Source organism: Punica granatum, chromosome 5 (assembly GCF_007655135.1).
Source record: "Punica granatum isolate Tunisia-2019 chromosome 5, ASM765513v2, whole genome shotgun sequence".
NCBI lineage: Eukaryota > Viridiplantae > Streptophyta > Magnoliopsida > Myrtales > Lythraceae > Punica > Punica granatum.
In genome coordinates this window covers 6,814,422-6,873,913 of record NC_045131.1, presented here as the reverse complement: position 1 = coordinate 6,873,913, position 59,492 = coordinate 6,814,422, and the positions used below count along the sequence as shown (strand labels likewise).

The following is a 59,492-nucleotide window of genomic DNA, read 5'->3' as shown; positions in this document are numbered from 1 at the left end:
TCAAGATTCGAGCCTGGTTAAAACACCATCTAGTGTTGTTAATTATTTTACTAATCGCAGATTTCTTATATTCACAATACTCGAGTTGGAGACATTATTCAAGAAAAAATAGACGTCGAAACACCCTAATCAAACTTCGTTTCTGTCGAGAAGTGTTTGAATCTTCAAGAAATATGTAGTGCCTGCCGGAATATTTATAGTCATGTAAAATGAAACGTGTTCCGATGTTAGCTAAGAAAATTAGATGGCCGTAACAACGAACAATGACAGCAAAGGATAAACCAAGTAGAAGTGGCCAGAATCTTACGTATATTTTTAAATATATCTCGATGGTTCTAAAATAAGCAAGCAAATATAAAAAGGCTGAAGAATTTTCCTTGTTTCAAATTAACAAAAATTACAAAAAGAAAAAACCATGAAAGAATGACAAAATTCGAGAGAATAATAAAATCGCAATTCCTGCACTACCACCAGATGATAATTAAGAAGAAATAATCATTCGTGCTCTTGCTCTGCGGGCAGGCCCTTCGCGACAGGGACCGAGCGACTGCGAGATGCAAACGTGAACGATACGGGTCTTTGGAGAATCCTCCGAAGCCTACTTCCGACAAAATGAATGGCTCATATGGAAGGCAACGGACGAGAAGGACGTCCTTGACGAAAGTACGCGGATCGAACAGTTTCCACCATTCGCAGTGCATGGAATGGTATTTCATACTGTACCCACGGCTAAGATACACCGAGTTAGCGGCAGATTTAATGAAGTGACATAGTTGGTTAATATCCCTCGATTTTTCATTCCGAATCCCGATAGTTGACCGTGAGAAACCTAGACGCGTATCGCACAAATGAAGTGACAAGAGCGTTATAGCCGCATGGTTTCATGTCGGTTCGGGATGCAAAATTGGCATCCTATAGGAGAGTTGGAATGCGGATCAGTGTGTCTTTCTTAGTCATGCTAGTAATGATCCGGCCCTGATTAGTTCTGTTTTAGGAAACAAAAGACGTGACTTTTTAATAAATGAGATTAGGATTGAGGCTTTAATTATTGTCTGGCTCGGGACAAGTTGCCTTTTATTGCAGTTTCCCTTTTCACTTTCACTCTGTGGCCCGCAAGTGGCCTGTCCGGTTCTTTACAAGAAATTCTTAAATAATATTATTTCAAAATGAAATGGTGAAAAAAAAAATCAATAAAATTGTTGTAATTGATAGCAATTGTAATAATTGACTTTGTGATTGACATTCACATTTATTGGTTCACATGTCGGGGTAAGATCTTCAAAAAATTTCTCGACTTCGACAAAGCAAAATGTCGCGTGGCTAAATGGGCTGGCCCCTATATCAGACTAGAAAAAAGTGTCGTTTTGGTCTCGTAGCTTTCACCTTTTTTTTTTTTAAGTCCTATTTTTACTTTTTTTTTCTATTTTCTTCATATATCTTTTGTTATTTTTCTGTTTTCATCATTCCGTTACTTATACCATTAATTTTGTTGACACGACACCAATAAGATGCCAACATCATCTATATATCAACACATGGTTGCCACGTTTCTATCATGATCAAAAAAGGAGGAAAAAATCAGAAAATAAATAAAAGGCAAAAATAAAGACCAATTCATACCACTACCCAACTATGCCATCTTCTCCACAGCAGATCTCAAGAGGGAAGCACAAATCAACAACTGATGCAGCATTGATGACCCAAATCAAGGATCGAATAGTCATCTCAGTCGTGATTCTAATTTGGGGAACACTTCTCGCGCCTATCTTGTCTTTAGTCACGCCAAATATTTTTGTCTCATTGACTTTAATTTTGTCACAATCGATCCTCGTCTTCTTCCTAAATGAGCTTGTTTGATGAATCAGGTTTTCTTTAAGAATTTAATGACATTAGGGTCTGGGATTATTTAACTGCCCAAAAATGCTTTGTTTGATGAAATTAGATTTGGGATTGAAATTCGATTTTTCGTTCTGTAAGTTCTTAACATTGCAGATACTTCTTTCTTTACAATTTCTCCATAGAAGAATGTAACCTAAGACCGAATAATTAAGAAGCCAAGTAGTTCTAGCAGCGAGAAACAATACCATGATTTGGGTGCACCCCACACTCACGATTGTGTAGTGTTGGAAGGGGTAGCTGTGAGCCTGTGCCAGCAGCCATCTATAGTTTTTTTTAATCTTTTATTTTTATTTTCTTTCTTTTTCTTATTTTTCCTCTAATTTAACTTTTTAAGATATAATAATCGGGGCATACACATGTTGATTATATATATGATGCTGGCATCTTATTGGGTGTCATGTCAGCAAAATTAGTGAAAGGTATAAGATGGAATTTTAGAAAACAAACTATAATACCTTTCGCTACTTTTAGAAAATCACTTGGAAGGATTATTATTCGCTACTTTTCGATTCCAATACCGGAAAGGATTATTATTTGCTACTTTTGGCTAATTCGTTTTGAGGTATAGAAAATCACTTTTAGGTATTGGAAGGATGAAAATAGAAAAGTAGTGAAAGATATAGGACGAAAATTAAAAATAAATAAATTAGAAATAGGACTAAAATAGAAAAGAGGTGAAAGTTATAGGACCAAATCAATACTTTTCCGTTCAGACTATACAGAGTCGAGACCCCATTCAATTCATCGGCTATAATAACTATTGTAACCACTTGGTTCACTACGTTCATGTTTCCATTCTGTTCTTCCAAAAATAACATTAGTCGTGGACTCTCCGGACTAGCGCAAACCCGTTGCACAAATGTTTGGAATTTACCGAAGGAAAAACATATGTGACTGTGGAAGACAACGTCAACTGTAGTCTCATTAAATACTAAGGTTGTGTTTGACAACTCAAATTAAGTGCTGAATTTAATTATTTAGTATTTAATTGAGTTAAATTTGTTTGATAGCACAATATGAAAATTGACTTAATCTAATGAGTAAATAAAAAAAGTACTTAATCATTCAACATTGATTAGCTAATTCGCTCAGCTATGGTCCATTTTATCATATTTACAACAGTACTCCAAAAATTTCACAATATTTACAAATCAGTCCAATTGCTTTGAACAGAGAAGATGAGAGAGAGAGGTTGGGCAATGGTGGCCGAAATCGGGGGTCACTGCCGCCCCTAATCTCCCTTTCTTTCTTCGAAATCGAAGAGAGAGAGGGAATTCAATCGAAACCTTAGGAGCTCCATTGCCAGCCCCTACCGGGACAGAGGAGGTCACCGGTTACGTCTGAGGTCGCTAGTGACCTCCTCTCTGCCAGTGGAGGCCGGCGTTGGAGCCCCACCGCACCAATTGAACTCCCAAAGAGAGAGAGGAAGATTAGTGGTGGTGGTGGTCATTGATCTCGGCCACCACCGTCCAATCGAAGTCACCGGCAACCTCATTTACAACGGTAGTGGCTGGAATCGAGGGCCACCTCCCTCTCCGATTAAAACTGCCTCCATTTTTCTTTTTTGCAATTTTCTCTTTTTTTAATAATTTCTGAATTTTAAATAAATTATGGGCAAAAGTGAAAGAAGTTGAAGTAATGGGCTTTTATGTAGATATATATAATTTCAGTCATTATAATGATTACCAAATCAAACACTTCTCACTCAATCATTTAAGCACTTATTCTATTTATATTTTAAATTTTTAACACTTAATTTTCAGCACTTACAATTAAATCCAAACAAACACTGCCTGAGTTATTTAATGAAAAAATTGAGTCTTCAGGCAGTACCGGAACATACCTAAGTTATCTAATGAAAAAAGTGGTCTCTTCAGGCAGTAACGGAACATACCTAAGTTGCGGCTCTGTTCGTACATTGGGCTAACATCTAAACATAGTATCAAAGGAACGATGAGTAGAGGGAGTAACCACAACATTATTCTCGGGATTAAAAAGGAACGCTGATAACAAGTACAAGAAAACATGGTGGCATAACCTCAGAAATGATCGAACTTAAAGCAGGCCAACAAGTTCTCACTCCGATATTGCTCGTACCTATACAAAAGCCTTTTTATACAGGACAGCAAAGAACGCAGAACGATCTAATATCTAGAATGACTATTTTGACTGTCAAATGCACATTTTTTATTTCCATAGACAATTTAAAATGACAGAACTTCGACTATTCGTTGCACCCCACAACACAAATCTTACAAAGCTGTTTGCATTCTAATCCTTGTTCTCCCACCGGGAGATTTCCTGGGGGGAAAAAGAAAAAGACATCTGTACCCTTCTCCACCAAGTGTCAAAAAATAACCCTTCAATCTCCAAAGAAGATGTCAACCACAGAAAAAGTTCGGGATTGGCAGCACCAGTCTTTTCCAGGAGAAGTACTTAGGCTTGAGCTCTTTACCTAGTTCGTAATGTGCAGCAGCTGGGCTCATCAAACAACCAGGGTCCGTAATTTACAGACACGTTGCTTAGAATCGTGATGACGGTGAGAAATTGTTGCAAGAAGTCTCAGGCCACTCCACAAGATCTAAAAAAACTACTCTCCATCTAATAAGCCTGCAGAAAAATCACACCGACAGTATCAACAGAGGCCTCCACACCTTAAAATAAAGTTCGTCATTCGAGGTGGGCCTCAATATTGTTCCCACTGAACAATAATTCTAGACATTGCATGTAAAAACATCAACCAGCCAACATACAACATAGCAGTTTTTACCTCCCTATAATGAGACAACAAATCACTTCGGCTGAACCACTCTATAGTTTAATACGAGGTCCTCTGGTTTCTTCCATATATATGCCCTTACAGTGGCTAAGCTCATGTCCGGGGGTAAAACCTGAAAAAAATCCAAAAGATATGAGCCATGAAAAATAGACATACTCACTTCAGTGGTTTTATACAATAAATAGATGTATTCCATAACTGATGGCAAATGAATTACCCTCTGCATAAAAGGTGCTCCAGCACGTTCCTCAACAATTCTCGTTCAAAAACATTATTCAAGTGATTTCATGAAAGCTACTGTTTTCCTTTACACTATTAGATTATTCGTGTGATAAAAAAAAAATGACGATGAAAGATTCCCTTCATAAATTCTACCAGAGGGTCAGAAAGCCAAATGAAACTTCAGGACAAATATCAGGGAGTTCAGTATCGGCAGCACGACCAGACGTGATCTGATGAAATGAACAGATTGACCACATGGAGATAAAAAAATTCCACTTGCCTGATTATTGCACAAAATTTCTATCAAGGGTTTAAATTTCGGAATTGGCTTTAATCCAGATCCATCACCAATGGCAGAATGTTGTAACGGCCCTCCAAATGTTCCTTCACTGCTTATATTGTCCATTGGTTTATCAAGGACCATCTTTTCTATGACATAATTTACAACCTACATGAGCAAAAACAACAATACATATGAGAAGGTGTTCCTCTGCTGGGCAACTGAAAGCAGGCCTGTGTGTAGTACGTGGGGGGGACAGCTTTAAGATATTAGATGTCAAGTTTTTCATTGATGCCGCAAACAGACTGCACAACCTCCGGATTTACCTAATTTTGGGTTTGCTCAGTCCAGTACTAAATCATGTATGCCACAATAGCATAATATGGCCATTTCACAGTCAAACTTAATATCCAAAACTGCATAAACTCTCAGATTCCAATTAAATGAAAAATATTATACAGGTCTTGGGACCTAAAATAAAAAATTGAAATTTCGAAACTTGATAAATTACTAGAATCTTCGCATAAAAAATGACTGTCGTATTCTTCACAAAAAGAGCAACTCAAACATGACAAAGAATTGGTAACTCCATTAAATCTACCTTCCAAGGCCAGGATTATTGTGGGGGCACATACAAATAATCGGAAAAAGATTATCCAGTACATATTTAGATCTAAACAGTTCTAACAATCACAAGTTGCACGCTGTAAGGATCAATAATCATGAATAGAAAACAATTGAACCTCACCCATATATGTTTTGCTGCATCTAGCAAACTTACTTTGTGTATCCTCAATATCCGAGGCGCGCTGAGTTTTCCTTGTGTGAGTATCTGAACAGTGGAACCTTCGCAAGGATGCAAGTAAAAACTGCACCTGCATAAAAGTTAAATACATCTTCAGTTGTTATCTGATGATTTCACAAAGTTGCATATTACTTCCAGACAGGATTACCCCACAACTAATCCATGCACCTAGCAAAATCACTATGTATGAGAAAACATAATGTCAGAAAGTTACTTTATATTTTCTCTCGGTGGCAAACGACAATTCACCACACAATCAATACACCACCAAGGAATGTCCTTCTCATCTTCAGTTCCGTCCAAATCAGTTATTTTTTTCCTCCATGGACCTCCCTGAGAACCTTCAGTGATGATCGAAGGAGGCGAGACAGTGGAAAATTCAAATGGAGGATACACCATGGAGTCATTCTCAGCATTGCCATCAACCTCTATCCTCGAATGGGCAAGACTTTTAGCACTAAAATCCTTCCCAGACAACACGTCCCCATTGGTCGATGAAGCCTGAGAACCATGTCTCTGCCTTCTTTTGGTCAACCAATGAGTCAGGAGACCTTTAAGTGTTTCTCGAGCAAGATTAACCTGCATCACGATATCAAATCAAATGCCGCTTCGACATGTTATCATCAAGTCTGTATATTTGTGCTTGATCTCATGAAACTCTTTGCAGACCAGTTATCATGTCCTTGTATGATTTGAAAGCCGACTTCAAAAACTCGGTCATGAAACACTAGATGGATGAGATAACTGACTTCATAAACAGCAGATAATATTACTTTCAGATCCTGACACATACTCAAGAAGAGATTTAAGAAAATTAATTGATGCATTTACCTTATCATCCTCGGGTTTCCCAGAAATGTTAAGGTCTGCTGAATACATCTCTGCAGAAAAACACTGTGGAGTATCCAAATGGACAGACAAGCTACCAAGCCTTGTGTCAACCGAGAACCATGCAGGTATGCTTACCTACAAGCACAAAATCAAGAGGAATAACCATCGAATCAACATAATTGGAATGAAAATGTGAAATCAAATTATTGCATCTTTACCATCTCAAATAGTTCTTCCTTTTTTTCATCAAAGGGGACCTGAAATTGCAAAATAGGAGAATTAATGCAATAGACAACAGATTTAATATCTTAAAGAAAAAGGTTACAAGCAACAACAGTTGTAACGCTGGAGGAAATTATCATGAAATTTTCCAGCAACACTAACTATAACATCTGAAGGCTTATCCCAATACTACTCTAATACATGCATTATTCTAGTGGCTGAAACTATGCAAAGCAAGATGATTTATCAGACCTTCCCATAGTCCTCCACCACAATGCCTCTGGTAATCTCCCAAAGCTTTACTGAACCGACTGAATCCTACCAGAAGCAACCAATATAAATATCTCATTTATTAGAAACTCAAAAACATTCTTGCATGATAATCCATCAATAATGACAACGGAAAGAGAAGAGGAAAAGATTTGTGTAACATCATAATCAATGAGTCAAGCGTAAAAGTACCTTAGTCAAGACATGCCTCCGATTATTTAATATTTCATGTTGCACGATTCCTGGAGTACCAGGAATTGTGAATTCTGGCTCTTTAAACACAGGGACCTGCAATGTTGCAATCGTAATAGTATGATACTTGTGGGTAAAGCAAAGTAGCATGAATACTTATACAGTTGTCGCAAGACTAGCTGCAGAAAAAAGACTAAAAGCATCACATACTAGGGTAGATCCTTCAAGAGAAACCCTTGCTCTTGAGAAGGACAAATTCCCAGCCAAAAACGATGCACCTCTTTGCAAGGCCTTTTGAGGATTGCGTCCTTCAGCAGGCCATCTATGTACAGAAGAATCTGTAGTCGCAATCCATATGTTATCATCCTGCAATGCCATTTGCAATATGGGGTGTTCCTCGGTACAAAGTAATAAGCTCTCTCTTGTTGACAAATCTGTCAAGTATAACTGTAAAATAGGCAGCATAATGTTAGTAAGATATAAGAGTATAAGAGAAGTTGGACCATCTAGGAGACTATACTTACAGACATGTCCCTCCCTCCACTATAGACGTGACTAAATGATGGAGTGCTGGCAAGTGCCCAAACAGAATCTGTATGCACAGCATAAGAATGCACACAACGCTGCTGACCGATATCCCACAATCTACAAATTGAGATAAAACTCAGCCTCAAATAAATGTAGGTGTCAGGAAAAGTATTATTATCATGTACCACCCAGCTATGCAATGTTTGAAATAAAAATGAAGTTACTTGAAGTTACTCCTTCAGCTACCTTATCATAGAATCAGAGGATCCTGATAAACAATACCTGAAAATCACCAAACAGCAGAAAAATTAACACTCGTAAATATAAATTACAAGAATTTTATATGCATAAGACATCTTTTTCCATGTGAACATGCTAAGCATATGAATCATTGCTCAAAGAAATATATTAAGCCAGAATTCTCAAGAGATAAAAATCACTGAATGGTCAGAACTAATCTACTGCTAAATTCAACTTCCTACAATGAGAAAAGATTACGAGGGAAATAGAGCTTAAACTCTAGCTATTCCTCTGTAACTCATAAAATAAATAAATGTGCTGCAGATTATATCCCAATCATTTCACTCCTCTCCAATCAATTTTATGTTATCCAAATTTTATCACAGTCGTTCAGTTCTTTAATCTACCATCAAGAGCCTCCCAAACAAACATATCTGAACTAGATAGAACATAAAACTTCATGATTGATATAAATCAACTCATGTAAATGACCAACCGGCCCGTAGGATCCATAATGAGAGCCCTTATATTATCCGTATGCCCTTTTAGCTTCATAGTCTTCAAACCACTCCTTGGATCCCAAACCCGCACAACCTAAAGAAAGAAAGATTCTGCATATAAGTTTTGTTCAGAAGTGCAAATATAGAAAAGATATCTTCAATGATCAAATTCACGGCAGAAGAAAAAAGGCAACAATCATGAAATAGAATGCAGCTGGAATAAGAAAGGGCTATTCTGGTTTTCATTAGAAAATGAGCTAAGTTGCATAGAATACTCTTAATACAGTTCTAAGACGACAAAGCGCCACAATTTCCTTACAGCAGCCAATTAATTTTATACCTTTTCAGTTCCGCCAGACACAAGAAGTGTTCCAGTATCATTCATTGCCAATGCATAAACTGACTCTTTGTGGCCTTTGGCAGCAGTTGGTGCATAACCTGAAGATTGATTAAGATGCGCAGAAATACTGCTGCTAGAGCCGATGGTCCGTAGAGTACCAACTGGCAATGGATTTGCACCACTCGTGACACCATTTGAACAATCATCTTCTGTTGGATCATTTGACTTTGAAATAGGAGCAAGTGCAGCTTCAAGATCCCATATGAAAACCTCTCCGCCAAGGCCAGCAGAGGCAACAACATTGCTCTAAAATGTTTGACACTACAAAAGCATCAGCAACCAACTATTTTTCCAGAAACTATATTTTCTCAAGACTAATTTCAAGCTTCGATCATTCAATTGACACTTTCTGGATATTCTGATTAGCATTCAACAAAAACTAGATCAGCAAAAGCGAACAGATAAAAGCCTTTAATCTAAACATTTAATATCCACACATTACATTTTTTTTTGCTGTAGCAAGACAAGTAACATAGTCAGAGTGCTGCCGGAGAGTCCTGATACAGGTTCCTTCAGACAAACAATTCCATGCCTGTTTTATTACCAAACCCGAAAACACGGAAAATGATTAGATAATCAGAAAAAAGGTTGGTCTTCAATAAGCACAGAGTACAGCCAGAAAAATGGACATACAAACATATCACTATTGCCTTTGAAAGAACAGTCATCATGATGGACCAACCTTGAGAGTTGCGTCTGATGAACAAGACACAAGCACATTATCGCCTGCAAGGACAGCATCATTGACCTGCACCAACAATAAATCTCATTATATTCTGAATCGAAATGAGAAATGCAGAAGTCATTGTAACAGCATCTAAACAATTATAAACTTAAAGATATGCAACTTATCTTTCATGTTTGTATGTCAACAAAAACCAAGATAATTAGTTTCTAAACATTCTTCCATTCTCACTTATTCCTCCTTCATTTGGTTAAGTTTCAACTCCCAAAATAGAATTGCATAAAGAAATTTATATGAAGTAGATTAGTTTCAACCAAAAATTATAATATGAAAATTCCACCCAAATTGATCTTTAAAATCTTGCAAAATAACCATTAAAAACCCAAGCCATCGCCCATGCAACTACTGGGCTGATGAAGAAGGGATGAAATAGAATGTTACCCAATCAACATGCGACTCAAATGTAGCAGAACAGGTTGCCGCATTTTCGTTCAATTCCCATCTCTTCAATGTACCATCACGGCTCCCAGTGAAGAGGTAATCGCCACCATCAGATGCTGGTTTCGATAGAGCTAAACAGTTTATACCTGCACAGTGCTGCATATAAAGAGACGACTAAAAAACAAAACGATAAGAAGTTTCAATTGAATATTGGTACTTTAACCAAGTTCCCATCCAATCTTTTCATGAAAAACAAATGAGAAACTACCAAAGAGAGATCACATGGTAATTTTTTAAAAAAATTTACTTCTGTATACTATATAGGCCATTAAAACTCTTTAAGGTCCCAACAATTGTAAGATTAGCATTGTATGGGAAAATTATGACTTGATCAAATGTAAAAGAGATGTAGCTGGGTCATCCAGGTTGGAATGTGCATGTACACAATTTACTATCGCATTGTTTGGCACGATATGACCATATTCTTACTCTATGCATTAAATACCGTGTGCTTATGGGACATCTGACCTGCAGTGTTTCAATTAAAATCACCATTTCCTGTTAAAACAAATTCCTCCAACCGTCTGTCCCTTGCACTTCATTTCACGCTCAAATGAAGAATACTTTAAATGGAATCTTGTATCTCGGAGGCTTGGATCCAGCCATAACTCAAATTATCAATTTCAGAAAAATGATAACTTCAAATAGCATATTTCAGGACTGGAAAAATTGAAGTAAAGGCTGCAAATTAACTCCACAACTAAACCACTTCACCTTTTCGTCATCAGCATAATTTAACACATATGTCAATCTCTTCTCCTTACGAGGACGGCTAGAATTGGACGTGTTCCCAGCACTACCCACGCGGTGCATCCTCTAAACTGAAAAATAGAAAGTTTCACACATCAATCCAATGCACAATTGGCTAGATGATGTCCTAGAACAAATTGAATGGTCCCTGTTTTAAACTATATATATGCGATCATGCGGTCAGAGTTCAAAAGAAATACTCATAGTAACCATTAGAGCATATGAAATTACTAATATCATCAATAAAATACACATTCATGTGCCTGATAAAATTCTTGATAAAGCTCAAACAGAATATCAGAAGCAGTCCATCATAAACCCGGATTCCAGAATCAGGTCACTAACTAATTTATTGCAGTCAGAAGGCAGTCTGCTCTTTCAATTGCATTTCCTCAAACTGGAAGAACACCGATACACTAGGAGGGTTCAGTTTGAAAAGCCATAAATCTCTTTGAGGTATCAAATGGCACTCATTTAGAATACTATTCTAACAAGCAAGAAAGCCGTAAACTGCCATTAATCTGTCCGAATCCTCGGGAAACACAAAAACCATACTCAACGAATTTGTTTCCGAACTGATCCTTAAACAGACTCAAAATCCACAAAAACACAACAATGATACCAATAATATTAAGCTCAGTCATCTATCTCTGCAACCTAGTAAACCAATCTAATATCCTCCATCCTTCGTCACAGGTTCCTCAAAAACCGAAAACGACCGATAACTCTGCGACTCTAAACTTTCAACGCACAGCAGAGTCTAGAGCATCCCAATTCCCCATAACGAGCTCGGAAAACTCGTAAACTTAAACATCAGAGCTGCACAGAGACAAAGACGATTGATCTTAACACCTGAGAGCAATCTGATCATATACGATCAGAGTCCTAAACAACTAATCCAGCTAGCTCACAGCGGCCGCGCCAATCGAGACACCAGCGGCATCAGGCTATTCTCGGAGGTAAACGGGGACAGTCCGGGGGACGAATGCAACAGGGGGTGGAGATTGAGGGGGGGAAGGAAACCCTAACCTGGAAGCAATGGCGAATTTACAGCTCCGCCGGGGCCGTTTTTCGTCCACACTGCTGTGCTGTGCTGGAGTTCCAATTTCCTTTTTAGAGAGAGAAAGTCCACAGAGGGGTAATGGCTGTGCTTTTAGAGAGAGAAGGAGAGAGGTGATGGAGAGAGAGAGAGAGAGAGAGAGAGAGAGAGAGAGAGTGAAAATGTGTGTTCGATTTTATCGAGTGTTGTCCATTGACTCGGTTTTTGGGGGGGGGGGGTGGGGTTTCAATCAGGGGTAAATCTATCATTTTACAGGAACAGACACCGTGCTCGCCGGTGCGTGTGACTATCCTGCACCTGCACTCCTGACCCTCCACGTGTCCGTTTGACCGTCAAATTACCCATGTATTGCACATACAGCTCCCAACAACCCCTCTTCTTCTTTTTTTCCCCCTAAACTTGTGGATGAATGGTGTTCCTCATATATCTCATTGGGGTCATGGTGACGAGTTCATATTCTCAAATTATGGTATAATTAAGACTCAATTCTCATATTTTGCAGGGGAATTCTAACGCATATAATTAAGTCATGTGTTTGCTACGTCTACCCGTTTTAGTCAAAAATGGGGAAAAAAAACAATTTTTGCTTCTATTGCATTTTATTATTTACTTATAGATAATTCTTTTTGTTAGAGCACATCTTAGTCCATGATCTAAGATTTTGAAATTCTTCATTGTTTTTTTAGTATTCGTTTTGAGGAAATTATGATGTGCATGCAGTTAGCGGAATCGCAATAAGTAATGGGATTTTGAGAGTTCTAAACTCATCAGAAACTGATTATTATCAAGTGCAAAGTAATATTGAAACGGGCAATAGCCTAAAACAATAAACTGAGAACATCTCGATCGAAATCATCATCGAAATGCTCGTTAGAGAAGCGAGTCGGTAATTCGATTTTTGAAAATCTTGTTTTTTTGTAATTTGATAAAAAAAAAAACCGAATTGCCATACGTGTGCAGGCGTATGTATTGCCAATTATCAGTTGATGTCATCTTGTTTTGGGGCGAGTATGGAGTTGACTTTGGACCGTTGTTGGGTTTGAATTGAATTTATGGCCTTCTCTCTCTGCAGGCTTAGGTGGGCCTCATAATGAATGAGAGAGCTCGCAGGCTCCAAAGCCTCCTCTATTAATTAAGAAATTCAAACCTCCGCCATACAAATGGGGAAAAATAATTCGAGCAAAAAAAACAAAGGGAAAAAAAGAGAATTCGATACCGTGACACTCGCCTTGTCGCCCGTAACTTAAAACAAAATAAAATTCAAGCTCGATTTGCTATGTCATCGAGCACGCCCAGAACCTAAAACAAAATAAAATTCAAGCTCGATTTGCTATGTCGTCGAGCACGCCCCGAATTTTTCAAGCCTTGCTTTCCCTGGCACCCACAGCTTTCAAAGCTCAATTTGGCCCGACTCAATCTCTTGGTTGATCTCATGGTTAAGGACTTCAAGTGGAGTCGCCGCTCGGAGCTAGAAGGCACTACTATCCTTGGATCTTGACTTGACTCGACTCGGCATGATCAAACCCCAAGCCACGTAACTAAGGCTGACAAAAACCCTGCGGGTTTAGCAAAGCTAATAGACATCGACACCCACAATCAAAGAAAAACGGAAACTGTATCGAAGGTATTTATTGATGGTCATGTCCTATCTCCGGCCAATTAAAGAAGCAAACGGAGTGAGACTTCATCAACGTCACTGTGCTCTTCTCCAACGGACTTAAAAGCTGCAATTCTATTAGCTAGAACAATGACCCAGGCAAAGGCCTCACAGTACCCCGATGCATGGACTCTTAAACACGGTCTGGTGCACTACAATAGCCGGTTTCTATCAAACAACCTTACCAATGTTGGTATCTCCAATTCAAAGAAAATATAGGACATTATTCACAATACGGACCATGAGGGTACGACCAGGCAGCAACATTGGAAATGCACAAGCGTTCATGTAACTCAAACCCTGCAAAGTATCCAAAACGATCAGCAAATTCTCAATATGGGGATAAGGATGCCACTCATGTATATAATTTATCCAGTCATATGATTGTCAACATCAATGATCGGCATAGGTTCTGGAGGTTTTCAGTTTGAATACAAGAAACAAAACAACCTAGGCTAACTATGATGGCCAACAAAATGAGCAAGATGGAGAAGGCGCAGCACTGACAGCAGCAGTCTCGAGCATGAATTCCTACTAACCTGAGCCGTCATCGCTAAGGACGGGACAGGAACAGATGAGTACACCAGATGAGTTGATTTGATTAAAAAAAAAAAAGGCCATAGACAACAAACTAAGCAGTAATCCTGGTTCTGTTTCAACGAGTGAAAATATTGAACAAAATTCCATCTGCAGGCAAGCGGAGTCTGCAATTGAATCTGCAAGATCAAAGTTGAGACATGATTAATATCATAACAGATACCGGGAGTAACCGACCATAACGATGGACAGAAGTTAAAAGGTTAGAAATTCTGATGACATCCATTCAAATCGATGACGACTTGATGAAGAAGCGGTCGCACCATGGTGGGCAAATTGGGCAATCTCTCTCGGGCCACAACAGGGATGGCACTGGGCAGACATACGGTACATGCCAGCACAGTCTTAAGTCATCCTCGGCGCCACAAGAAGGAAAAGGAAACAAGAAAAAGAAAGGGGAATCAAAAGGGGAAAAAAATTCATAAAAATCCCCAAAAGAAGCAACACGAGATTGAAGAATCATTACACGTGAGAAGAGCTGGGAAAATAGGAATTAATAAGCAATCTCAATTGAATTTGATGCCAAATTATGATTTTTTTGAAGACAATAAAAGGGAAAACAATATAAACTGGGGAGTCTTAAGTTAGGTTTAAGTCCTTACACTTAAATAACTGAATATTTGCCCGGTTGGGCTCCACCAGGAAGGGATAATGCGGCATTAGTGACGTCCTCCAAGACACGCTTGAGTTCCGCCTTAGCTCTCCTGACGGACTGCTCAGTGGGGCCCTCAATGAACAGGTAAAGCTTGCGTTCTCCTGCGCCTGGTATTCTTCCAGGTGGGAAAAACTGCCCTCGTGTAGTAATTGCTGCCCCAGTCCACTCCGAAATCGGGCCCAAAGTTTCCTTGTGCGTGACCTTCCAGCGGGCATTCTGCGGAAAGTCGTTAATCTCGAGCTCTGCTTCATAGTGCTCGGGCAAGGCATTTTGGATCTTCGCAAGATTATGTTGCAGATTGATGGCGGCAGCTATAGCAGCAGCACGAGCTGCCCCATCGTCAGGAAGCATAGAGACGTTACTGAGAATACTGGGAAGGGGATTTGACATTTGCTGGGCTTGAATTTGAAGAGCAGCTTGTTGTGAGATGTCTCCACCTGCCTTTCGAACCCCATCGTCTTCATTATCTGAATCCGATTTATCCTCCTCATATCCATACTCCTTTGCTTGCGCCTTCTTCGCTGCTCTCCTGACTTCATCCTCCTCTTCATTGAACTTGAAGCCGCTCCCTCCATAACCAGTCCCATGGGCTTGCTCCAGCCCCTGATTCACTTTAGCCATGAAGGCATCAGCAAGAGCTTTTAGGTCATCAGGAACAACTTGTTCTGAAAGCTCCAGGGCTTTAACAAGATCGGGTGCATATCTGGCCTCTTCCTCAGAGACGAATGTTATAGCACAGCCCTTTCGGCCAGCTCTACCTGTCCGACCCACTCGGTGAACGTAATCCTCATAATGGTTTGGAACATCAAAGTTGACGACCAGTTCAAGCTCCTTAACATCTAAACCTCTAGCTGCTATACTGGTCGCAATCAATAAGTTGCAGACGTTGCTCTTAAAGTCCGCTATGGTGGATTCTCTATCGGTCTGATCTTTAGCCCCATGAAGTGAAAGACAAGGATAACCATGCCTGAGCAGATCCCTGAACAAATCGTCACATTTCTCTTGCGAATGCACAAATATCAGTATTTTACCCTTCTCGTACCACTCCCCAAGCAATTCCAACAGTCTCAATAACCTTTCACTTTCAGGCCTCACCTCGACCAATTGAGTTATATCGTTGTTGACAACACTCCTTCCACCAACCTGAATTTCTACAGGCTTGTTCAGAACTTTACGGGCCAGAATCTCAACTTGACGAGGAAAAGTGGCAGAAAATAGCACTGTCTGACGATCTGGTCGTATATTTTGGACAATCCGAGTTATTTGCGGTTCAAAGCCCATGTCAAACATACGATCGGCTTCATCCATCACCAAATATGTGACCCTGCGTAGATTCGTTATCTTACCCCCACTAGTGCAAAGTATGTCGATCATCCTTCCAGGTGTGCAGACCACAATTTCTGTGCCCCGCTTCAACTCGCTGATCTGCTGGGCAACGCCTGAGCCTCCATAAACAGGAACACATCCGATGCCCATAGCCCTAGCAAACTTCTTTATATCGCTGTGAATCTGCTGGACGAGCTCCCTTGTAGGTGCCATCACAAGCCCAATGGGTCCATCTCCAGCCACTACGGGAGGCTGGTCCTTGATATGTCTCAACATTGGCAGAACGAATGCAAGGGTTTTACCAGAGCCAGTTTTAGCAATGCCAATGCAATCTCGCCCACTCATAATAATTGGCAACGCCTGAGCTTGAATTGGCATGGGCTTCTCATAGTCAAGCTTTCTTATGATCTCCAGGATTTTACTGGTAAGTCCGGTTTGGTGCCAAGTTTTAACTGGTCTAGGCACATCTCTTCCGTGGATCTTCAGTTCAAACTGTTTCCTGTAGGCAGTGACCTCTTCAGCTGTCATCCTAGAGATCTCCTTTACTTCAATATAGAAGTTTTTCCTAAATGGTTGGTAATCAATCTTAGAGTGATCGACTATGGACAACTTTTCAGCTTTCGTCTTCTTCACCCTCTTCATGAACTCATCGTCGTCTTCATCTTCTAAGGGATCACCTCCATCCTCCACATCCTCATAATCTGATTCTGAGTCCTCCCCCTGGATTATCCTTCCCATTGATTTATTCAGGCCATTCCTTGTCAGTTTACCATTAGTTTGATCAGATTTCTTACCAGCTTTCTTCGAATTCGGATCAATTTCAGGAACATTTGTTGCTTCCGGAGCACTGTTCAGCTTGTTCACCTCAGGCAACACCATCTCATTCATGAAGGCATCTAAAGGATCAATCTCCTCATCTGGGGCAGCATCACCAGTCTTGTTTTCTGAAACAGGCGCAGCATCTCCATTTTCAGAATCTACCACCATAGAATCTGCAGGTTCTTTGGCAAGCTTAGGAGCTGTATCTTCATCTTCATCTACATCCATATCTGCATCTGATTTCCCCATCTCTTCATCATCAGATTCCCCTTCGAGTGTCCAGGCCTTCCCAGATTTGGGTTTCTCTGCATTTGCCTCACCATGCTTTTCCCTCTCCAGTTCTTCCTTCTTTCTTTTTAACTCCTGCCACTCCTGAACTCTTCTCCTTCGCTTTTCCATCTCTTCATCAAGCCGTTTCTGCTCATCTTCCAACTCCTCTTCCCGGGTGAGCTTCTTCTCTGAGTCATCCTCCTCAGTCTTTTTCCTTGGGCTGCCCTCACTATGATCCCTGTGCCTACTGACCTTGCTCCTACCACACTCACGTTCTCTCCCCTCACGATCATCATCATCATCATCATCTTCTCGCTTCCGCCGTTTCCTCTCACTCTCTCTGGCATCGTCATCACTGTAATCGCTATCAGCTTCATGACGCCTCTCCCGTTCTCGCCTTCTGTCCCTCTCCTTATCTCTATCCCTATCCCTCTCACGGTCCTTCTTGTCCCTCTTCTCCCTCTCCCTTTCCTTCTCTCTCTCCCTTTCCCTTTCTTTTTCTTTCTCCCTTGCCCGTTCTCTCTTCTCCCTCTCCCTCTCCTCCTTCTCCCTCTCCCTTTCTCTCTTCTCCCTCTCCCTCTCCTCCTTCTCCCTCTCCCTTTCTCTCTCCCTTTCTTTTTCTTTCTCCCTTGCTCGTTCTCTCTTCTCCCTCTCCTTCTCCTTCTCCCTCTCCCTATCTCTGTCCTCTCTTTCCTTGTCCCTGTCCCTTTCCCTATCTTTCTTCTTTTCTCTAGCTCTTTCCTTTTCACTGTCACGAGCCCTGGCTCTATCCTTCTCCCTCTCCCTACGCTTATCCTTATCCCTGTCCCTCTCTCTCTCCCGCTCCCTCTCATACGTATCATCAGAGTCGCTGCTCTTCTCTCTTTCAGAGAGCCGACTCTCGCGCTCTCTCTTCTTTCGACGTCTCTCACGATCCCGATCGCGGTGACTCCTCTTCGAATCTCCGTCCTTCCTCTCCGAATCCTCCTTCCTAGACTTATGCTTTACCTCTTCCATCACCTATCGCAGCAAACCAGAAACGAGAATCACACACGCGTAAGTAGGTATTGAGATAAAAAATCGTAGCAATCATTAAGCAGATTGCAAAGCGAGCGAATAAAAAGCCGATTCCTGATTGGACTCCCTCAGAATTTCGGTAAGTTTTATGCCATGCAACAGAGAGCCGTGAGGTCAATTAAACCTGGTTCAAATACAATTCAGTATCAAAACATGCACGAAGCAAACTACCAGCATTCACGATTAAATCGATAAAATAATAACCGCAAATCAGAAAACAAAGCATGCAGCACTCCTCGCTGCCCTAGCCCTAACCCTAACCTAAGCCTAGCTCTGCAAAAGCAATCTTCCGAGCAGGTAATGGACCCCGAAAACCAAAGGATAGAGCCGAGGGCCCGGGATTACAGCCCCGGACCGCCGGAATTAATGGATTCGAACTCAAACCACAAAGAAAGAACTAGTAGCTCGAAGCAGGGACAGGGAAGGGAAGTAGTTTGTACCAGTTGAGCGGCGAGCTGGGACTTCGACGACAGGCCAGCGGCAGTGATTCCTTCAAGGAACCTATCAACTATCCCTCGACCTGGATGAACAGGATTTAGGATCAGAAAGAAGCCCGCTGATGAAGAAGACGAAGGCGAATATGGAGGAGGGAATAGAGAGCAGGAGAAGACGACGACGAAGCCGTCAGTTCGCGTGCGAGTCGAATTGGGTCGTCTTGATGAGCCCATCGCGGCTCTATTTGTACATGTCGGAAGAAATAGCCCATCAGCCGACTTCTCTTTTCTTCTTTCCTTTCCCTTTTCTCCTTAAATAAATTCGTTTAATTTGTGGATAAGCAAATTCGTTCGATTTAATTATTTTATTTATATATATTGTATGTATATGTGTGCATGTATAAATTAGGATCACTTATACAAAAAACTTATAATAACAAAATTAGGATTATTATCTAAAAGATCGTAAAATTTCCATTTTATCTCAAATATATATCTCAAGGATATTTTCACCATAAAATCATAAACTTTCAATCTAATCTCAAATTTACCATATTGTTAAAATTTATAGTAAATCTGTTGATATAACATGTTACTTCATAAAAAACTTTCAAATTAAATACATTATAAAATAAAAAATTTAGATTTTTTTTCAAAATAAAAATCCCAAAAATCTCGACATTAGGGGCTAACCAAGGCTAATAGCCTTGCCAGTGGCCATTGCCGGAGGATTAGGTGGCCATTATCCTACTGCAATATTTTGTGCTAAGAAGAATGTCCGCTTTATGGTAATTCAAAGCTATTCTGATTACTCCTATAGGTCGTCGTTGTACAATACTCAAGGCTTTAAGCTGAGTAGAAGGAACAACTTTTAATTTATCCGTCTAAGAGGTGGAATAAAATAACTCGGTTGAAGCGTAACGAACATACGTCTGTAATGAATTGTATTTCTCACAATAAGTTCCATTCTTCTACCCTTTCTCGAGAGTTGATTCGGCGCGTTCGCCTCCTAAGGTCAATAAAAATCTCGTGGAGAGGTTGGTGGACTTCAACAAGGACATTAGACTTGGTGAATCACATATAAATATAAAAGTATTTTTCATTTCTAGAAATTTTGCGATTCACAAATACTAAATTTGTATGACGAAGCTGCATAAGAAGAGCCCTACGAGGAATCGATTATCTGATATTAATTGTATGGTTATATTTTCACTTAGCAACCGTACATACAAAATCATACTTTTAGAATATACATATTTTTACCTGAAATTAAATTAAAACATTAAATTCGAAGCAATTATTAAATTAAACATTCATTTAAAGACCCTAAAAAAAATAGTTTTTCGAACAAAAAAATATGAGATAATAAATCTATTAATCACACTGGTAATTGGATAATAAAAAATATTCGTCACCTTTGAAGCGACGTCGTGTCGGTTGTCTCCTCCGACTGCTCAAGCGCTCGAGCTGACCACACACACTCCACAGCCCCGCCATAGATCTGAGCTCTCCCGACCGTCGCCTCCATGGCGTCTCCGAGGGGTGTAGTCATTACGGTACCTACTCTGGTGCTTTCCCTACTCGGAGCGGCCATCTTCCTCTTCTTCCTCTTCTTCTCCCTCTCGTCCTGCAATTGCCCCGCCCCTTCTGCTGTCGCACGCTCCTCCTCCCCCCCTTCCTGCGGCGGCCTCTGCGACTCAGCAAGCGGCAGCGGGGTATCGGTGGAGAGAGTGAGAACCTCGGTCGAGGACATAGAGTGGGTCAAGGACCAGATCCGAGTGAACGGGCTGCATATGGCGGAGAATGTGCTGAGGAAGGGGATTAATCCTCGCACCAGGGCTCAGCAGCTCGAAGATCTCAGAAAGTAAGCTTCCTCTCTCTCCCACCCTTTCCTTAGTTATACCATGTTCTTGGGCTTGCTCCCGTGGTTTGTGTCTGCTTAGCTTACCGGGCAGCTTCACCTGGTAGTAGTGTACTGTGATCGAGGATTGAAATCCTAAATGAGCTAGATTTATCGGTGTTTGATGTAATTTCTCCGAAAAAGTTCGAGCTTTTGGCTAAGAAAAGTGAAAATGTTCATCGAACATAGGCTTTGTCATGTTGGGTTGATGGGCACAGCAGAACTTAATGGATAGCTGGCGATTAGATGGAAATTGGACATTGAGATTCCGAATAGAAATGATTAGACAGACTGGGAAAAAGCATTAAAGAGGCACACCATTATTCTAGATCAGGAAGATCGGAACATCCGCAGCAAGTAGTTTCTCGTGTTTCGTTGAAGTTAGGATGACATTCCGTGATTAACACACAGATATCTGCACGTATAAATTGGAAAGATTGGATGTGCTAAACTGCGTTGTCTAGGTGGTCAAAGGAATAAATATCAGACTGGTTGGATTTAGTTCTCTTTTTCGTGCCTAAATTTCCAATCACTATTCGTACACTTATTAGACCAAGCAACAGCAGGTTTCTCAAATTTATCAGTCGGTTGTTGAAAACCTTGTTGAGCCAAAGCTGCTTATCTTTTACAGAACAAACATGGCAACTTGTTGGCATAGCTCCCTAATCAGCCAATAAATGTGCTTGTGTTTACATACCGATCATGTGGAGAATTGGATCTGCATTCTTCATTGCAATTTGGTTTCTGCATGACTGGAGTGATTCTCTTCATTGACTGTATGTGATAAGAAACTGCACCTCTCGATGTTCATCATGCAACTTGTAAAAGAAAGGATGTGTGAACCAGTTGCTCTGATGTTTTTCAGCTTCAAAGGAATATCACACTATGAAGAGCCAGAAGCTAGCAACCATACAGCCCTGCCGTGCCCTGGTGAGCTTCTCGTGGAAGAGCACCACAGCAATTATGGTGAGCCCTGGGCAGGTGGTCGAGATGTGTTTGAGTTTCTCGCAGAGGCCTCCCACCTCAAACCCGAATCGCGTGTTCTTGAAATTGGATGTGGAACACTCAGAGTAGGCGTACACTTTATTCGCTACTTGGAGCCTTCCCACTTCCACTGCCTCGAGAGGGACGAGCTCTCCTTAATGGCAGCCTTAAGATACGAACTTCCCTCCCAAGGCTTACTGCATAAGCGTCCCTTAATTGTCCGAGGAGAAGATATGGACTTCATGAAGTTCGGCTCCAAGGTGGTTTATGATTTGATTTATGCTAGTGCTGTGTTCTTGCACATGCCCGACAAGCTCGTCTGGGTCGGACTTGAGAGATTGGCAAGTAAATTGAAGCCTTACGAGGGGCGCATCTTCATCTCACATAATGTGAAGTTCTGCTCTAGATTAGGAGGCGAGGAGTGCACAAGGAGGCTTGCCAGTCTAGGGCTCGAGTATGTGGGAAAGCACACACATGATAGCCTGCTCTTTAACCACTATGAGATTTGGTTCGAGTTCAGACGGTCCAAGGCTTAGGATGCGGCAGACTAGATTGCCCTGTTTTGGGATTTTGTAACAGAGGAACAAAAAGAATCCTCGAGCAGCCTATGTTGTCTTGCGATGCTGCTTCTGACACTCAGTTTGCACATTCCAGGAGAGCTGCGTTATTCTCTGCTGATAACTTACAGAAGTGGAAGAGGAAGAGGATGATCAACCTTCAGTTTTCACTTGATCCGGACTGTACATTTACCTTATTGTTCGAAATTCTTTTGTAACTCGTGTTCTTGATATTCCAAGCCAGGAAATTATCGAGATAAACCGCTGCAGTGATACACTCTGTGCCGAATGCAAATCTACCCTGTGCCTATGATTCTGAATATTCCTGCTATTTGATATTGAGTTCATTTCCATGACATTTATCCCGTGGAAGCTTCCATTGTGCTTGTCAACTGGATTTGCTTCTTTGCTAAGATCGGCATCTGTTGCTTACGACTGTGAGATGACGATCCACTACAAATAATTTTCTGCGGAGATTCCGTTGGACTTTAGTTGGATAAATGAGCAAATTCTCTGAGTCATCTTAATGGAGGCAGTAAATAAAGGAATTCTTAACCTGTCCCACTCTTGTTTAATAAGAGAGTAAATTATACTAGTGGTACAAAAAGTTTTAATAATGTACCGGGTTGGTTCAAAAGTTTTTTTTGCTATTTGATGGTACAAAATGTTTCAAAGTTGTAACATGATAGTACAAACTGTCATCTTGTCATTAACGCCGTCAAGCCGACGCTGATTGTGCAAAATCGGTTTTTGTGAAACGTTACATGATGACGCAAAATATTTTGAAATTATAACTTAATAGTACAAAATGTTTTACATAAATTACACGATGGTGTAAAATTTACAGTCTTATAAAGGACGACTTGACAACGTCAATGGCGAGATAACGGTTTGTACTATCATGTTACTTTGAAACATTTTGTATCATTAAATAGCAAAAAAAACTTTTTGAACAAACCTGATACATTATTAAAAATTTTTTGGATCACTAGTGTAATTAACCCTTAATAATAATACAGTGCTTGGAATTTATGCAGCATGGCTTTAATTTCATGACTAAATTATTCATCCACTACTATCTTCAGGATAAGAACTGTGATTAAATATTAGAGAGATCATCTGAAAGCAACCTTAATTTCCACATCTAAAGTTGTGTCACAACCCACTACAGATGCTTTCTGGTCTGAGCAGGAACTGAGACGATCTTTGCCACAGCGATAGATAGCCCTATGTCTTCTTCCTTCCATGGCCCTATATAAGCAGCTTCACCGATTGCGAGACTCAAAAACTTGCAAGAGATGGCTAGATTCATTACCTTCGGCTTCCTCCTCGTCCTGCTCATCTTCTCTGGTAATTCAAACTACGTTTTCTATTTTCCTAAACTGCAAGTGTATCTGATACTGTCTGCATATGTAATAACCTGCCCTCGGGGTTTCTCTTCGCTCAAACATATGAAAGTCAGCATCACTTTTTCTTAATACTAACAGAAGCCTCCAAATTCTAATACTAACAGAAGCCTGCTTACAAGATGATTCATGCATTCAGCAGAGATTCGGTGCTGACACTTTACCTGACTATGCTCGGCAAATAATTGTATTTTTGTCGACAGGTCATGATGACCGGAAAAGGGTTCGTTTTGCTGAAGCGAAAGACTGCCACAAAGTGTGGAACTGCCGAGGATACGACCGGTGCCGAGAAGACTGCCAGAACCGGTTCGCTGGGCGGGGCGCTTGCGATCTGTACACCGCTCCTCCAGTTCCAAAGCAGTGCTTCTGCGCATATCACTGCTAATGATCAGTGGAAACAAACATGTGAGTGATATACAACACTATATAGATATATCATAAGAAGGTAGTATATGTGTACAGGAGGTTTGGTCGGGGGAGTCTTAAAATTTTGGTTCTGCAAAGTTTCTAGTCATCAGTCTTTCTGCTAAACGGTTTATGGTTATCGGTCTGTTCCATAGATTGTAATGTAAAATAATGTCAATATCATGTGAGAAAAGCTGTGTGAAGAACTTCTCTCTCTTCTTTCTGTTTTTTTCTTTCCTGCTGTGCACACATGATATTCGAAAACCCAACGAACCCGATTAATTCCATTTCAAGTTGATTATGCTTCAATGCTACTAAGGAATAAGACTCCCAATTGTAAACTAAACCAAGGTGGTGTTTGATAAATTAAATTTTTAGCACTTATTAAACTGAAGATGTTTAATAATACAAATCTCACAAATAAGATCTATTTATCGTAGTTATGGGAACCTATTTATTTTTTTTGATGATTCGCTCAACCAAAATAAGCACTTTTAGATATTTACATCGGTTCCCATCTTTTTCGAAATCACAAATATATCCCATCTTCTCCTAATCGAGAGAGAAGAAGATCTTAGCAGCGACAGAACTAGGGGTGTGAGAGTGCTACCATGGTGGCTCGTCGGTCGCCCACCATTGTCGGAAGTGAGGTCGGCACTGTTGCGAAGATCTCTCACGTTTCTCTCTTTTCGCGTTGAAGAGAGAGGATGGGAAAGAGTGGTAGCTCACTGCCAGCGGCAGCTCACCTAGCAATGGTGGCCGGCGACAAGCAAGCACGCCCCATCTCCTTTGCAATCGTACTTCTTTTTTTTTATGTTCTAAAATAATATAATATAAAATCGTACTTTTTCAAAAAATATATATATAATTGTGAGTTAAAAGTGAATAAAAAAGCCTTAAATTTTTAGCACTTATAATTAAGTTAAATTAAATACATGTTAAGTATCGAATCACCTAAATCGATTCTATATCATTACATTTTAGTTTGTCTTTGCTTCAGCTTGGTTCTATTGGTCTCAAAATGCTTGGTCGTGGAACTTCCTTGATTTTTCAGTTTTCTCGCATATTTGATGCAAAAGGGTAATAGAAGATTTTTTAATTTATTAGTAAGAACGATTTTAACATAGAAAGAGGGGGAAAAAAAACTTAAATAAGACTTAGAGTGGACTTAGAGTGGACTTAGGGTGGACTTGTGAGCTAATTCTACCCTCTGTCATCATGAGTAGGCTCCAAGACAAAGCTCATGCATGCCACGTCACCAGATAGGGCCCACACGGATGACGTGAAAGCAGTTAAAAGTCATGATATTAAAATTTAAGGTAAATTGCACTGGTAATCCAAAAAATTTTACAAATATGGTATAAAATTTTTTTTTGCTACTTAATGATATAAAATATTTCGAAATTGTTTCAATATAGTATAAACCGTCATCTCGATATTGACGCCATCAAACCGTCATTGACAAGATCTGTAAATTTTGCACCATCATGTAACTTACGTAAAATATTTTGTATTATTAAGTTACAACTTCAAAATATTTTGTACCGTCATATAACGTCTCACAAAAACTGGTTTTGCACCATCAACGTCGATTTGATGGCGTTAATGGCGAAATGACGGTTTGTACAATACTGAAACAACTTTGAAACATTTTGTACCATTAAGTAAAAAAAAACTTTTTATACCATATTGAAATATTTGTAAAATTTTTTGGATCATCAGTGCAATTTACCCATAGAATTTATCGATAGAACCCTATCGGGGTCCCATTCCCAATCAGAGCAGAAAATACTACGGCCGACCATCTAAAGCTTAGGCATTGGATCAAAGATGTCCCCACTTTTAAACGAGCTACATCTAACGGCCTCAGGACCGCCTCCGGGCGGTCTTGCCCCGTGATAGAGGGTCTCCCTCCAATACTTCTATTTAAAAGAGAAATGATAGGAAAAAACTCGTAACACCTTCTCTTGAACATACAAAATCCTAAGGTGCAATCAGTAAAAATAAAATGCTCCATACCTTCAATTTCAATTTATTATTATTTATTGCCACGTAGTGTTTTTTACTTGCAATAGCATGTCACCGACAAGTCACAGAAAGACAAAATAATTCTCTTCGAATATTTCGTACCACTTCATATAATTTACTTACGAGGTAATAATATTTAGGTGGATAGTTTCCTCTCTCTCTCTCTCTCTCGCTCCTTAGAGAGAGAAACTTCTCTCTAACTGAATTAGGCGGGCAAACTCACTTCTGCTTGCGTTCATCATCCGCGGTCAGATTTGATCATTTCTTGAGCTCGATTCGTTCAGTTTGTGCTGGCACGATCAATTCGATTTGATCTTTGCTTGCTCCAGATTGATTAGATGGATCTTTGAGTTGTTGCACTGAACTCTGTGGGGACGATTATGAGTGAGATGAAGCTCAGTTCGGCGATTCCGAGTGGAAATGACGACAGCAGATCGTGCAGCCAGAAGCTGTTTGGAGTTCCGGAGAAGCCACCACTTGAATTCTACGAGCCTGTTATGCTAAATGGCCGACGAGTAGTACTACTGCCTAAATCGGTCATCGATGAGGACCAAGCTCCTTGGAAGAACGCTCTTGTCGGACAATTAATAGGCAAGAAGGTCAAATTTGGTAAAATTCACTCAACAGCTAACTTTCTTTGGATCGGAAGGGACCTGTTAGTACCATGGAAATGGATAATGGGCTGATTCTGTTCAATTTTATCTCATCCGAGGTCAAAGATTGGGTTCTACATTCTGGTCCTTGGCATATTCAGCATTGTCCGCTGATTCTTCGTCCTTGGGAGAAGGGGATTCAAGCTATCTCGCTTGACAAGCGGGGTATGCCTATCTGGGTTAAACTCCTGAAGGTGCCATTGGAGCTCATGTCCCCTTTAGGCTTGAGTTACATTGATAGCTGGGTAGGAAAGCCTCTTTGTTTAGAAAGAGATTCCGGGGGCTTTGGTAAAGCTAATTCTGTGAAGATACGTGTGGAAATTATGAGAGACGCTGAGTTGCCCAGCCAAATTGAAGTTGCGCTTGGGGAAGATGAGATAGTGATGATTGATGTTGAGTACCCTTGGTGCGAAATAGCTAAAAAGAAAACAGTTGTTGGTCCTAAGCAGAAGTAGGTGAAGAAAAATAATGAGGAGATGTCTTTGGTTACCAATCTGCCTGTCTCTAACGAAGGGAAAATCTCGCCTCATGGTTCCCCTACGAAGCAGGTGTGTGTTACCGATGTGGAAATAAGGCAGTGGAAGAAGAGAGCATGCCTTCTGCCCCAAGTCCCGTTCTGTCTCCCGGTTTTCATAGAGCCATAACTATGCCTGAGTCTTTGGTTACTAGGAATGGCTCATCTCCTGGGAAGAACTCACTTAAAGGTAAAGATGGGTTGGAAACTAGTAATATGTTCTCTATGCTAGATAGGGCTGCAGATAATAATAGCTCTATGAAGCATACCTGTACCAAGACCTCTCTAAAGAAGCAAAGGAAGGCTGCACAGAATTGTGCTATCATGATGCAGAACATCACTCAGAAACAACCAAAAAACAAGGAGGGAGGGGGGGGGAGTGAAGCTGGTCAGAGTAACCAGGCATTAGCCTCTAGCTCCTTTTCTAATGGTTAGAGTCCTCGTATGGAACATTAGGAGCCCGTTTGTTTTCAAAGTCGTGGTTTAAGATTTTATTTTAACTTTAACTCAATACACTACACAACAAAACACACATTTCAAAAGTCAAACTGGTGGGCCCCATATATTATTAAACATACAATCCCATTATAATTAATTATCTATACCTTCCATTCATTCCAATATTATCGGTTTCCTCTTATTTCCGCATTCCATATTGCATTTGCAATACAATTACGTAATGCATCCATTTCCCTGCTTCTCATGTCTACATCAACCCGATCCCCAGTTAGATGAGGAGGATTTCGAAATTCATCGTAATATTCCCATGCATTTCCATACTCTTCGAATAATCTATCGTGATAATTATTAAGCCGAATGAAATTGTGCAACACGAAGCATGCAAGAGTAATTTGTCCTTGGTGAATCGGGCCATAATTTGACATTGTCCGCAGTATTGTAAATCTGTTCTTCAGCACCTCAAAACACCGTTCGATAACATTACGAACGGATGCGTGACGCTGATTGAATAACTCTTTCTTCGTCGTTAATGGGGTGTCGTCATTATAATCACTGCGGTGATACCTTTGGCCTTTGTAAGGAGCCAGATAACCGGGAATATTAGGGAATCCCGTATCGACTACATAATATCGTTCTGCAAGCACAAATGTAGATCTAAGATATAACAGTAGTGGAATGTATTTATGAAAATACATACGCGATTGACAAGGGAACATACGATATGAGCATGAAGAACTTACCGCCATATGGTGCAAGAAATAATTCCAATGTAGCGGCATCGGACAGAATTCGAGAGTCATGAGCAGAACCCTTCCATCCAGTGACGACATAAGTGAACATCATGTTATGCGAACAAGCGGCGAGTACATTTTGCGTAATCTCGTTATTTCGATCGCGATACGCGCCTCTCACCGATGATGGAACACAAGCAGACACATGGGTCCCATCGATTGCTCCAATGCAATTCTACAATAATAATGAAAAGAATAAGAATTACATTATAAAGCAAAAAAAATTAGTGGTATTTTAATTTATCACATGTACGACACATACCTGAAAGAATGGGTACCATTTTCGGCTACTCTGAATTTTCAGCTACACATCAACGTTCCTCCGTCTTATATACGTTGGTGACAACGAATGAATTCCATGAGCTATTACCTTGATGACTCGTAACACCGTCTCCTTAGAATGCTGAAATCGTTCGGCAACCACGGCCAAGCGAGTACTATGTGCAACTATCATTAAGAACATGCCGACCATCTCCTCGACGGTCATACCATTCATGCTATTTCTGATTCCACAGTTTGCTCTTAGCGTATCGCACAGGTTATGAAATACGTGAGGGTTCATCCTGAAATTCTCGTAACACCTTGTGTCATTGCCAAGAACTTCCTCTATGTAATATCTGCCTTGTAGACGTGAGGTTCAACAAGGAATGTTGCGCGGGACATTTTCTTCGGCCGCTGCAATCTCCAGCGCCAGATAAATCCCCATAAGTTGGGCATCTCTTGATTGGTTATCATTTTGTCGTGAATTCTCGTGTCTTGACATTGTGTGTTCCCTTTAGCTTAGCGAATTATATCGACAAACAAGATGACAGATTACCAAAAGCATAGAATTGAAATGATATGGTCAAAGGAAGAAGGATTCAAATGTAAAACAAATGCAAGTGCAATGCACAAACATCGTAATTGCATGTCACAAGAGTCACATAAAACAAACACATAGTTCAAGCAAAGTAATAGCACACGCAACAAATATAAAACAAAGGTTTGGTAAATGACATAACAAATAAACTCTTAGTTATAAAGATATATCGCAGTAGACGATGGACCGTGGCCGTTCAAGGGTCAAGCAGGCTATAAACCCATGGCAACCTTGTATCATCGAGAAGGCACATGAACATACGCCGTGTGTGCTCCTCCCTTGAAAGTCGATCACTATCCACGAGATACTCTTTTATGGACATGGATGGACGCATCTTATTGAGCACATCCATCGCCTCCTCGATGCTGCCCTTCGCCGGTTTGTCGGGGCTCGTCACGGATTTGCTTTTCTTCGTTTCAGGAGGGGTACAATTTCTGTCCTTGTCCCTATTGCTGAGATTGCACTTCAACATCTCCAGGCACTCATGCAACCGCGAGCCGGTGGTCGAACTCCTTTTGCGCACACGACAACGGGACCCAGTAACAACTGGTTCGGTAACCTCATGAACGGGGTCATCACTATCACCGGATCCCTCTTCAAGATTGATCGGTTCTTTCCCACGGCTTGACGCTGCTGCTAGGAACTCCTCTTCCATGCGTGCATATGTTTCTGGGCTCTTTGGTGGGTCGGTGGATGAAATTCGTAATGCACCTGTTGCTGTCTTAGACTTGAACAACTCTTTTAATGATGTGTAATGCTTGCAACCTTTGTTCTGAAAAGTCTTTAAGCTGCTGTTCTTCTACATGTTTAAAAAAAACGCAACAAATATAAAAGTATGAACTACTTTATGTGGAAAATTACAAACTGAAAAAAGTGTCAGAAGTAAATGTTAGTGTTACTATACCTTAATAAACTTGTCCCGGACATCAGCATTCGCCTTTACGGTATTGGTTGTCTCATCCCAGTCGATTCCAGTGTGCGCAATCAGCTCGGTGAACTGCGTGTATTGGATCCTCAGTCTTCGTAGTTTCTGCCGCAACTTGTTGGCGTCGAGAATGGTGCCTGGAAATTGCTCTTCCAGCTCCTTATTCATTTGTTCCCAGTCCCTGGCTTTCCAATATGTTGTATGCGTCCTTGTGAACTTCTCGAGCAAGATGGTAATGAAAGCGTTCTCCAGCGCTTCAGTCCACTCAAGTACGCCTTCACCCTTGAGGGCCATGTTTTTGAAACAATTATAACAACAACTTATAAAGCCACGTACAATAAAATATGACAAACAACAATGTTTGTGTGCACTTGTTGAAAATTCAGCACAAAAACAGACATATAAATATGCAGGCAAGGCAACATCTTCAGTTCAAACAACAGAGAATATGTCCAAATTCAACGTACAGAACCAAGTATTTTCCCAACCTAAATTCAGCACATATCGAATAAATTCAGCACAATCACTAAGATGTACACACTGATACAATGGATTTGCGAATGCCAGATGTTTGTTGATCCATTAACACCAATAAAAAGTATTACTTGAAGTTAACTTGTGCATATGCGTATGTTGATGCTGTAAAGAAGCATTTACTTGGCCAACGAACAGTAAAGCTAAAAATTGATACTCATCAGTCAAACCATTCCGTTCATCAAGCCATGCTATTGATCAGTATGCGAAACTACAGAAAGTTCATCTGACATCTGAGAAGCATTTACTTTTGATGAACAGCACAGGACAAAAGCAAAAGCAACGATTACATTGTAATGCTATTTCTATTAAGCCCTTCACAGACATTTCATCGAGCATGTGTGCTGCCTGTGACCAGGGGAACGAAACAAATGCAATGAGGAAGGTTTCAGCAAAACAGATCAGTATTCCAATCCAAAGCAGCCGGAATCGACAAATTGACCAACAGCAACAACAAAATCCACCGCACAAATGTACACAGAAAGCAATCAAACTGAAATCGACCAAAAATCATCAGCAACTTCGACCAACAGCATGGGCGAAGAACTATCATCAACCCGGCATAAAAATTGGGAAAAATCATAGAATGTAACTTGAAATTGGTGGAAGAAAGTACTTTTCACTTCGATATGGAATTGGCTTCGGACGAAGACGCCTCTTATACCGTAACACCCACTGGTAAGGGCCCGACAAAATTTGACGGCTGTCCACTGATTCCACTGACGACCGAATTCTGCAGGGGGGACTATGCGGTTTCACGCATTCGTAGAGGATAGGGATCGTGCGGTAGAACCGACAGATTCGCGGATTAAAGCTTAAAGGATGTAGATCACAGAAGGAAAAAAGTGGGGGAGGCAGCGAGGTGTCTGAAGAGTAGAAAAACGTTGGGTAGGGGCCTCTCCTGTTCAGTCAAACTAAGAACTGGCCTTTGCACGGCTTGGGGTGTGGTGGGGGGCAAGGGTAGAGACAGGTTGGTGGACCCCACAAACGGGCAAATTTATTTTTGTCTTCTTCTACAATCAAAATTACAATCACAAATTCTTAACTTTTAACTCCGAAAACAAACGCATGGTAGGGGTTTTAATAAGTCCCGAAAGCACAGGGAAGTCATGTCCCTAGTGCAGAAGTATAAAGTAAATATCGTGTGCATTCTAGAGACCAGAGTGCAGGAGCAAAATGTGGGTAAGATCAAGAGGTTTTCTTCAAAAATTGGAAAATGGTTCACAAGTATTCTCAAGGCCCACTTGGTTGAATTTGGATCCTATATGATGAAACTATTGCTCTTTCTGTTGTAGAGAGCCTGGATCAATGCATACACTGTCCTGTGAAGTATGAGTTAGCTTCTGTGAAATATTGGCTCTCTGTGGTTTATCCAGCTGACTCCCCTAATGAGAGGCTTAGACTATGGGACTCTATACGAAATCTCAAAGTTCTTGTGCGGAGCAACCCTTGGATGGTGGCCAGTAATTTCAACACTATCAAAGATGCTTGTGAAGCTAGTAATGCTGAAGAAGGCTCCTTTCAAGGCATGGATGACTTCATGATATTGCTTGAACACACTGAGTTGCAAGACCACAAATGGTTAGGTAGTCTCTTCACTTGGTCTAATAAGAGGGTTGAAGGATTGTCGCAAAAAGCTGGATAGAGTCCTTGTCAATGAAGGTTGGGTGAGTTCTTTTCCGGATGCTACCATTGAATTCCTTCCCCCATTAGTCACAGACCATTGCTCAAGTTTCACCATTGTAGTACAACAAAAGGTGGTCCCCAAAAGCTCTTTTAAAATTTTCAACTACTGGATTAGTCATGAGAAGTTTCCTATGGTGGTCAAAGAGAGTTGGGACTTACCATTCAGTGGCACTGCTATGTATATTTTGTGCAAAAAATTAAGGGCTCTCAAGTCATCCCTGAAGAAACTCAATAGAGATTTTTTTCAGATATTTCAGGAAGAACTAGTAAAACTCGGGAGTTTCTGCAAGAAGTTCAGTCTGAGATCTTGCAAGGAAGGTGGGATTCTGGTACCTTGTCCGCTGAGAAAGATCTATAGAAAAACTACTCTGAACTATGTGCAGCTGAGGAAGCCTTCTATAAACAGAAGGCTAGGGTTCGATGGCTAGCTCTTGGAGACCAGAACACAGTTTTTTTTTTCCCCATAAAATGGTAAAAGTCAGGAAAGCAAAAAATTCTGTAAGGGTTCTCTACACGGATGTGGGACAGAAGTTGGAGGATCCTTCTTTAATTGCTGATGAAGCAGTTAGATTTTATCAAAAACTGCTAGGTACTACAGATCCAGTTGTCAATGGAGGAGACGTTTCTACCTTACAATCCCTCCTAAACTACAAGGTTCTGGAGAATTTTGCACGTGATCTTATCAATCCTGTCACTGAAGATGAGATAAAGTCAGCCTTATGGTCTATGAATGGGGACAGAGCACCGGGGCTAGATGGCTATACTGCTCAATTTTTCAAAGCCTCCAAGCAAGGATTTTATTGCTTCCGTCCTCAATTTCTTTCAAAGTGGCAAATTATTGGGTGAGATACTCAATACCTGCATTAGTCTTATTCCCGAAATTGCAAATCTCACAACAATGACTGAATTTCGGCCTATCTCTTGCTATAACGTGTTGTATAAATGCATTATCATCTTCAGTAGACTCAAATCATTCTTATCTGATTTCATCTCGTTTAATCAAAGTGCGTTTGTTGAGGGAAGGAGGATAAGAGATAACATCATGCTAGCACGTGAATGAATGAAGTGCTATAAGAGAGTTGGAGCCAGTCCTTGTTGTGCTATTGTGGCTGATGTAATGAAAGCCTTTGACTCAGTTGATTGGAGATTCAATATTAATATCTTAGAAGCTATTCAGGTGCTTACATAATTTATCACTTGGGTTAAAGCATGTATTACATGGCCTAAATACTCTGTTACTGTGAATGGGACCGTGCATGGTTATTTTGCTGGTTCAATGGGTTTTAGACAGGGAGATCCGCTCTCCCCCTACTTATTTGTTATGGCCATCGAAGTGCTCTCCAAATTGTTAGACAAAGCTATAGCTGAGGAAAACTCGCTTTTCATCCCAATTGTTCCAAGATTAGGCTTACTCATTTGACCTTTGCGGACGACTTGCTCGTCTTCTTAAAAGGAGAGCTTACTTCCATCAAAGCTATCCTTGATATATTCACCGTCTTTTATAAGATGTCGGGGTTGAGATTAAATCCCTCGAAAACAGAGTTATATTATGCTGGTCTTAGCAATGAACACATTGGGGTTATGCTACAACTCAGTGGATTCAGGGCTGGTTCTCTGCCTGTAAGATATCTTGGGGTCCCATTGATTCTGGGAAGGCTACCAGAAGATTACTAGCAGAATTGATAGCTGGGGAGTTAAAAAGCTTTCCTATGCTGGTCAGCTTCAATTGGTGCAATCTGTTCTCCACTCCCTTCTCAACTTTTGGTGTAATGCTTTTATCTTGCCTTAAAAAGTCCTTAATTGAGCAAAAGTGTAAAAGCTTCCTTTGGAAGGGCAATAGTTCTGATGCAAAAGGGGCAAAGGCAAATTGGGATTTGGTTTGTCTTCCAAAGAAAGAAGGAGGGTTAGGAGTTAAGAATGTCAATATTTGGAACGAAGCATGCATTCTCAGGTTCATTTGGCTCCTTTTCAAGAAAGCGGGATCTGTTTGCATAGCATGGATGGAGGCTTATTAGTATTACATTAAAGGAAGGAGTTTTTGGTCTTTGCAGGTACCTAGCTCCTGTTCTTATTCTTGGAGGAAGAATCTTACAACTGAGAAATTAGGCATTCCCTCTCATCACTCATGTGATTGGGGATGGAAAGGATGCTTTATTCTGGCTTGATAATTGGTGTAGTGTCAGTCCTCTCACTTAATGTATCTCTGGTAGGCCTGATGGTTTGATGCAGCAAACAAAAGTTGCAGATATTCTTTCTCTTGGGCCTAGAAGTCGTATTTGGAGAATTCTAAATCCTCATGTAGTTGTTCTTGTCCAAAATCATGTCCTTATCCAGGGCAAGAGGGATGAAGTCAGGTGGATTGCTGATAAGAAGGTAGAGTTTACCATTTCTAGTGCCTGGAATGCATTGAGAACGAAGAGTAGCAAGGTCGAATGGCACAAACTTACTCGGTTCTATCTAAGTATTCCAAAACACTGTTTTATCAGTTGGATGACCTTACACAATAGGCTAGCAACTAAAGACAGAATCGCAAGGTTTGTTGTACAAGTAGATCTCGCTCGTGTCTACTGTCACGAGGAGAATGAAACTAGAAGCCGCGTTTTCTTTACTTGTCCCGTCACAAAGAGGTTCTGGAGTCGAGCTCTTAATGCAGCAGGTGTTACCAGGGCAATTGGTGATTGGGAGCATGAACTTGCTTGGGCTGTGCGACAGCTTAAAGGAAAATCAATTACAGCACTGTTAAGAAAGCTAGTTTGGCATTCCTATGCGTATCATATTTGGAAGGCCAAGAATGAAAAGGTATTCTCTGGTGAGTAGCTTCATCTCTGAGTTAGTTTGAGTGTTATGTATGCCACTTTTGCTCAATTGTTTCTTCTGAAGCTTTTTTATTCTCGGGGCTTCTCATGTTGTTGGGAGACTGTGGGCTCCTTTTGTAGACAGAGATGGACTTTATTTTGTTTCTATGTATATCAATAAAGGAGCGCCACTTACTGGGCGAAAAAAAATAAATTTACTTATGAGGTTACTAAATTACCTACACTTTTAATAATTTATCTGAATTTCTTTTACTATTACTAATAATTTGAGTAAATTATTTTTTTTCGATGGGTAGTTAATTACTTTGATTTTGTGTAAATTACCTAAGTAAATTACTATTTGGTCGGGGGAATTACAACCCATTATGCCAAATATACTTATACTTTCGAGTAAATTACTTTCATATCTGGAAAAGGAATTTACATGCACTTCAGTAATTTACTTGGAGTTTTAATAATTTCCTTATCTATAATATTATATAAAGCCAAAAGCTCCCCTTTTAGTGTCACTTTTATCTTCCAAAATGCTCTACATTCTCTCTAATTAATTACTACCACTATATTTTGAATAATTTAGTAATTTCATCAAGTAACTTCCAAGTCTATTTATTCACTTCTCTCTCCACCTCTCACTCTCTCTTTCTGTTTCTCTAACTTGCCCCCTTCTTATTTTCCATTTTTGCTTAATCATTTCTATCCTTTTTTTTTGTCCGTGCGTAGTTTTGTCTAGTATTATGAAGACATCAAGAAAATTACTATTAATTTGAGAATTATAAAAAGTTTATGAGAATATTATATACCATGTACAATTTTTTCCTTTGAAATTTAATAGCTTAGCATTTATTGTGACCCTAGAAAAAGGGACTGCGTAGGCCATTGAGCCATGCAATTAGCACAAGAAGGTGTGTCGAACCTCAACAAATCATCTTTGCTTAACTAAGGCTTTGCTAGCACTAACGAGATTGGCAACCTGTGGAGCGCACTTGGTATGCGACGCGAGGAGCCAGCAAACCGTCTCCGAGTCTATCTCCAAAATAATTATCTTATGCCCAACATCCCAAACATGCCTCAGACCGATAAAAGCATCCCATGATTATTTGGTTGAAAATACATGTATCAGAACATGTAAGTAATGTACTCGTATTTTTCTCAAGTAAGTTATTTGATCTCGTGTAATTTACTTGAATCATGAGTAATTTATTTGTAAATTTTCAAATAAATAATTATAAATACCATACATGCATTTTATGTATATATGTATCATGCAAATCTCAATCACGCCCTCACTTTTAAAATATTTGTATTTGAATATTTTATGTACGACGAGACACTCCATTTTCTCCGTACAATATTTAGTTACTTATCAGAAAGAAAACCCTTTTATCCGCCATTCCTATTCCTTCTTTTCCTCCTCTGATATAAAGAGGAGAGAGACAGAGAGACTTCGTACTTTGTCTCTTTGGGAGAACAGTGGGAAGGGCATTCGAGTAAAAGCCGAACGATCTTCTCCTTCTCACTGTCATCTACCTCACCTTCTCCATCAAGTCTCGGTCTTTCTTCTCTCCTCCCTCGTCAATCGACAGCACAGAATTGCATTCACTGTACTGCCCGCCTTCCCTATCATACTTTTCCGCCCTCCACTGTCATTCTGGGTTTTCTTCATTAAAGGTGCGAGCTTTACTACCTTTGACCTTTTCTTTTTATCCTGGGCATCCATAATATGTTTTTGTTCCCCGCCGGATAAGTGTTCTTGAAGTTTTTCTGTCGATTTCGGTGTGCTGTGTCGATGTGCTTGCTGATGCTGTCCTGTTTCATGGTAGCTGAAGTTTTTGGGCAATTTGGTTCGTAAAGTGTGCTTCTTGATGGGTAATGGTGAATGAGAGAGAATCCCCCTTTATTCCTGGGCGGATCAGTGTCTACTGTCACTGCTTGCTACCTCAAAGTCGATTGCTTGTCGGGTTTTGTTTCTCGTTTTCCAGTATCGAAGTAAGGTATACATCTGATCTTGATCGAGTAAGTGCCAACTTAAACGAAGACTTCATTTTGGAACCAGACATGTTATTTTCTCTTCTCCTCATTTGTTGAATCTAATAATCTGATCCCATCTGCCTGCAGATATATATTGATTTTATGTTTACTACCTTACGCTCTTATATTCTTCCATTAGACTAGTTCAAATGACTCCATACCTCTCCGTGATCGGTTTTTCAGGAACTTTGTTAACTTCGGATAAGGATGAGTAATTACGGCGGTGATGATGATGAGGTGTACTCTGTCATCGGAGACAAGGGAGAGATTGGATATATTGACATCGACAATGACCCCTCTGTATGTAGTTATGACCCAAGTGAAGAGGGTCCAGTAGTCGTGTCGATCCCTTTCCCTTTTATTGAAAGAAAGCCCCAATCTGCCCTCACAGGACAGACCTCAAAGTGTTCAATCACGGTAACAAACACAACCGATGAATCTGTGGAACTATGGGGGATCAGGATTTATTGCTCCAATCCAGCAGACTCATTCAAGTTATCTATAATGGAACCACCTTTTCCTGATTCAGATGATCGTTACATTAGAGCTTTCAGAGAGGACTATTATTTGGAAGACAGAGTTCTTGAGCCGAAGCAAACCTTAACCCTGTGGCTTTCTTGTAAACCCAAGGATGTGGGATTGCATACTTCTATTGTGCACTTCGATGCAGGGGAAGACCGGATTGAACGTGTTGTGTTCCTATTGGCTGATGATTCACTCTCTCAGTCCTTGGCCTCAAATCGTCCCTATTCTCAGGTACCACGGAGGAGACATAGTACTCATGTTGATGATTACGTGCCGTCAGAGCGTCCTTTGAAGACAAAGACCCAACAGAACTTCAAGTTCTTTCTCGATGTGTATCCTATCCCAAAGTATGTCAGAGAACTGGTAGCGAAACGTCAACTCCCCAAGGATCTCTGGGAAGGTTTGGATCCGGAGAACTACACAGGTTACTTCAGTGCTTTGATTATACTGGAAGAGTTACATTTAGAGGTGATCTTGAGTTACTAGCCCTTGCGCAGCGTTGATATGTCGATTACTAAGACTTTTTTACTTGTTTTTATATTTGATCATGTTTATTTTTCTTTAGGAAGAGATGAAGAAGCATAATATGGAGAATGTTGCATTGAGTACAAAAGGGGCCCGCTTTTTAGCTCTTGAGGTCCCAGGGCTTGCTGAGAAGCGGCCTTCATTGGTACTAGGCGACTTTGTTTTCGCAAAGATTGTTGGTGGAGATGATACTCCATACCAGGTCAGCTCTTTTTCATTTTTTCCTTTTCTTTTCCCTTTTTATTTTATTTTTTCTGTGGAAAGAGTTTCAAGATGTTAGGAATCACGTGATTCGATAATTTTCCAATTTCTCATGTGTTACCTGTTACCTATATTGAAGAATTCGCCCCATCTTGGAAGCATTCACATAAAAAAAGAACGGAGAAATGAGCAATATTTTTATCATCATGATAATATACCTTTTCTGGAGATTCTACCTTATATATATAATATATACATGATCACGGATTAGTCCAGTTGTTCGGATTGATCAACTGCTGTGACTGATGAAACTTCAAACTATGTGGTTTCTTTGAGATTGATGACTGTTGCAATGATTTTCAGGGTTACATTTATAAAGTTGAAGCTGATGAAGTCCTGTTAAGGTTCGCTAATGAATTCCATGCTCAATACTTCTATGAGAATCGATATGATATTCATTTTAACTACAATCGGGTTAACATGAGGAGGTTGTACCAAGCCATCGAGGCGACCGCGAATGTAGGAAACGATCTCCTCTTTCCATCGAGATCGTCTCAAAGAATGTGGAATGCAAGAGCTTCAATTGGAGCTTTCACCTCGAATCTCAATGAGGAGCAGGCCCATGCGGTGCGATCGGTCCTACGTTGCAAAGGCTCTCCTCCCTATGTGATATATGGTCCCCCAGGGACCGGTAAAACAAAGACTTTAGTAGAAGCAGTTTTTCAGGTTTATAAGACAAGGAAGAACTCCCGGGTCCTAATTTGTGCAGCTTCAAACAGTGCAGCAGATCATGTTCTTGAAAGCTTGACAAGCAAAAGCAATGAGGTTGCTCGGGTCAAGGACACGGAGATCTTCAGACTTAACGCAATGGCTCGTTCCTGTGAGGATGTTCCCTCAGAACATAGACAATATTGCTACTCTGAGGATTCAGTCTTCAAGTGCCCTCCAATGGAAGCCCTGAGGAGGTACCGGATTGTTATATCGACCTATACAAGCTCATCTCTCCTTAGGGCTGAAGGTGTAAGGCGGTCCCACTTCTCGCACATATTCTTGGACGAGGCAGGCCAAGCCTCGGAACCTGAGGCTATGGTACCATTGGCGAATCTCTGTGGACCTTCGACAGTGGTGGTTCTAGCCGGGGACCCAAAGCAACTGGGCCCTGTTGTCTTTTCCAAGGACGCTGATACCCTTGGGTTGGGGAGATCTTACCTCGAGCGGCTTTTTGAATGTGATCTCTACCGGAATGAGGAGGAAGGTTTTGTCACGAAATTGGTACGGAATTACAGATGCCACCAAGCAATTTTGGACCTTCCCTCAAAGCTCTTTTATGGAGGGGAATTATTAGCTTGTAAAGAAGAAGACAATGACTCGAAGAATATGATCACAGCCACTGGCCTTCTTCCAAATGAGGGCTTCCCTGTTTTGTTTATCGGGATTCAGGGCTGTGATGAGAGAGAAGGCAACAACCCATCATGGTTTAATCGCATAGAAGCGAGCAAAGTTGTTGATATAGTAAAGAAAATTACATGCTCGGGCATTGACGAAACTGAGATCGGGGTGATCACGCCCTACAGGCAACAAGTAGTTAAGGTACGAAGCGTGCTGGAGAGTTGGGATATGACCGGCATCAAAGTTGGCAGTGTCGAACAATTCCAGGGGCAGGAGCGGGAGGTAATAATTGTATCCACCGTCCGATCTACGATAAAGCATAATGAGTTTGACAGGGTTCATTGCCTCGGATTTCTCAGCAACCCGAGGAGGTTCAATGTTGCAATAACCCGAGCTAAATCTCTGCTCATTATTGTTGGTAATCCGCACATTGTCAGTAAGGTAATGGAAGTTCTTTCCATAAGCATAATCCTGACTTTGTTGAAGAAGACCGTTCTCTCAACCTGCGCTTAGTAATAACAATGACATGCTTCGATACTCTTGCAGGATCGGTATTGGGATAAGCTTCTGAGGTACTGCTACGACAATAACTCATACCAAGGCTGCCCACTTCCTGAGAAACAAGAATCTGCAGAGGAAGAAGATGATCTTGCCAGTGTAGACATTGACTTTAAATACGGTCCTCATCTCCTTTTAAAGGATGGAAAGTGGTTCATATCCGACGAGCATAAAGGGTCAGACGGTTGGAAGTGAAATAAACCCCATGATTGTATATACCGTCTTTTTTATCCGACATTTTCTAATCTTATAGGCATTTGGTTAATAACTTTGAGGATTTTTAGTTGACGGTGATTAAATTTTGGAGTAGCTTCTTCCCGAAATCCTGCATTGCTGTTTGAATGCTTTAGCTGACAATACCTTGGCATTAGCCACAAGGATTTCCCGAAATCACATGGGCACTACCTTCAGAAAGTACCGAGTTAGGAGAGCGCTTACGTCTCGCATCTTCATAGTAAAAAATGCTCGCTGTTCGTATTGCGACAGAATCAAATGGCAACTTGAAACAGCTCAAAGGTTTCATTTAATGTCGGTGCAATGGTAAATCTATCGGAACGCGAACTATTTAATCTGTCGGGATGCAAATTTATACAAATAGTTCACGACCCTATATTGGGAACACCGGCCAAAAATGCACTCGAGATTTACACAACTCCACCAAACATGAAAACAAGCTAAGCAAGAAAGGAAAGAATGCATATAATTTTTGAAGGGAACAGGTTCGTGATGGAGCAAGCCGTATTATCGAGTAATCGAAACTGCTTTCTTGTTAGAGATCTAAGACCAAGTATCTTTAAAAGGTGTACTTCTTTCTGCCCTTACTTTTCCTCGATCCAACTACAGTCCAACCATCCTCGGGTTCGGGCGCCTTTGTTGGTCGTCGATCGGCATTTGAACTGGAGCAGCGCTGGGATGGGATGCATCCACCATCATATCAGAATCAGCCTCCCGCATGTTATCAGTATCGCTATCGCTGTCATCATCATCATTGACAACCTGAAGGAAACGTAAAATAATAACTGGTCAAGCTGAAGTCATAAACCATCATTTTATGTGATACTATATAAGAATTCTTTACAACTGATTGCTGTAGATCCTGATGGACCTACAGGCAACCGTACCCGACGCTCATACAACTGTCGGATAGCGATATCCCTCTCCGGGATGACCTGGCCCACCGAACATGAGAGCAAATTTCTATACAGGCCCAAATGATTATAGTTTAAGGCCCAACGGGTCTATTTAACCTGACCGTCCACGCGGAAGTCGTATACTTGTACCGCTTGTTTGGAGCGGGTTAGGTTATGGAAAGGGTATCATATAAACTTGTATTATAACCTTCCGTAATCCTTCCTTACACGCAAAACAAGCTATTATAGCTTAGGTTTTATACTTTTTTTTCCGTCCATTTCTATTATTTCTTCTATTTTGGACCACTAACTTTAATTGGCCTTCTATTTTAATCCATTCTCCTCCACCACCACCACCACCACCCCCCCCCCCCCCCCCCCCCCCCCACACCCAGTTCGTTTGCATCCCTGTAACTTTCAATAATTTATGCTATTATAGCTTAGGTTTTATACCTTTTTTTCCGTCCATTTCTATTATTTCTTCTATTTTTGGACCACCAACTTTAATTGGCCTTCTATTTTAATCCATTCCTCCTCCCCCCCCCCCCCCCCCCCCCCCCCCCCCCCCCCCCCCCCCCCCAGTTCGTTTGCATCCTGTAACTTTCAATAATTTATGTTCTCATTATTTTCTTCAATCTTTTATAAGAGAAAAGTCCACTTTTAATTCTTAATAGTGACTCTTTTTTTTTCTTTTTCAAATTTCATTCTTTTTTTTTTTGACCTAGCCATCATTGTTACATAAATTCTTCCTTCAAATGCTGTTGTTGTTTAACTCCGTAAAAAATGCCAACATGACATATTTTTAAATCAACGCATTTTACTAAAAATAAATAGGAGAAAAGAGGTCGACAAGGAGAGAGGGACCGAGGAAGGTTGAAGATAAAAAGTTGGTTTGATTTGTGAATCTGATTTTAAAATCTCATTTTAACTTAATTACACCCACAACAAAACAAAATAACTCATACAAAGTCAAAGGGTGGATTCCATTTATAACACTTTTTTTTCCACATTAAAATAAAATAATTCATACAAAATCAAAGGATGGATCCCATACATAACCATTTACACCACTCTTTTTCAAAATCAAAATCTGATTTTAAAATGTTGTTTTGAATCCAAATTCAGCAAAAAAATCGCAGGTAAAGTGAGGTCGCTGGTGGTCTTTGGATATGTAAAAACTAGAATAGGTCGGGCAGTGGTGGTATAAAACCGGCTACCCCTATCTCAGATAAGCCCTCCATAGCCTAGAATAAGAATAGTGGTCACCGAAACCCCCGCCACCCTAATCTGTTTCGAAATAGAGAGGTGATAGGTCGGATAGTAGTTTGCTTTTTCTTTCCTATGTGGAAAATAAGTTCTTGTTAAACGAATGGCTAGTTCTAACTCGATAATTAAGAGGTTTTAAGTTTGATACTCGATTGGAGTATCCATGTTCTTTTATTGAGTATTACGATTTCTATTTCATTATGAGGCTCATAGACTTCCTTTATAATCTAAAAAAAATATCAAGTTAATATTTTTTTATAAATAAAAAAATATACATAAGGGATAAAAAAAAATTTAATTTTGAAGGCGTGAGTCATGGGGAGGGAATATACTGAAGACCAACGATGAAAATTGCCACGTCTCGAATCCTACATCGGTAGTATGGGGAAAGGTATGTGATTTTTACATGAGCCGAGGAACTCATTATAGGAGGTAACACCTTTGGATAATGGAAACGAAATGACTATTAAATACAAGTGGAGGCCCGCGTCCACCGGGATTGCAACACCACGTGGCAGCATGCATGCGCCCGACAGCAGACCGTAACGAAAATCCGATGAACCGCCGTTGGATGCATCCTTCTTCTCTCAAATCAGGTCACTTGGATGACAAACACGAGTCCTGCCCTGCCAGATTCATGCCACGTGTCCTAAAGAGCTTGCGCAGAGGTTGCACTCCCATCCCATGCATGCATTATGAAAGACGAAGACGTTTGACTGATCCGACTCCAAACTCGCCGGAAAAAAGAAGAACATCAGCACTGCACTGATCGGATTTCAAATCGAGGACCATGAGTCAGGGACAGCAGCAGCGGAGGTCACCACAACAGGAGCCGATCAAGTACGGCGATGTGTTCGACATCCAGGGGGAGCTGGCCGACAAGCCGGTTGCGCCCAGGGACGCCGCCATGATGCAGACCGCCGAGAACGTCCTCCTCGGCCAGGTCCAGAGGGGCGGCGCCGCTGCCATGATGCAGTCTGCCGCCACGAGGAACGAGCAGGCCGGGGCGGTTGGACATGGGACTATGAACGAGGAGGCGGCGCGCCACGGGGTCACCGTAACCAAGGAGGACTTCACCGGCCATCGCGTGATCACCGAGTCCGTCGGTGGACAGGTCCGGACGTGATCACCTTTCATGAGATTCGATATTTCCTGTTGCATTTTTAGGAAAAGCTATAATTACGTGATTTCTGGGATCGTTAGTTTGCAATCGTTCATTAGTAAATAAAATAAACAAATGATGATCATATGATTGCTCCATAAGAGGATCATATTGAAGAATTTCCCCACAGATTTTATTCGGTTTTTTATTATTCTTTAATATAAAAATGGAACCCAGGTGGTGGGCCAGTACAGGCAGCCAGCTCCACTGGTGGCTGGAGGAGCTCCGGCAGCCGGGGATCAGAAGGGGAGAGGCGGCAGTGGTGACGGAGCTGAGGATCCCATAACCATCGGGGAAGCCCTGGAGGCCACGACATTGACATTGGGGCACAAGCCCGTGGAGAGGAGCGATGCCGCGGCGATACAGGCAGCAGAGGTGAGAGCCACCGGAAGAACCACCATCATCCCTGGAGGAGTAGCAGCAGCCGCTCAGTCAGCAGCCATCCTCAACGCAAGGGTCGCCCGCGATGAGGACAAGACGAAACTTGCCGATGTGTTAGCGGTAGTTAATTTCGTTACTTCTTTTTTGGCCTTGTCTGGAAAACATTTTTCCCGTAGGAAATAATCTAACGTGTATTATTGTTAGGATGCAAGCTCGAAGCTGCCTTCGGACAAGCCTGCGACCCGTCAGGATGCAGAGGGGGTGACGGGGGCTGAGATGAGGAACGACCCATACCTGACCACCCATCCCGCTGGAGTGGCCGCCTCCGTAGCCGCTGCCGCTCGGCTTAACGAGACTGATCAGCAGGACAAGTGAAGGGCATTTCCCTTTTCGGGTTCTAGAGTTCCTCCTCTACGTAGAGTTTTCAGTTACTAGCAGGGACAGCATGCCCCCATCCATGTCATGTGACCATATCTATGCACGGTCCGAAGGTTAAGACATTGTTAGAAAATAAGGATAATGTCACTAAGGTCAATAGTTGGTAAGAAATGAGTATAATGTCATGTTATATAGACTGTGTATGACATGCTCAAGTCGATCAATTTGCAGTACTAACACTATTTCATTCGAAAACTTACACATGAATAACACGGAATAAGACCGTTTCCTAGAAAGCCATTCATCATATATGGCAATGTGAGTGAACTTGGCATCAGGGATCTAACTTTGTGAAACAAGGTATGTGTGTTAAAGAATTTATGGTCCCTTCTACTAAGTTCGGAGTCTCTCTGGGTGGCTTGGACTATTAAATACCTTACAAAGGGTCGCAGTATTTGGTCTTTACGGATTCCTGGAGACTGTTCCTGGAATTGGAGGAAATTAATGCAGCTGAGAACACTGATTTCCCCTTATCGTAGCTGCAGAGTTGGTTAAGGTATTATTATATCTTTTTGGTATGATGCCTGGCTACCAGTTGGCCCATTGATTAAATTTTGTTGTCGCGGACTACAATGTTTCCCTACCCTCAGTGAACATGCAAAAGTTAGCGCGGTTCTTTCGCAAGGACAATGACACTGGCCACGGAGCTCAGACCCACAAGCCGCTTTGATTCGGGACCTAGCTGCAGCACTTGATCTCTCCAACCATAATACAGTTTTATGGACCCCACAAATCTAGGCAGTTCTCCACCGCTAATGCCTGGAAGTGTTTACGAGTCAGAAGCCCGACATTGGAATGGAGTAATGCGATTTGGTTTGATGGACAGCTCCTACGATCTTCTTTCATCAGTTGGCTCTGTGTACATAATAGATTAGCTACTAAGGACCGACTATCAACATTGGGATTCAGATTGCGTCAGCTAATTGCGAATTCTACAACACACAGTGGGAAACTCGCGCCATCTCTTATTTGAATGTTCAATCACATGGGAAATTTGGAGAAGTTTGTTGGCTCGAGTTGGCTTGCACCGTACTTTGGTGAGTTGGAATACGAAATTCTGTTGGATTTCTTCTCTTCGGGGCAAGAAGCTCGATGTAATCTGTTTGAAACTTCTATGGACTCACTACATATACTATATATGGCGTGAGAGGAACGCAAGGATTTATCAAAGGCAAAGCTTATCTCTAGAGACTATAGTTCGAAATATTTTTGCAAATGTGAAAGCAAAGCTTTGTATTTACTCCCGACTCTCTCACAAAATTGTAAATGCTACCTTAGTCAATCATATGTTTAACCCTCCTGATATAGCTCATAGCTAACTGATGTTATTTGGTAGTTTTGTTGGTAGTTCTATTGGTAATTTTGTTGGATAAATGGCCTCTTAATATAAATTTATTTTATTTAATGAAAGTCTCTACCATTTATAAAAAAAAAAAAAAGTGAACATCAAATATGTAGACTACTCCATCATTTCAATGGGAGGTACAGAAACACACAGACTTCTCGAGTCTCAGCACTCAACTCAGTCGAAGGTCATGCTCTGGGCGTCGGTCCTGATAGAATCGAATAGCGCGGAGGACAGATAACGCTCTCCAAAGCTCGGGAAGATCACCTGCACCAATGTGCAAATCCAAGGATGAATGAGAAAATCACTTACTCAACGTCAGATAAGGAAATGCATCTGTTCTTCAACGTGGTCATTCGCGGAAGTACGAGAATTTACACTCACAACAATCAGTTTTCCTTCGTTTTCCAGCCTCTTAGCCAATTTTATCGCAGCTGCAGCAGCAGCGCCTGAAGATATCCCAACCTGTGCCCATGAGGATCAGCATATAAGAAATTTTACGGCTCGTGGTTTGTTCGTAATAGTAGGGTCATGAGAGCCAGAAAGTTACCAGTAAACCTTCTTTCAGGGCAAGCAGTCTTGCAGTTTCAATGGCCTCCTCACTCGAAACCTGCAGGACGGTGGAGATTTCTTAATTCCAGGAGGCGAAGCTCTATCCCTGACCTGAGACTAATCGTGAGGAATTCTTACTTGAATTACTTCATCGACCAGGTTGACATTAAGAACTGCGGGAATGAATCCAGCACCAATTCCCTGAATCAGATGCTTACCTGCCCCGAAAGTAGAAACATCGACACTGATTATCTTACCAGGTGCTCCACCAAGCATCACAAGTTATGTCGAAAAATGAGTTCGTCCTAATGCATATTTTTTGATGAACTTACCAGGTGGTCCTCCACTTAAGACTGCACTTTCGACTGGCTCTACCCCATACACCTACATGTATCCAAGTGATAAACTCCGTCAATGGATGCAAAGGTACAGGATCAAAAAAATCACAATCTCTTATTGCTGCAGATTAGATAGCAATCATTTGTTGTGATTAACTCAGTCTGGAATAGTCTTTTTGGACCAAGTCCTATGAATCCATCTCCAAGTGTCTTGAATCAAAAGGTGAGAAAAATGAGCGCGACCTTTATATCCGGGTTTTTCTCTTTGAGGAATGAGCCAGCACCAGTCACCGTCCCTCCCGTCCCTATCCCCGAAACTAGAGAATCGACCTTCCCTTCTGTATCCCTCCATATTTCTGGCCCCGTGGTTTCATAGTGAATCTGCAAGAATTATGTGCACAGTTATTCTCTGAGTTGTGCAGTTTGAATTCGAAAAAGTGCTGCCAAATGATCTAAAAGCTTAAACCCGTAGACAAATATGCTTATGTGTAATATCTAATTGTATGGGAACTGTTTGAAGCCATGACTTTAGAAAGGCAGGAGACAAACCTTTGGGTTGGCAGGATTCTCGAACTGATTGAGCATGTAACTGCTCGGAGTGCTGCTCATTATCTCCTCGGCCTTGTTGAGGACCCCCTTAAATCCCTTGGTGGGGTCAGTGATATGCAGCTCAGCTCCGAAAGCTCGGATCACAATTCTTCGCTCGAGGCTGACTATAGAGGGCATTGTGATGATAAGTCTGTAGCCTTTAACTGCTGCAACAAATGCTAACCCAATGCCTGTGTTACCGCTGGTAGGCTCCACGAGGACTGTCTATTAACAACCGAAAGAGAGAAGAACAAAGAATGAATTCAGTATCCGAAGTCATAGAAATTAATAAAGCCAAAGCCTGTTCTGTAGTGGACCTGCAGTCAGCTTGAAGAGCAACTAACTTCATTTTTGCAGGATTAAACTCGAGAATAAGTATGTCAAGAATCTGCCATGGCCGTCTATCACAAGATAAACTACATGGTCTATGGACCTGGAATTCAGAAGAAAGACTTTCGAGCTTTCTTCTTATTATTTTTCCTCTACTATCTTTCATTTTCCATAAGAGAGATGGAAAAATTGTAAAGCTTCCTATTCACCAGAACAAAATGGAGCCTGACTAATTGATGAAAGATATTAGCGATCAACCTTCCCTGGAGTAATTAGCCCTTTCTCTTCTGCGTCCTTGATCATACTATACGCAATCCTGCACTGTGAAGAAAAGGTCTTAGGAAAATTTACATACCTATAGATATATCTATTGTTACCGGGACAACATGTACTAGATCAGTGCCTGTCTTTCACGCTAGAGCATGGCTCCATCGATTCTAGCTTTGCAGCGATTCGAGCTACGCAGCCATCCACTACATTGTTCAGGTATACCATCGGAGTGTTACCAATCAACTGCACAGACCAGCAGAGAACACATTGGAATTGATTGGCTCGGACTCTGTAATCAAACTGGGGCAACATAGGAGAAGAAAACGCTTTCAAGGAGAGAGGTTTACCTCGGTTACATCTTTCTTGATTGCAAACTTGCCCTCCATTTTGAATTATAATCTAAACACCCAACAGGGAAGGGACAGTTTGAGCTAATCAAAGGTGATGCCTTTCTTGTTCCTCGGCAGTTCCTAAGCAGCTCAGTCGGTTCAGCTGATTCAAGAAAGCTCAGAGCTCATATGAAACGTGGCAAATCAAGCATGAAAGAACAGCAAGAGGGAGAGAATCTCGAGTACCCAACAATGTAGACAGCACAATGGCCCCAGTCTGCACTATAAATCGAAACCCAGTTGAGCAGAGATCAAGAATAGCAGGGCATTAAAAATGGAGGGTGCAGGGACAAGTAGTCAAAGGTTATCCTTCGTCAGAAAAGCAGCTTATTTTATTGAGAAAACGACCCCTCATCTCTTCAGCCATAATAAAGACTACCAAATGGGTTGAGTTGGAGGTTTGTTGAAGCAGAACAAAAGGGCTCTGCCTTGATTGTCAAATTTCTTGGTGGACAAGATTTCGTGGAAATGTATGTTTAAAGAATTCATGGGTCGTCTCGAAAATTGACTGTAGAGGAGGCTCTGTCTGCTGTTCGTTGCTTCTCCCCTGGCAGCGGTCACCATTGGACTTTTTTTCTCTTCTTCTCTGCCTTTTGGTGCACGCCACGGTTTTAGAGAAGAATCTCTTCTTATTTTCTTTGTTTGTTTGCTTTTGTCTTCCTCGACAGTTTCTCTCTCCCTCTTTATTTTTTAAAGGGTTAGATGGCTAAATTGGAAACCTCCCAGGAATGGTCATAATGGTTTGATCTGTGTCCGAGCTGACCCATACTTACCCTCGACTCATAATCTGATCACGTAATAATACGCGGCCCATCCACATTGCCCGTCAAGAAGAGCCTGTGGACTCTGCTCATGTAATAACTACTGCTACTAGCGCGTAAGATCCAATGGGTCACATCATCGCTTACAAGCACCCGATGCGACCCTATGCGTGAGAGAATGAACTATTTTTCTTATTAGATCTTTCCTTTCCCGTTCAACTAAACCGTAATGGATCTTTTTGGGCTATTCCTTATTGGCTCCAACAGGTTGGCATGGCTGTCAAGCAGATGCAGAGCATCAGAGTTTGCTTCGCCCATGATCATAGAAACCAGACCTCACGATGGGCGCTCAAGAAGACAGGTCTGGGCGGGAATTTGCTCAGGAAATACTTTCATTTGAATGGGGAACCGAAGGACTGTACTTGTGCAGTTTCTTATCAACCGATAATATTCCAGCGGACTAGATATCGTTCAGCCCATGACCCATCGGGACGTGGAGGAGACGACAGGGTCTGAGAGTCTGAGACGAGGAACGACCCGTGACTGACCGCCCATCCTGCTGAAGTGGCTACTTCTGTAGCTGCAGCTGCTTGGCTCGATGGCACTGAGCAGCCGGACAAGTGAGCAGATTCAGCTTCAAGTTCTAGAGTTTCTCCTCAGTATAGGGCATGCCTCCATATATGTTATGCTTCGATGTACTTTCTGAAGCTCAAAATTTGGGACGACATAAAGTTGTCATTGTGCAAAGACTGAATACGGCGACATCTTCAAGTCGATCAAATCACAATATATTCTACTTTGGTCAGACAATCTTGCATGATTGCCAGTTGTATGAAGCCATTTCCATATGGCGATCCCATACTATATCCATTCATCTCCAAGAAGTTTTTTGATAAGACAAATTGTAATCATCAACTATTCCATCAGGAGGCCATTAACATTTAACATTCAATTATCATCCAAACCAACATCTCCTTTGTCTTGACCATGAATTTTGAATCAACATCAAATTATGGAATATTCCTTTATTTCGACAAGTTGTACAGAAACAAGTGATTCTTGAGCCTTGCAACTCAGTCAAAAGTCATGCTCTGCGCCTCGGCCCTGATAGAATCAAAGAGTGCAGTGGACAGGTAACGCTCTCCGAAGCTCGGGATGATCACCTGCACCAACAAATAAATTCAGTGATCAATGAAAGAATCGAGTAAGTTGACTTTAATAGTCATGGACATGGAAATGCATTTGTTCTTGATCCCTGACATATGCAAAAGTATTGGTAATCTTTTGCGACCAATGCGAAGAGATATTGATACACTCACAACAATCAATTTTCCTTCATTCTCAGGCCTCTTAGCCAATTTGATTGCAGCTGCAGCAGCAGCACCTGAAGATATCCCAACCTGGCCTCACAAGGATCAACAGAGTTTTTAGAACATTGATGGTTCTTAGTTTGTTAATAGCACTGATCATGAGAGCCAGTAAATTACCAGTAAGCCTTCTTTCAAAGCAAGAAGTTTTGCAGTTTCAATGGCTTCCTCGCTCGATACCTACACAACCATGGAAAGTCTTTAATTCTCTAGTAGGGGAAGATCTGATCTCACATTCTTTAATCTCTGATCTGGGATTAACAGTGAAGAGGACTTACTTGAATTACTTCATCGAGCAGGTCAACATTAAGAACTGCAGGAATGAAACCGGCCCCAATTCCCTGAATAAGATGCTTGCCTGTTCCGAAAATAGAAACATTGACATTGATTATCTTCACCCATCTTGGAAAGACTAAGGGAGAATAGAAGTACTCCACCAAAAATTGCAAGTTAATGTTGCAAAATGAGTCTTTAATTCCTACTGCATATTTTTTTAATGGACTCACCTGGTGGTCCTCCACTTAAGACTGCACTTTCGACTGGCTCTACCCCATACACCTACACGTATCAATACAAATGGAGTACGTTTTTATCAGATATTGGATGATTCTAACCAAGACCTTGCCCTGAAAAAGGTTGTATTAGATCGAAAAAATCAAATCTTTGATTGTTGCAGGTAAGATTGCAATCATTTGTTGTGGCTAATTCGGTCTAAAAAAGTCTCTCTAGATCAAGCCTGAGTGGGAATCCATCCCCGGGTGCCTTGAACCACAATATGCAAGAAAATGAGCGACACCTTTACTTCTGGGTTTTTCTCCTTGAGGAATGCACCGGCGCCAGTCACTGTTCCTCCAGTTCCTATCCCTGAGACCAGGGCATCAACTTTCCCTTCTGAGTCCCTCCATATTTCTGGTCCCGTGGTTTCATAGTGAATCTGCAAGAATTATGAGCACACCAGTTTTATCAAGCCCTTGATTTGTGAATTGTGCAGTTGGAATCAGAAAAATTGCTTCTAACTGATCTAAGAGCTCGTGGACAGAAGTGCTGTCAGAACTGTTTGAAGCCATGACCAATATTATCAAAAAAGCAGGAGACAAACCTTTGGGTTGGCAGGATTTGCAAACTGAGCGAGCATATAACTGTTTGGTGTGCTTCTCACTACCTCGTCGGCCTTGTCGAGGACCCCCTTAAATCCCTTGGCGGGGTCAGTGATATGCAGCTCAGCCCCGAAAGCCCGAAGCACAATTCTTCTCTCGATGCTCATTGAAGCGGGCATTGTGAGGATAAGTCTGTAGCCTTTAACTGCCGCAATAAATGCTAATCCTATGCCTGTGTTTCCGCTTGTAGGCTCCACAAGGACCGTCTGTTAACAACCAAAAGTGCGGACATCAATAAATAGAGAGATCAGTACCCTCAGACAGAGAAATCACCGAGCCTGCTCCATAGCTGACCTGCAGTCAGCTTGATGAGCACTAAATCCATCTTTGCAGGATTAAACTCGAGAAAAAGTATTACAAAAATTTCCGAGATACCATGCTCGTTGTTCAGAAGATGAAGTAGATGGTCTATGGACCAGAAATTGGAAAGGAAGACTTTCCAGGTTCTCTGTTTTCCCGGCTCTATTGCCCTTTTTTTTTTTCCATAAGAGTAAACGGAATACTGTAAAGATTCCTCTTCACCAGACAAAATGGAGCCTAACTAATCGACTGAAAGGTCGTAGGGGTCAACCTTTCCGGGCGTAATCAGCCCTTTCTCCTCTGCGTCCATGATCATACTATGTGCAATCCTGCGCCGTGAAGAAAAGTTTGTCTCAGAAAAATATACCTATATATAGTTACATACTATCAATGGGACGAAAGCTACTAAATCAATGCCTGTCTTTCACGCTAGAGCACGGCTCCATCGATTCCAGCTTTGCAGCAATTTGGGCCACGCAGCCATCCACTACATGGTTCAGGTATACCATCGGAGTGTTACCAATCAACTGCACAGACAGGCAGATAACACATGGGACTCTGATTCTATAAGCAAAACTCAAAACTCGGGCAACATACGAGAAGACAAAGCTTTCAAGCAGAGAGCTTTACCTCAGTTACATCCTTCTTGATTGCAAACTTGCCCTCCATCTTGGATATGATCTAAAACCCAACAAGGAATCTCAGCAGCTCAGCTCAGCTAATTCAAGAAATCCCAAAGCTCTCATGAACAGAGCAAATCAAGCATGAAAGAATAGCAAGAGGGAGAGAATCTCAAGTACCCGGCAACAGCAGACAGCTCAATTGCCTCAATCTGCAGTAGAAGTCAAAACCCAATTGAGCAGAAATCAAGAAACGGTGGGGCACTTAAAAAATGGAGGGACAGGGACAAAAGAAGCTTTCTCCTCCCCCCCCCCCCCCCCCCCCCCCCCCCCCCCCCCCCCCCCCCCCCCCCCCCCCCCTTCCCCTTTTTATATTGAGAAAATGACCCTTTAGTTATCTCTACAGCCATATAAAAATGGGCCAAGTTTGGTTGGATTGAAAGTGATGATTTAGTTCTTATTAATGCTATTTTGAATTCCCGCAATGTTCCTTAGGTTATTAAGAACCTCGTAATAGACATTAGACAGCTACTTTCTTATTCTCATATTTGCGTTGTACATGAGTTCCTCAGTTATTTAACCCTCATGCTCACAACCTATGTCAATTAGGTATTAAGTTAAATCTTACCTCCCTATGTATGTTTGAGGTTACCCTTGTGACAATGCCCAAATTTTTTATTGATATGATTAGATGTTTACCCAGCAAAAAAGGAAGAAGAAGGTAAAGTTGGAGCTTTGTTGGCAGATCAAAGGGCTCTGTCTTGACTGTCAAACTTTCTTGGTGGAGAACATTTCGTGGAAATATATGTTTAATACGGAAAGAATTCATATCGAGTCGGCTTGAAATCGACTGCAGAGGAGGTTCTGTCTGCTGTACTATGCTTCTTCGTCGGCAGCAGTCGCCATTGGACTCTCTTTTCTCTTCCTCTGCCCTCTCGTGCACGCCATGGTGTTTTTAGAGTCAGGAACTCTATTTCCTTTTTTGTCTTCTTCGACAGTTACTCTCTTCTGTTGAGACAGCTAGTCGCCTGAAATGGAAACCGCGCCTGCTTCTGGTTGGAAAGGAACTCATGCCGGTTTAATTTGCATCCGAGCCGGCCCATACTTTGCGTTCTATTCGCAATCTGATCTACTAGTAATATATACGCGGCCTGTTCTTGTTACACATTAATATTAAGAATAAATCGTGGACTCAGCTCATGTAATTACTACTACTCCCACCACATAATGTGCTCACGAGCACCTGATCCAACCCTATGCGTGTGAGAACGAAAAATCAACCATTTTTTCTTGGTCTTTCCTATCCCGTTCAACCCGTAACTTCCCTATAACTATTTGTACGCAGGCAGGAGCCCTTTTGCAAAACCTTAACGGATGCTTTAGCCCTCTTCTTCCTTATGGGCTCCAACAGGTTGGCATGCCTGTCATGGCCTTCCATGTGAGTTGCTGTCTTCATGCAGAGCATCAGAATAGGTCCGTAGGAAATGTGGAGTATCAAGACAGGCCAGAAGATCGCATGGGAAACGAGCCTGTATATGTCTATGCTATTGATCACATGGGAAGTAGCTTGAGGGTTGCTTCGGCTGCATTGTTGCGAAACTTGCGCTATGATCTCACCTGACAGTAGATCAAATTCGGGCCTCCTTGCAAGCAAAAGTGTGGCAGCTCTTCGTTTTTCATGCTTATATTAAGATAATTTATACCCAAATTGGCACACGAGGAGAACCCTCCCGCCTTTAGCGTGGCAGGTCTGTATGATTCACGCTGTTCGTAATGGCATTGGTTTTGTGTTGCTACAAACTTTTCCCTGTTGTTTTTGCTTTTCTTGCATGCAGAAAAGCAGATTTCACTCAGGAAAAGTGCCAAAACAATTATATGAGGAAGATGTTCATCTCATGTTCCTTGATATGGAAGGTTTTCTTCCCAACTAGCCAAACATTTTCGTCAGTGAAAATAACTCTATTCCCAACTCCGATGGAGACAATTGACCCCGCAAGGATCACTGTACGTCGGTTTGAACTGAGTGATGCCGACGACTTCTTCTCCTGGGCCAGTGATGATCGAGTCACAAGGAACCTGATGTGGACCCCGCTGACCTCAAGGGAACAGCTGCTGGCCGTCATGAGGGAGGTTCCTGTTGGGGTTAGGGATGTACTCAACCAAACAATAACGCAGCGATTAATCTTCCTCCCCTTCTAGTGTAATCGAGATAGGAACTAATCAAATCAACCAACAAGCAGTAAAGTAAAACAACACCAAGAATTTTACGTGGAAAACCCCAATGTGGGGAAAAACCACGGGACCAACTCCGAATCAACGATCCACTATGAAGGTTATACAATGTCTTTCATCAAGGGTAAACCCTTGGATCACCAAACTCAAGAGAAACACTCTCTTGGATCACCCAAATACTAAATTCGTCACCCACACCGGGTGGTTCACAAAATCAGCTGAAACAGCACCTACAGAGCTCGAATAGAAATTCTGACCGTTCAGAAGTTAGCCCCACGTGTTGTGAAGCTGCTGTCAAAATTTCGTCCCAATCGGAGTTCGTTTGATGTCCCGATCGAGGTTTGATCTCCAGCTGCGCGCTGCCCCTGTTGAGCAGAATTCGGCTCTGCTCTTCCTTTGTTCTTTGTGCTGTTTTGCTGCTTGCAGCTCTTCTGCCGCTGCTGTCTACACTAATCTGCAGCTGTTCTGCTGCTATTTATACCTCAGCTGATTTGCTGAAACAAAAACCCTAATAAAATGGGTTCTTGGGCTTATTAAGGCCCGATAAAAGCCCAATACAATTTGAGCCCAACTTCCTCCAAATTGGAGGGATACCCAACAAACTCCCCCTCCCGACTATTTGGAGGCTTCAAGCATACCGGCTATACTTCGGCAAACATGAAGTTTCTCCCTAGCGAGAGGTTTTGTCATCATATCAGCTCCATTCTCATCAGTGTGTACTTTGTCTAGCTTCACCAGCTTAGACTCCAACACATCTCTAATCCAATGAAACTTGATATCGATATGCTTCGACCTCGAATGGAAAGTGGGATTCTTGCAAAGATGAATTGCGCTTTGACTATCACAGTGTAGAACATACCTTTCTTGCTTCAAGCTCAACTCCTGCAAAAACTTTTGCAACCATAACATCTCCTTGCAACCTTCGGTCACCGCAATGTATTCGGCTTCCGTTGTAGACAAAGCGATGCACTTTTGAAGCCTTGACTGCCATGAGATAGCTCCCCCTGCAAAAGTCATCAAGTATCCCGAAGTGGATTTCCGGGAATCAATATCTCCTGCCATATCCGCATCCGTATAGCCCACTAACTCCGGCTTACCAGTGCCAAAGTGTAAACACACCTTGGATGTTCCTCTGAGATACCTCAGAATCCACTTAACTGCATTCCAATGCTCTTTCCCCGGATTGGAGAGAAAACGACTAACCACACCAACAGAATGAGCGATATCTGGTCTTGTACAGACCATGGCATACATCAAACTTCCTACAGCTGATGAGTAAGGAACTTTCTTCATCTCTTCTTTCTCCTTCTCACTTGTAGGACATTGCTTCGAGCTAAGTTTGAAATGAGAAGCAAGTGGTGATGAAACTGGTTTAGCATTACCCATGTTGAACCGATCCAAAATCTTCTCGATGTACTTCTCTTGAGAAAGCCAAAGTTTTCCACTTGATCTGTCACGAGAAATATGCATCCCAAGGATCTGCTTTGCCGGTCCCAAATCCTTCATGGCAAAGGACTTGTTGAGCTCCTTCTTCAACTCTGTAATCTTGCTCATATCATGACCAACAAGTAGCATATCATCCACATATAACAGTAAAATGATAAAATCACCATTCGAGAATTGTTTCACGAACACACAATGATCTGAAGTTGTCCGTGTGTAGCCATGGCTCAACATGAAAGAGTCAAACTTTTTATACCACTGCCGAGGTGCTTGCTTAAGCCCATACAAGCTCTTCCTCAGCCTGCACACCAAATGCTCCTTACCTTTAACTCGGAATCCTTCAGGCTGCTCCATATATATTTCTTCCTCCAAGTCACCATGTAGGAAAGCTGTTTTTACATCGAGCTGCTCGATCTCCAAGTTCAGACTAGCTGCCAGTGCGAGAACAACTCGGATTGATGACATCTTGACAACGGGCGAGAAGATCTCCTCGAAGTCAACTCCTTTCTTCTGGTTGAAACCTTTCACTACCAGCCGAGCTTTGTATCGAGGTCGCGAGTTCTCTGTCTTCAACCTGTAGACCCATTTGTTCTTCAATGCTCTCTTACGTTGCGGTAGCTTCACTAGGTCATACGTGTGATTTTCAGACAAGGAGTTCATCTCCTCATTCATCGCCTTCAACCAGTGCTCCTTGTGCTCATGTGCCACAGCTTCATCAAAGCACTCAGGTTCTCCCCCGTCAGTCAGTAGCACATACTCATGAGGCGGATATCTTGTAGATGGTCGTCTTATTCTATCAGATTGTCTAGGTAGATCTGCAGGCCCTAACTGTAACCGCGAGCCTGTATCATCCGTAGTCACACCATCATCTACCTGAGGAATCTCACCTCCAGTCGTGGTTTCTTCATACTCACCAGGTACCTCTTCCACTGGATGCTCTACATCAACCGGTACAGGAATAGAGATCTCGTGAGGATTGCCTACACTGGCCTTCTCTAACTTTTGCAAATCCTCGATTGTATGGTCCTCAAAGAAGACAACATCCCTGCTCCTGATGATCTTCTTGCTATCAGGGTCCCAAAGCCTGTACCCGAACTCTTCATGTGCATAACCCAAGAAGATGCACTGTTTTGCCTTGGCATCAAGTTTTGATCTTTCATCTCGAGGAATGTGAACAGATGCCCTGCACCCGAATACTCTGAGATGCTTGTATGATACTTTCTTGCCGGTCCACACCTGCTGGGGTACATCTCCATCAAGTGCAACTGACGGTGTAAGATTAATAAGATCAACCGCTGACCTCATTGCCTCGCCCCAGAAAGGCTTAGACAGTTTCGCTTGAGAAAGCATACAACGAACTCTCTCAACAATTGTGCGGTTCATTCTCTCTGCAAGCCCGTTCTGCTGTGGTGTCTTCGGTACCGTCTTCTCAAGTTTGATATCGTGAGTCCTGCAATAGTTCTCGAAAGGACCCCTATACTCACCACCATTATCAGCTCTGACACATTTCAGCTTCATGCCTGTTTCTCTTTCCACTGCTACATGGAAGTTCTTAAAATCTCAGTCACCTGATCTTTAGTTCTCATAGGGTAAGCCCAAACTTTCCTGGTGTGATCATCTATAAAGGTCACAAAATAGAGAGCACCACCAAGAGATCTATCCGACATAAAACAAACATCAGTATGCACAAGATCAAGTATATGATGGCATCTAGAGGGACGACTTCTAACAAAAGAAACTCTCCTCTGCTTACCAGTTAAACAGTGATCACAGGTGCTCAAGTGCATACCTTTAATGGGCAAAGACTGCTTTCTAGCAAGAATTTGAATACCTTTCTCGCTGATATGTCCGAGTCTCCTGTGCCATAGCTCGATAGGATAATCCTCAGCAACATTAATTTGACCGGAATTGTGTCTGGCACGCAGCCTGTAGAGAGTGTCGGTCTTCTGACCCCGTGCCACAATCAACGAACCCTTGGAGAGCTTCCATCTCCCATTACTAAATTCGTTACTGTAGCCTTCATCATCAAGCTGACCCGTCGAGATTAGGTTAAGGCGAATTTCTGGAACATGCCTCACCTTCTTCAGAAGCAACTTGCAGCCAAGCTCGGTCTCTAGACAGACATCACCAATACCGACAATCTTGCATGATTGTCCATTCCCCATTCTCACATAACCATAGTCTCTGGTAGTGTAAGATGAGAAGAAATCCCGATGAGGAGTGACATGAAACGAGGCACCTGTATCTGCAACCCAGGTAGAGTCCTGACATGTGAAATTCACATAGGCTTCATCACAAATGATGTAGGTCTCTCCATCAGATGCCACTGCTGTAGTACCTTCTTCCTTCTTGCTCTCACCGTTGCCATTCTGATTTTTCTTCAGAGCTCTACACTCCCTTTTGTAGTGTCCCTCCTTTCCACAGTGATAGCAAGTGACCACTTTCCTCGTCTTCGACTTTGATCTACCCCTCGATTTGCCACGTGAGTTACTATGCTTGGAAGAGAAATTTCTGCTTTGACTTCTCCCCCGTTGTTCAGTAACCAAAGCTTCAGACTGAATGGAAATCCCCGAGCCTTTCCTTCTAGTCTCCTCATTAAATAAACTGTCTGTCACCGTGGCCAACGATAGCTTCCCGTTTGGCGCAGAATTGCTTAATGCAACCACAAGTGTGTCCCAATTATCCGGTAGAGTCCCTAAAAG

At 41.6% G+C, this 59,492-nt stretch overlaps 8 protein-coding genes across 21 annotated transcripts; 4 read left to right on the top strand and 4 right to left on the bottom strand.

The window, feature by feature from the left end:
* Positions 1-3,913: 3,913 nt before the first annotated feature.
* LOC116208088 (WD repeat-containing protein 48 homolog) lies at positions 3,914-12,336 on the bottom strand. 4 transcript variants are annotated; one of them, XM_031541309.1, is made up of 19 exons: positions 12,134-12,336; positions 11,069-11,175; positions 10,295-10,468; positions 9,851-9,916; positions 9,611-9,700; positions 9,109-9,414; positions 8,765-8,862; positions 8,275-8,310; positions 8,025-8,145; positions 7,711-7,947; positions 7,501-7,596; positions 7,291-7,356; positions 7,035-7,073; positions 6,817-6,951; positions 6,200-6,564; positions 5,929-6,055; positions 5,181-5,348; positions 4,670-4,790; positions 3,914-4,509 (listed from the first exon to the last, which is right to left on the bottom strand). In XM_031541309.1, the coding sequence occupies exons 2-18, from the start codon at positions 11,165-11,167 to the stop codon at positions 4,692-4,694; spliced, it is 2,322 nt and encodes a 773-aa protein (XP_031397169.1). In that variant the 5' UTR covers positions 11,168-11,175; positions 12,134-12,336; the 3' UTR covers positions 3,914-4,509; positions 4,670-4,691. The 4 variants fall into 4 exon arrangements, with proteins under 4 accessions (XP_031397169.1, XP_031397171.1, XP_031397172.1 ...); XM_031541311.1 differs by having other exon boundaries at positions 10,295-10,450; positions 12,134-12,335; XM_031541312.1 differs by having other exon boundaries at positions 5,962-6,055; positions 12,134-12,334.
* A 1,822-nt stretch (positions 12,337-14,158) lies between these two features.
* On the bottom strand, positions 14,159-19,252 carry LOC116208863 (DEAD-box ATP-dependent RNA helicase 42). 4 transcript variants are annotated; one of them, XR_004157144.1, is made up of 3 exons: positions 18,985-19,252; positions 14,682-18,487; positions 14,159-14,537 (listed from the first exon to the last, which is right to left on the bottom strand). XR_004157144.1 is itself a non-coding variant. In XM_031542428.1 (3 exons), exons 1-2 carry the CDS (start codon positions 19,210-19,212, stop codon positions 15,023-15,025), a joined length of 3,693 nt encoding a protein of 1,230 aa, XP_031398288.1. In that variant the 5' UTR covers positions 19,213-19,252; the 3' UTR covers positions 14,159-14,537; positions 15,021-15,022. The 4 variants fall into 4 exon arrangements, 2 of the variants coding, with proteins under 2 accessions (XP_031398288.1, XP_031398287.1); XR_004157145.1 differs by having other exon boundaries at positions 14,682-18,668; positions 18,985-19,126; XM_031542428.1 differs by having other exon boundaries at positions 15,021-18,487.
* A 1,162-nt stretch (positions 19,253-20,414) lies between these two features.
* LOC116208864 lies at positions 20,415-22,781 on the top strand. Its single transcript, XM_031542430.1, has 2 exons — positions 20,415-20,842; positions 21,744-22,781. Exons 1-2 carry the CDS (start codon positions 20,505-20,507, stop codon positions 22,396-22,398), a joined length of 993 nt encoding a protein of 330 aa, XP_031398290.1. The 5' UTR covers positions 20,415-20,504; the 3' UTR covers positions 22,399-22,781.
* An 802-nt stretch (positions 22,782-23,583) lies between these two features.
* On the top strand, positions 23,584-24,445 carry LOC116208713 (putative defensin-like protein 184). The gene is made up of 2 exons (XM_031542259.1): positions 23,584-23,769; positions 24,029-24,445. Exons 1-2 carry the CDS (start codon positions 23,718-23,720, stop codon positions 24,208-24,210), a joined length of 234 nt encoding a protein of 77 aa, XP_031398119.1. The 5' UTR covers positions 23,584-23,717; the 3' UTR covers positions 24,211-24,445.
* A 12,492-nt stretch (positions 24,446-36,937) lies between these two features.
* LOC116208094 (probable RNA helicase SDE3) lies at positions 36,938-41,044 on the top strand. Of its 5 annotated transcripts, none has more exons than XM_031541324.1 (6): positions 36,938-37,163; positions 37,322-37,486; positions 37,707-38,516; positions 38,614-38,775; positions 39,138-40,604; positions 40,710-41,044. In XM_031541324.1, the coding sequence occupies exons 3-6, from the start codon at positions 37,731-37,733 to the stop codon at positions 40,914-40,916; spliced, it is 2,622 nt and encodes an 873-aa protein (XP_031397184.1). In that variant the 5' UTR covers positions 36,938-37,163; positions 37,322-37,486; positions 37,707-37,730; the 3' UTR covers positions 40,917-41,044. The 5 variants fall into 5 exon arrangements, with proteins under 5 accessions (XP_031397184.1, XP_031397186.1, XP_031397182.1 ...); XM_031541326.1 differs by having other exon boundaries at positions 37,322-37,508; XM_031541322.1 differs by having other exon boundaries at positions 37,316-37,486.
* Positions 41,045-43,760: 2,716 nt separating this feature from the next.
* On the top strand, positions 43,761-45,285 carry LOC116208199 (late embryogenesis abundant protein D-34-like). The gene is made up of 3 exons (XM_031541516.1): positions 43,761-44,231; positions 44,457-44,780; positions 44,865-45,285. The coding sequence occupies exons 1-3, from the start codon at positions 43,908-43,910 to the stop codon at positions 45,033-45,035; spliced, it is 819 nt and encodes a 272-aa protein (XP_031397376.1). The 5' UTR covers positions 43,761-43,907; the 3' UTR covers positions 45,036-45,285.
* Positions 45,286-45,955: 670 nt separating this feature from the next.
* LOC116208198 (cysteine synthase-like) lies at positions 45,956-49,869 on the bottom strand. Of its 3 annotated transcripts, none has more exons than XM_031541513.1 (11): positions 49,097-49,869; positions 48,869-49,013; positions 48,655-48,764; positions 48,510-48,567; positions 47,883-48,146; positions 47,577-47,714; positions 47,328-47,379; positions 47,134-47,213; positions 46,994-47,053; positions 46,828-46,908; positions 45,956-46,710 (listed from the first exon to the last, which is right to left on the bottom strand). In XM_031541513.1, the coding sequence occupies exons 2-11, from the start codon at positions 48,905-48,907 to the stop codon at positions 46,621-46,623; spliced, it is 972 nt and encodes a 323-aa protein (XP_031397373.1). In that variant the 5' UTR covers positions 48,908-49,013; positions 49,097-49,869; the 3' UTR covers positions 45,956-46,620. The 3 variants fall into 3 exon arrangements, with proteins under 3 accessions (XP_031397373.1, XP_031397375.1, XP_031397374.1); XM_031541515.1 differs by having other exon boundaries at positions 46,828-46,916; positions 49,097-49,866; XM_031541514.1 differs by having other exon boundaries at positions 48,869-49,869.
* Positions 49,870-50,519: 650 nt separating this feature from the next.
* On the bottom strand, positions 50,520-53,432 carry LOC116208197 (cysteine synthase-like). Of its 2 annotated transcripts, none has more exons than XM_031541510.1 (11): positions 53,296-53,432; positions 53,126-53,176; positions 52,913-53,022; positions 52,767-52,824; positions 52,138-52,401; positions 51,835-51,972; positions 51,545-51,596; positions 51,317-51,396; positions 51,159-51,218; positions 50,991-51,071; positions 50,520-50,834 (listed from the first exon to the last, which is right to left on the bottom strand). In XM_031541510.1, the coding sequence occupies exons 2-11, from the start codon at positions 53,162-53,164 to the stop codon at positions 50,745-50,747; spliced, it is 972 nt and encodes a 323-aa protein (XP_031397370.1). In that variant the 5' UTR covers positions 53,165-53,176; positions 53,296-53,432; the 3' UTR covers positions 50,520-50,744. The 2 variants fall into 2 exon arrangements, with proteins under 2 accessions (XP_031397370.1, XP_031397371.1); XM_031541511.1 differs by having other exon boundaries at positions 53,126-53,213; positions 53,296-53,425.
* Positions 53,433-59,492: the final 6,060 nt, after the last annotated feature.

Coding starts and splice junctions, on each gene's coding strand:
- LOC116208198 (XM_031541514.1), bottom strand. CDS start 48,907: ATGGAGGGCAAGTTTGCAATCAAGAAAGATGTAACCGAG. Junction 48,568..48,654: donor TGCTCTAGCGTGAAAGACAG/GCACTGATCTAG, acceptor TTCACAGTGCAG/GATTGCGTATAGTATGATCA. Junction 47,054..47,133: donor TGGTCGATGAAGTAATTCAA/GTAAGAATTCCT, acceptor ACCGTCCTGCAG/GTTTCGAGTGAGGAGGCCAT.
- LOC116208199 (XM_031541516.1), top strand. CDS start 43,908: ATGAGTCAGGGACAGCAGCAGCGGAGGTCACCACAACAGGAGCCGATC. Junction 44,232..44,456: donor CCGAGTCCGTCGGTGGACAG/GTCCGGACGTGA, acceptor AATGGAACCCAG/GTGGTGGGCCAGTACAGGCA. Junction 44,781..44,864: donor AACTTGCCGATGTGTTAGCG/GTAGTTAATTTC, acceptor TATTATTGTTAG/GATGCAAGCTCGAAGCTGCC.
- LOC116208713 (XM_031542259.1), top strand. CDS start 23,718: ATGGCTAGATTCATTACCTTCGGCTTCCTCCTCGTCCTGCTCATCTTC. Junction 23,770..24,028: donor CGTCCTGCTCATCTTCTCTG/GTAATTCAAACT, acceptor TTTTGTCGACAG/GTCATGATGACCGGAAAAGG.
- LOC116208863 (XM_031542427.1), bottom strand. CDS start 19,212: ATGGGCTCATCAAGACGACCCAATTCGACTCGCACGCGAACTGACGGC. Junction 18,488..18,984: donor CCCAGCTCGCCGCTCAACTG/GTACAAACTACT, acceptor TTGCTGCGATAG/GTGATGGAAGAGGTAAAGCA.
- LOC116208864 (XM_031542430.1), top strand. CDS start 20,505: ATGGCGTCTCCGAGGGGTGTAGTCATTACGGTACCTACTCTGGTGCTT. Junction 20,843..21,743: donor CAGCTCGAAGATCTCAGAAA/GTAAGCTTCCTC, acceptor GATGTTTTTCAG/CTTCAAAGGAATATCACACT.
- LOC116208197 (XM_031541510.1), bottom strand. CDS start 53,164: ATGGAGGGCAAGTTTGCAATCAAGAAGGATGTAACTGAG. Junction 52,402..52,766: donor GGCTGATTACGCCCGGAAAG/GTTGACCCCTAC, acceptor GGTTGTTAACAG/ACGGTCCTTGTGGAGCCTAC. Junction 51,973..52,137: donor CAAATCCTGCCAACCCAAAG/GTTTGTCTCCTG, acceptor TAATTCTTGCAG/ATTCACTATGAAACCACGGG.
- LOC116208088 (XM_031541309.1), bottom strand. CDS start 11,167: ATGCACCGCGTGGGTAGTGCTGGGAACACGTCCAATTCTAGCCGTCCT. Junction 7,597..7,710: donor CTCTTGAAGGATCTACCCTA/GTATGTGATGCT, acceptor GCAACATTGCAG/GTCCCTGTGTTTAAAGAGCC. Junction 5,349..5,928: donor ATGCAGCAAAACATATATGG/GTGAGGTTCAAT, acceptor TTGCTCATGTAG/GTTGTAAATTATGTCATAGA.
- LOC116208094 (XM_031541327.1), top strand. CDS start 37,731: ATGAGTAATTACGGCGGTGATGATGATGAGGTGTACTCTGTCATCGGA. Junction 38,776..39,137: donor GAGATGATACTCCATACCAG/GTCAGCTCTTTT, acceptor AATGATTTTCAG/GGTTACATTTATAAAGTTGA. Junction 40,605..40,709: donor ATCCGCACATTGTCAGTAAG/GTAATGGAAGTT, acceptor ATACTCTTGCAG/GATCGGTATTGGGATAAGCT.